The sequence below is a fragment of the Sciurus vulgaris genome, assembly GCF_902686455.1.
Source record: "Sciurus vulgaris genome assembly, chromosome: 5".
NCBI classification, from domain to species: Eukaryota; Metazoa; Chordata; class Mammalia; order Rodentia; family Sciuridae; genus Sciurus; species Sciurus vulgaris.
The window spans coordinates 11117017-11188889 of record NC_136465.1 but is presented as its reverse complement, the minus strand read 5'-3'; the positions used below and the strand labels follow the sequence as shown (position 1 = coordinate 11188889).

The following is a 71873-nucleotide window of genomic DNA, read 5'->3' as shown; positions in this document are numbered from 1 at the left end:
CAATACCATGCTGTTTTTGTTACTATTGCTTTGTAGTATAGTTGAAGTTCTGGTATTGCGATACCCCCTATTTCATTCTTCCTGCTAAGGATTGCTTTAGCTATTCTGGGTTTCTTATTCTTCCAGATGAATTTCATGACTGCTTGCTCTATTTCTGTAAGGTACGTCATTGGGATTTTAATTGGAATTGCACTGAATCTGTATAGCACTTTTGGTAGTATGGCCATTTTGACAATATTAATTCTGCCTATCCAAGAACATGGGAGATCTTTCCATCTTCTAAGGTCTTCCTTGATTTCTTTCTTGAATGTTTTGTAGTATTCGTTGTAGAGATCTTTTACCTCTTTGGTTAGATTGATGCCCAAGTATTTTATTTTTTTTGAGGCTATTGCAAATGGAGTTGTTTTCCTCATTTCCCTTTCAGCTGTTTCGTCGCTTGCGTATAAAAATGCTTTAGATTTATGCGTGTTGATTTTATAGCCTGCTATTTTGCTGAATTCATTGATGAGGTCTAGAAGTTTTCTGGAGGAGGTTTTTGGATCCTCTAAATATAGAATCATGTCATCCGCAAATAGTGACAGCTTAAGTTCCTCTTTTCCTATTCGTATCCCTTTAATTTCTTTAGTCTGCCTAATTGCTCTGGCTAGAGTTTCGAGGACAATGTTGAATAGAAGTGGTGAAAGAGGACATCCCTGTCTTGTCTGTGTTTTTAACATCCCTGTGTTTTTAAAGGGAATGGTTTCAGTTTTTCTCCATTAAGAATGATGTTGGCCATGGGCTTAGCATAAATAGCCTTTACAATGTTCAGGTATGTTCCTACTATCCCTATTTTTTCTAGTGTTTTGAGCATGAAGGGGTGTTGTATTTTGTGGAATGCTTTTTCTGCGTCAATTGAAATAACCATATGATTCTTATCCTTAAGTCTATTGACATGATGGATTACGTTTATTGATTTACGAATGCTGAACCATCCTTGCATTCCAGGGATGAACCCCACTTGATCATGGTGCACAATTTTCTTAATGTTTTTGGATACGGTTTGCCAATATTTTGTTAAGGATCTTTGTATCTATATTCATCAAGGATATTGGTCTAAAATTTTCTTTCCTTGATGTGTCTTTTCCTGGTTTGGGTATGAGGGTGATATTAGCTTCATAGAATGAGTTTGGTAGGGTACCCTCCTTTTCTATTTCCTGGAATACTTTGAGAAGTATTGGAACGAGTTCTTCTTTGAAGGTCTTGTAGAACTCGGCTGAGAATACGTCTGGTCCTGGGCTTTTCTTGGATGGTAGATTTTTAATGGCTTCTTCTATTTCATTGCTTGATATTGATCTGTTTAAATCGTGTATGTCCTCCTGGTTCAGTTTGGGAGAAGCATATGTCTCTAGAAATTTGTCAATGTCTTCGGTACTTTCTATTTTGTTGGAATACAGATTTTCAAAGTAGCTTCTCATTATGTTCTGTATCTCAGTGGTGTCTGTCATGGTATTTCCTTTTGCATCATGTATTTTAGTAATTTGAGTCTTCTCTCTCCTTCTCTTTGTTAGTGTGGCTAAGGGTTTGTCTATTTTGTTTACTTTCTCAAAGAACCAACTTTTTGTTTTGTCAATTTTTTGAATAGTTTCTTTTGTTTCAATTTCATTGATTTCAGCTCTGATTTTAATTATTTCCTGTCTTCTACTACTTTTGCTGTTATTCTGTTCTTTTTCTAGGGCTTTGAGCTGTAATGTTAGGTCATTTAGTTGTTGACTTTTCATTCTTTTCTGGAATGCGCTCCATGCAATGAATTTTCCTCTTAGTACCGCTTTCATAGTATCCCAGAGATTTTGATATGTTGTATCATCGTTCTCATTGACCTCTAAGAATTTTTTAATCTCCTCCCTGATGTTTTTTGTTATCCATGTTTCATTCAATAGCATATTATTTAGTCTCCAAGTGTTGGAGTAATTTCCCTTTTTTATTTTGTCATTGATTTCTACTCTCAGTCCATTATGATGTGATAGAACACAAGGCAGTATCTCTATTTTTTTGCGTTTCCTAAGGGCTGCTTTGTGGCATAACATATGATCTATTTTCGAGAAGGTTCCATGTGCTGCTGAGAAGAAAGTGTATCTGCTCATTGATGGATGGAATATTCTATGTATGTCTATTAAGTCTAGGTTATTGATTGTGTTATTGAGATCTATGGTTTCTTTGGTTGGATTTTGTTTGGAAGAGCTATCTAGTGGTGACGGTGGTGCGTTAAAGTCACCCAGCATTATTGTGTTGTGGTCTATGTGATTCTTGAAATTGAGAAGGATTTGTTTGATGTACAGGGATGCACCATTGTTTGGGGCATAAGTATTTACTACCGTTATGTCTTCCTGATTTATGGTTCCCTTAAGCAGTATGAAATGTCCTTCTTTATCCCTTCTGACTAACTTTGGCTTGAAGTCCACTTTATCTGATATAAGGATGGAAACCCCCACTTTTTTACTGAGTCCATGTGCATGGTAGGTTTTTTTCCCATCCTTTCACCTTTAGTGTGTGGATGTCTTTTTCTATGAGATGAGTCTCTTGCAGGCAGCATATTGTTGGGTCTTTCTTTTGAATCCATTCTGCCAGTCTATGTCTTTTGATTGATGAGTTTAGGCCATTAATGTTCAGGGTTATTATTGAGAAATGATTTGTATTCCCAGTCATTGGGCTTATTTTTGGTTTTTAAGTTGGCTTGGTTTCTCCTTTGAGTGGTTTTTCTCTAAGGTAGTTCCTTCCTTTGCTGACTTCCATTGTTGTTTTTCATTTCCTCCTCATGGAATATTTTGTTGAGAAGATTCTGTAGTGCAGGCTTTCTATTTGTAAATTCTTTTAACTTTTGTTTATCATGGAAGGATTTTATTTCATCTTCAAATCTGAAGGTTAGTTTTGCTGGGTATAGGATTCTTGATTGGCAACCATGTTCTTTCAGAGCTTGAAATATGTTGTCCCAGGCCCTTCTAGCTTTTAGAGTCTGGGTTGAGAAGTTGGTTGCTATCCGTATTGGTCTCCCCTATATGTAATCTGATGCTTTTCTCTCGCAGCCTTCAAAATCCTATCTTTATTTTGAATGTTAGGCATTTTCATTATAATGTGCCTTGGTGTGGATCTGTTGTGATTCTGTGCATTTGGTGTTCTATAAGCCTCTTGTATTTGATTTTCCATTTCATTCTTCAGGTTTGGGAAATTTTCTGATATTATTTCATTGAATAGGTTGTTCATTCCTTTGGTTTGTATCTCTGTGCCTTCCTCAATCCCAATAATTCTTAAATTTGGTCTTTTCATGATGTCCCATAGTTCTTGGAGATTCTGTTCATGATTTCTTACTATCTTCTCTGTTTGGGTGACTTTATTTTCAAGATGAAATATTTTGTCTTCATTGTCTGAGGTTCTGTCTTCCAAGTGGTCAAGTCTGTTGGTGATGCTTTCCATTGAGTTTTTTATTTGGTTTATTGTCTCCCTCATTTCAAAGATTTCTGTTTTTTTTTTTTTTTTTTTTTTTTTTTTGAGAATCTCTATCTCTTTGTTGAAATGATCTTTTGCTTCCTGCAGGTGCTCTTTCAGCTTATTGGTATTATCATTCATTGCCTGCATTTGCTCTCTTATCTCATCCTTTGCTTCGCGAATCATCTTAATCATGTATAATCTGAAGTCCTTTTCTGACATTTCTTCTGACATACTGTCATTGGATTCTATTACTATAGAATCTAGATTTGTTTGGATCATTTTCTTCCCTTGTTTTTTCATGTTGTTCATGTATCTTCCCCTCTAGCAGTGCAGATCTGGGGTATTGCAGATTTCCCCCTATAGGCTTATAGTGGCCCTATAGGTTTCCAAAATGCTTTCTTTAAGGGGAGATCAATATTAGCAGTGCCTAGACCAAATAGCCCCTGTGGGGACAATAACAAAATTGTCATAATAAACAAAATGAGTTCAAATATTATCTTCGGTAAAACAAACAGGTTTGCAATAAGGTCTGCAGTTTCTAATGGAGGACAAAGAGGATGCAGAGGGATGTAGAATGTGGCTGTTAATGGGATAAGAAAAGAATATACAGAAGTTCTAGAAAATAGAAAAGGTGAGAGTGTAATCAAAAGAAATCGGATGTTAGCATGCAGAAAAGGGAGAAAGAGAGTCTTAGGGAACAGGTAAACAAAAGGAAAAGAGAGCAAGAAAAGTAAAGAAATAAAAACTTAAATATTTTTAAAGAGGAGGAAAAAGAAAATCTACTGTATAGCAGTCATATACTAATGAAACCTCCCAGTGTTCAGTAGCCTGATGCATGAGAGGTACCTGACAATGAGCTTCAAGCCTCCAGCAGGCATCTCAGGATGGGACTTGCCCCACCCAAAGATCGGACCTATGGCTTCCAGGATTATCCACGATGGTCGCTCTGGCTTCGAAATGTGTTGGCAAATGGGGAGCTGCAGCTCAGGGGTGGACGTGGTCAGCTGGAGGTCCTGGAGACGGGATGCGGTTGGTCTGGCAGGGGTCCTGGAGGTCCCGTGTGTTTGGTGTGGTTGTGGGATCCTGGAGGCCGGGTGCAATCAGTCGGTCTGGGGTCCCGGTGATAGAGCACAGTCAGTTGGTCTGGGGGTCCTGGTGGCAGGGAGCAGTGAGTCGATGTGAGGGCCCCAGAGGCAGGGAGTGATCAGTTGGGCTGAGGGATCCTGGAGACGGGGCTCAGTCAGTCCAGCCAAGGGTCCTACGGGGCCTGGCTGTTGTCTCAAAATGGCGGCAGCCATGTGTAATCAAACCTGCAGGTACTGTGACAGTGAACTTCCAGGCAGCAGCAGGCAGCTGGTGCTCCACTGGCAGTCAGCGATCAGTTTGCTGACTATTGTCGGAGGATCGGGAGGTGAACCTCCTGCGTTGGGTGTTGGATGGGTGTAAGGCAGGTGATGGACAGGCGAGAGGCAGGCAAATGGCGGATGATAGATGCCTGACAGTGAGCAATCTGCACTCAAAAAAGGCGTCGATATGCTGGCAGACTGCAAGTGGTCACAGCAGACAAATGGGGTAAACAGCAGGGGATCAATAAGCAGCAAAAACTGCCTCACCGAGAAACAGATATCCTCTGCTTGAAACCGGCGTTATGGAGCGACAAGGAACGCAGCCTCCCTCTAGTCCACCATCTTGGATCTCACTCCCTAAGTTTTTTGTTTGGTTTTGTTTTGATACTGAAATTGTCCCCAATGTGGCCTGTGGGAGCCCCATTCATCGGGTTCTATGTCCTTTTGAAATGTCCTTATGGATTTTTGCACACTTGCTTACTCATTATAAGAACAGTCTACGAATCAAAATAGTCTGGAAATCACTGTGGGCACAGCTTGCCCTCCCTACCCCAGCCATTTGTCCCAGGAGCACTGACTGGTTCTTTCTAGCAGAAGAGGGACCTAGAAGCCGAGGTTTGGTTGGTAAATGGGCTGCTGATGGCTGGATCTTCCAGGTCCCCTTGGTGGCCACAGCCAGGGCTCTGCATGGAGACACACCAGCATGTCCTCCATGCAGCTGTGTTTGCGCCTCCGCCTGCCTGTACTGCTGAAAAGAAGGATTTCTCCAGTGCTCATGAGGGAGGCTCATTCTGTGTCCTCCCCTTCTGTCGTTCTCCCAAAACCTGTCCGGCTCGCTCACTCGCTCGCAGGTGGCCACTTTTTGGTGGCTCCTGGCGTGGAACCCCTCCCTGTAGGACAGCACCCACCCCTGCGTGTGCTCCAGAGCTCACGCAAAGGCCTTTTCCTCCTCTTCCTGGGGTCTGGCACCGATGTGCCCCACTTCCTGCCAGACTCTACCTGGCTTTGCTGGTGTTTTGACCCTGCACACAGGGCACCCACAGTGGCCCGGGGCCTGACACCCCACATGGAGTCACCCCCAAGCCGAGCAGCCCTCTACCCTCATCCCAACATCCTCTCGCCCTGCTTGGGGCGAGGCGGGGCCCTGACACCCACTCTCAAGGCCCGTCTGCGGGCACACCTCCCTGTCCAGGCCTCACCGAATGGGTTGAGGACTAAGTTCCTCAGGAAGAGCGACAGGGCAGGCACCGCGGAGTCTCGGTTTCCTGCCCAGTTACTCTGGCATAAAGGTTCCCGCCAAATCCTGTTGCCAGGACTCCAGAGGTCACCTGTGGAAAGTGCTTCCTCAGCAGTGTCCCACACCCGAGAAGCCTGTGGTGGCAGCGGGCATCGTCATTTTTAGAAGCACAAGTTCAGATTCGTGTTGCGTCGTCTGGTAGGAAGGCAGGAGAGACCCAGAGAGCGCAGGATGGGGAGGGCTGCCCCCACGTGCCAGGCACCGAGGCCTCTTCCGTAAGAGTGAGACCTCGTCATTGTACAGACTCCTTAACGTAAGTCAGCATAGAGAAACGCTAGATGGAAGCAATCTAACGCATTCACAGGGGTCAGCTCTTTTAGTGGAATTGCGTGATTAAAAATGGGTTTTCCATAATTTATGAAGTGAATATTCATTATTCAAACTTAAAAAGTTGATTTCAGCATAAGTCATTGCAAATAGCTCCTTGAGGGCTGGGGTTGTGCTCAGTGGGAGAGCACCTGCCTAGCATGTATGAGGCACTCGGTTCGACTCTAAGCACCGCATGTAAATAAATAAATTAAAAAATAAAGGTCCATCAGCAACTTAAAAAATAAAAAAAAAAAAAAAAAAAGAAAGAAAGAAAAAAGGAATAGTTCCTTGAGCCCGATGCAGTGGCCTCTAATCTCAGCCACTAGGGAGGCTGAGGCAGGAGGATCTTGAGTTCAAGGACAAAGCCTGGGCAACTTAGCCAGACCCTGTCTCAAAACAAAACAAATAAAGAAAGCCGAGGATATGGCTCAGTGGTAGAGCGCTTGCCTAGCATGTGCAGAGCCCTGGGTTCAATCTCCAGTAGTACGAAAAAAGAAAAAGAAAGAAAGAAAAAAGAAAAGAAAAAGAAAGAAAGAAAGAAAAATGGCTCTTCTCCTGAGTGCTGGCTATAGCCTTTTTCTTCTGCCTGCTGAGTTCCGGAGTGGGGTACCCGGAGGTAAACTCTGGCTCTGCTGTTTACCAGCTGGGTGACTGGGGGCGAATTAATTAACCTCTCTGTACCTTTGCTTTTTATTCTGCAAAATGGGGCACTTCCGGGGAATTAGGCTTATTTAACAATTCAGTGCAATATTGCGTCTAAAGCCCTGGCACAGAGTGAGCCCCAACAACGTCAGCAACTGGATCTGTCATGGCCCTGGACTCTCTGGCGCAGGGTGAGTGCTCCGCAGGTGACGGGCAGCCTCGCTGCGTCTCCCCTGGTTCCTATCTGGTTACTCACCAGGAATGGCAGGCAGCTGCCTTCCCCTGGGGCAGGAATCTGAGGCAAGGGCGACAAACCAGGGCGGGAGTGTTTGTCCTGCTCAGTTCTTGGACAGGATCCAGAGAGGTTAGTTTCTTCCCTGACTCCGCAGCCTGGCCTTAGGAGGCTGTGACTGGCACCCATGGGACAGGAGGCACAGCTCTGTGGCTGAGTCGCATCCTATTGGAAGGCAGGCTCCCATTCATCGGCACACAGGTGCTTCTGATTTCACATACCTTGACTGAATGGCCGCCACGGTCGGGCGCTGTTGTATGCAGAGGGATATAGTCATTAAAATGCGATCATAAGGAATGGGACAGGTCCTGGTACACCATGTTGGTCCAGCAGGGCTCGCTGGAGGTCCCAAGTTCCATCAGTGGACGACTGGATCAAGGAAGCGTGGTTCGCACGTGCAGTGGAGCGTCTTCAGCCTCCGAAGCCACCCGGCACTGGGAACCGGAATCGCCTTGGTTCTTGCAATCACGACAGAAAGATTCCAGACACGTGGCTCAGAGCAACGGGCAGAAACTATTCAGAGGGATAGGAAAGGGGAGAGGAGACACTTTGAAGAGGGAGTGGGGCCTCTCACAGAGGAGAGGGACAGCATGCCTCTCCTGTCCTCCAGTTTCACTGGGGTCCCAGGGGAGTTTCCAGAGTCCTGCCTGGGTCCACCTCTTGACTTTTGATGGACAGCAGGCTGACATCAGACTTTCAAGTCCCCAGTGTGCGTGACAACCCTGGTTGCTTTGGCCTATGTGTGTTCTAATTGAAACCCCTTCTTAGTTTTGGGGGTGAGGGAGAATTATGCTCATTTCCCTGAGTCCTGGGATCTGGTCTGTGTAAGGGCCACAGAAGACGCCCCCGTGCAGGGTAACTTGTGTTGTTCTGATTGGCATTGGGGACTGCGTTTCTCCTGCAGATGACAGGTACTTTGCTGAGGAATGTAACCATCCTGTGGACTTAAGCCAGGCAGGTAAGTTGCTTTTTAAAACAGAAAGCATGTGGGGGTCAGCAGAATAGGCCCAGTTTATAGGATTGTTCCCTTAACCTCATGTCCCCACCACCACGTCTATCTGTCCCCAATCACAAAAGGAAGGGGATTTTGACACATTCTACAGTGTAGATGAAATTTTAGGGCTTTTCACTGGGGCAATAGGCCTGCATGATTCTGCTTCTGCGAGGTAGTGGAATTCATAGGCGCAGAAAGTCCAGTGAGGTTTTGGGGTGCTGGAGGAGGGGTGGGGAGCTAGTGTTTCATGTGTACAGTTTCAGTTGGGGAAGATGGATGGACGGGGGTGAGGACCCCACAAGGTGAGGGGTCCTTAGGAGACCCGAGTAAGCCACTCGCGAAAGCCTCTTTGACACAAGGATTATCTTGAACTGATTATCTGGAGAAACTGCAGACCCAGGAGAAGCTCTGAGAGCAGAGTAGAAGCGACCCTTTTGTAAGGGAAATTCATAAGGAAATCTCCACTTGTAAAGGTATCGCGGTCCCAGAAAGAGAGGCCAGGACCTAAATTATTTCCTTGGAGAAGACATGGATTTATTTATTTATTTTTTAAGTAATTTTTAGGGGTTGGGGTGGTGGCACAGTGGTAGAGGCTTACCTGGCGTGCTGAGACACTGGGTTTGAGCCTCAGCACCACATAAGAAATAAATAAGTGAAATGAAAGTCTTAAAAAAATAAATTTTTAAAGAATTATTTATTTATTTTTATGGGCTCTCGCTATGTCCCAGGCTGGTCTTGAACTTGTGAACTCAAGAGTTCATCTTGCCTCAGCCTTCCCAAGAAGCTGGGACGACAGGCAGGAGACACGGCTCCTTCCCCCTGCTCACTGAAGGCAGGGATTTGAATTTGCAGGACAAGCTTTACCCTGTTTCTGTGCATTTTGTGGGCATCTCCCCACAATGGCCTTCCCTGTAGTCTTCTTCCTCTGGCGCAGTTGCGGATGGTATTTAGGCCCGTTTTTCTAAACCACCCCTTTGAAATTTACCCATTTCTCTGGGCCCCTCCCATTTTTCCATAGAGCACACATTATGAAACTTGTTTACCTTTGCTTTTTTTTTTTTTTTTCTGCTAATCCTGCTTTTTGTTACAAGGGTCTATCCCAACTAAGAACTCAGTGGTAGAGCGCTTGACTAGCATATGTGAGGCCCTGGGTTCGATGCTCAGCACCACATATAAATAAATGAATAAAATAAAGGTCTAGCAACATCTAAACAAACAAACAAACAAATAATAACCTTTTGAAAACTTTTCCCCTCTCCTACAGTTCTTAATGTCACTGAATTGTACACTTAAGCATAGGTAAAATGGTAATTTTTGTTTTTCACTGGTGTGTGTGTGTGTGTGTGTGTGTGATACTGGGGATTGAAATCCACTGAGCTACTTTCCCAGTCCTCTTCATTTTGAAACAGGCTCTCTCTAAGTTGCCCAGGCTAGCTTTAAACTTGTGATCCTCCTGGTTGGTCTCCCAAGTAGCTGGAATGACAGTGGTACACACCCACACCTGGTGCTAAAATGGTAAATTTTATGTCACATATATCTTATCGTTTTTTTAAATATGGAAAAATTATAATAACTTTAGATAGTGGAGTAAAGCAGAGAAATTAAGTTCATGAAAAAAAAAGAAATTAAGTTCATGAAAATAAATTTACATGCTAGAATTAGCTTTTACAACTTGTTTTCTTTAAGAACTTCTTTGGAGTAGGCACTTCATGAAACGAGGGTCATAAGCACATGACAAGATGCTTAGCTTTGTGAGTCACTAGGAAAACACAGCTGAAAGCCATCACCAGACCATGGCACACCCACCACGATGGCGAACACGGAAAAGCTCGACCGTCAAGGGGGATGTGACTGGAGTCCAAGGTCAGGGGGATGCACTGAAGTCCAAGGTCAGGGATCTTATTCTGGGGGTTCCTAGGAGAGTGTTCAGCTGCTTGCCCCACAGAAGACAGGAGATGCGGTGGTGAAGTAGGGGAATTTATTCAGTATAGACATCCTGGGAAGGACCAGGGGGACCTAGTCCTCAGCCAACAGGAGCTTTGGGTCATCCGGGAGAACAAGAGCAAGGGCCAGGAAGCATGGTAATCAAGCTGTCTTGGCCAAACTGTGGTTTGGGTGATCCTTACCTCAGGGTGGCCTTGCCGAGCCTTGTCCTGACTGGGGGTAGTTTCGATTTCCGTCATAGGATGTTTAACTGTGATCCTGAAATCCAAGGTGACTGCGGGAGAGAATGACTGCGTAAAATCAAGTCGGAAGTCCAGGCGAAGTTAGAACAGTGACTGAATTCTTCAGGTTTAGGGCAATGACTAGAGACTCCTAGGTGCTCTTCTGATGGACTGGAATGGTATGTTGTCAAAGCAGGAAGTTGACAATCTGTTGATTATGATGTCCCTGCAAATCTTGGAAGTATCTTAGTTACTCTTATCTTGGTGTCATTAGCCTCGAAGGGGGAGGATTGCTAGTTCTAGATGAACATTCCTTAAATGACTAATATGTTTACGTGAAGAACCGAGTATGAATCTGACCTTAAGTTTAAGGTAACAAAGGAGACAGATGCAAAATGAAGGCAGAGATACCAAGATTTTATCCTGCTTTTAGTTATATATCAGGCAACTATTGGTAGACCCAAGTGAGGAGTTAGTGCTTTTAGAAAAAGCAGGCTTAAAATTCCTGTTACACTGACAAAAATGTAGAGCAATTGGTACTCTCATATGCTCTTGGTAAGAATGTAAAAGGATACAACCACCTTGAGAAACAGCTTGGCAGTTAGTTAAAAAGACAAGCATATATTGCCATGTGATCCAACCACCACATTCCTAGACATTTACCCAGAAGAAATGAAAACATATATTCATACAAAGAGGAGGTAACACAAATGTCCATCAACAAGTAAATGAATAAACAAACTTTGGTAATATTCATACAGTGCAATACCCTTCAACAATAAAAGCAACAACAAACTTAATACCCCAGGGAAATCTCAAAATAATTATGCTGAGTTAAAAAAAAAAAAAAAAAGCCAGGCAAAAAACAGTATGTACTGTATGATTACATTTAATGCAAACTAATGATGTATATGGTGGCAGAGGGTCAACCAATGGTTGCCCACAAATGAGAGTGAAGTAGGGGAAGGAAGGAGAAAGAGCTTACCAAGGGGCACAGGAAATTTTGGGGGGTGATAGATGAATTGATTGTCTTGATTGTGGTGATTCTTTCATGGTTATGCAAATGTCAATACTCATCAAAATGTACATATATGTAATTTTTTATGTGTCAAATATATGCTAATAAAACAATTAAAAATCATTTGAATGTACACAAAAAAGTGCAATTAATAAGGACCAGGAAACAAAAACCATTGGGTTTCTGTGGGGCATAAGGTAGGACTGTGGGGGTAGGTGGTGAGGTCAGGCAAGACTCCATAGAAGAAGCCACCAGAAGACAAGTAAGTATTGCTGGGCAGTGAAGGGTGAGGGCTGGGGTGCAGGTTTCACATGGAGGAGGAAATGTGTGCACAGACTCCACAGGAGAGGACCCAGGATGGGAGGTCAGTGGGGCTGGAACTCAGAGCAGAGTGGGTTGTAGAAAGACAGGAGGCCAAGCCATCCGTGAGGAACCAGTTAGGAATGTTGATTCTGCCTTAAATTCAAAGGAGAGTAACTAGAAGCCAGCAGTGTCAACAGACAAAATCACAACAAATGTAGCTCCAGATATAATTAGCTTTTATTTGTGATTCATGAATGGAGGCAGCCTCCATTCCACAAAGCAGAATGAGCAGGCCCACTGGGCAATCTCAGAAAAGTGGCTTTGGGGGTGGGACCAGGAGACAATGAGAGGCAACAACGGATTATTAACACAGGGTACTTCAGGTTGCTTTTTCTGTTAAGGGTTAAAGCAGAGGGGACTTCCCTATCACCTGTGGGGATTTGGCCCTGATCTCTCTCTGTCCTGATTTCTTGTGAGGTCAGATAAACTGACATGGAACTTCTCTGTTGGCTTGGTCTGTTGAGTCTCATGCAGGAACGGAGTCCACACCAGTGGCCTCCTATACATTTTATTTAACAATGGGGTTATTCCACGCGCATTTTAGAAAGATACCCTGACTGCAAACCAGAAAACGAGCTGGAGAGAAAGTAAGGCCGGCCTGAATCCAGGCATATCCGGGCATGTAGAAGAGATGTGGCCAGGTGGGGGACTGGCCACAGTCCGGAGCTGCCTGGTTGAGGTTCCTGTCCCACTTCCTAGCCCACTTCCCTTTGTCCTTTGGACACCCTAGAGAGTTAGGAAACTTGAACCCTAATAGAGAGGAAAGAGGAACTCAGAACTGCTTAGGCAGCCAGGTGAGCTCAGCCTGGTTCCAGTCCTATGGTTCTCAGTCCACGTCCACAAGTAACTCTTAATCTACAGAAAAGACATCTGGGAACATCTGCTGCCTAAAATTTCTGACCTTCACTGTGGTTTGTGCCACAAGGCTTTTCCCTTGGGAAGAGGCCCAGGGCCATGGGTGTGCCTACCGAGGGTGTAAGGTCCTCTGGAGGAAGGGGCCTTTCCTGGAGGAAGGGGCATTGAACTGAGACCTACAGAAGGGAAGGGAAGTTTCCCTTCTGCCTTCTGAAGTCTCACTGGAATTGAACAGTAAAGACAGACTAAATAGAAGAAAAGACATACAAATTTATTAATGTCAGAAGGAAGAAAGGAAGGCTGGGACGGAGCCCAGTGATAGAAGACTTGCCTAGCATGCTCAAGGCCCTGGGCTCTCCATTCCTGGGACCACACACACACACAAAAAAAAAACGACGACAAGCACAGTACAGGGTAGGATCACAGAGGGGTAACTACCCATGAGCCCACGTGATCCAGAAATGTGGCTACCCTCTTTCAATAGGGGAGGGGAGAACCTTGCATTTCAGGAGTTGTCAGTGAATTTTAGGGAACTGGGTGGGTTTGGAAACCACGCATACAATGGCCTGGGACAAAGTCCACTGGGCCCACAGAACAGACAATGGATCGGGAATGACTCTATGGGACCAAAGCAGAGGACAGTGTTGGAGGATACGCATTGGTCCGGGGGTGTCCAGAGACTTCCGTCTTCCCCCAAAGGCACGCGTTTAGCTTTCTCTGATGAACAAAACTCCACTAAGAAGACTGTGTCCCATTTTGGGTGGATCCAGTCAGTAGGTAAGGGGCGTGGTGGGAGCCTCTTCCTGCACCGGAGCCAGAGACGCAGGGACTGTCAGCGGGAGCTGGACAGAGGTCGATCCTAAGGCCGCTGAGTGCGTGAAGGCAGCAGTCTTTGGGGTGCCGTTTTCTGAGTCCCAGCAGCCCTGAAGAATGTGAGGGACGGGAGGACCGAGCAAGCTGGCCAGGGCGATAAGAGGGGAAGGTGGTGGCTCCTGAGCAGAGAGGAGGGCGTGGGAGGCTGCGGGAGCAGATGCAGGAGAGCTGAGCTTCGGAGCTGGCGCGGGGACAGAGCCGCAGGGAGAGGTTCCAGGCCTGACACCGAGGTTCCCTCTCTGTGTGGCAGCTTAGAGAGCCGAGTGGGTGGGAGGGAGCCGGCGCTGTGAACTCCGTTGGTCTGATGGCGAGCTGCTGCCTGCCAGGCATCTGCTTGTGTGGTTACCATGGAAACCTAGGACTGCAGCCCCAGAAGCCCCAGGTCCAGCCCCTCCTATTACAGATGATGAGACTAAGGGACTAGACAGGGAAGAGACTGCTTCCTTTCCTACCGGCAGCCTGGAAACCTTTCTTTCAAAAAAACATTGTAGTAACATCATCCAAAATGTACCATTTACATCTGAACCACTTTTAAGTGAACCGTTCAGTACAGATGACCAACGCCACCATCCTTCCAGAACCCTTCCATCATTCTAAACTGAAACTCGAGACCCACTAAATAATTCCCCTGCCCCCAGCCCCCATTCCGCTCTCTGTCTCTCTGGGTGCCTCACGAAGTGGCACCACTCGCCGCGGGCTGTCCTTCCATGACAGGCTTCTTTGCTGATACGTTTTATTTCTTATTTATTTATTTTAGCTGCAGATGGACACAATGCCTTTATTATTTTTAAGTGGAGCTGAGGATCGAACCCAGGGCCTCACATGTGCTAGGCAAGCGCTCTACCACTGAGCCACAACTCCAGCCCCTGCTGATACATTTTGAATAAGAAGAAAGGAGAATAGAGAACACTGATTTTTCTCCCTAAAAACCAATCCGAAGCAACCTTTGTGCCTGGATGCTCACAGGACACGTTCTAGGCGATGCTCTCTTTGCGCCCGCCGTGCTGGGGCTGTGGAGGAGCCCCTGCTCCCAGCTCGGGGTGGGCTGACAGGTGGCAGAGCTGCTGTCTTCTGCAAGACCCGCATTCGCCCTGGGAAGCCTCTCCTGGGGCATCTCTGGGTTTCTAGGAACTCTGCCCAAAGGCCAGCTGCTCTGGTCTGCCACTTACAAGAATGCAGGCCCCATGGTGGCCAGGATGTCCGTCTATTTTACTAACTTGTGAGTCACCAGCACCGAGAGCATTGCCTGCTTCTCAGAAAACAACAACAAAAACTGTCGAATGAATGAACTTCTTCCCACTGACTGAACCCTCATGTGGCCCTAGATAATTCTCGTCTCAGAAAAAGAAGAAACTAGTGGAGGAGAACCAGGCTTGGGAGCTTACCTGAGTTCTGGTCCTAACACGCCACATGACCTGTCATTTGCCCTTCCTGTTGTCTCATTGCTCAGCTGGGGCAATGCCACCTGCTTGAGCTGACTTCACCAGGTGTCATGAGCATGAGCGTTCTGAAAGCTCATGTAAACAAAAGTGCTGTACAAACAATGTCTTTCTTGTCACAGTCCCCGACCTCTCTCCCAGGCACCAGCCCTGCGTCTACGAGGAACCTTCACCTGCAGGTACCTGTCAGATCTCAGTAGCTCCCTGCAAGAAGCCATCCCTCCTGACTTCCTGTTTCTCTCTTCTGCCGTTATTTTGTCAGTCTTTTGTGCTTGAAGCTTGAGCCATGTTTGGCCCTTCCCTTTCCCCTCCTAAGTCTGGCTACTTCTTTCCTTGTGCCATCTTCATTTCTTCTGCCATCACCCCAGCCAGGGGTCCCCCAACTTCTGTGGGACATTACCAAAGCCTTGACCATCTCCTGCCTCTGGACTTTTCTGCCCCATCTCACAGTGTTGCCAGAAAGACGCCCCAGAGGGCAGCTCTGCTCCCATCTTGGACCCACTCAAGAAGGACTGACGGTGAATGATCTACCTCACTTCCCCCTGGTTTTCAAGGCCATCCCACACCTGGCCTCTCTGACCTGAGAGTGCCTACGGGGCTGCCACCCTCCAACCCACAACCCGAAACCCTTCCTCTGCTTTCAGATCTGGCTCAGGAGCGCCCCCTGTGCTATTTCTGTACACAGCACAGACTCCCCCTACTCTATCCACGTTGGCTCTGAAGCGTGTGTTCGCATTCCTTCCTGGGCTCCCCCACCAGCCTGAATTCCGAGGGTGGTGGGTGTGTCTGGTTCCTACTCGCAGCACCGGCTGGTTCAAGCAGCAGTGGATGCTGCTGGTTTGAGGCGTCTCCTTGCTCTCCAGTGAGGCGATTTCTGAATCTCCTTCCCGCCTTGCCCAGAGCACCTGAGCTGACCTTCGACGGTTTATTCTTTGCATGTTGCCCGAGATGTTGTCCAGTGGGTGACTTGGAGGGAGTGCAGTGTTCGCTGGTTATAAAATGGGAATCCTGATGGGAATCTGAGAAGGAATGGACAGAACCCAGCTTTTCCCTCTGTGAATCACAAACTGTGGGTCAAGGTCATCCGTCGGTCTCAGCATTTCTTTGTGCTGCAGCTAATGCAGTTGCCAAGACCATAGAGGGAGGGGAGCTGTCTCAGCCACCATGTCACAGAACTATACTTGTTGCTCTAGGGCCACCAGCCAAAGGCCTTTCACTTAGGCCAAGGATGCCTTGGCTTCCTGTCACCTTGGACTGTCTGTTTAACCTCTCAGCTGGATTTGACCGAGCTGGAGATTGCAAGGGATAATCACGATGCTGTCCTGTATGGGTCCCCTTCTGCAGCCCTGGCAGCCGCTTTCTTCTCTGCCTTCTCCTTGAAAGCGCATCAGCGGGGGAGCTGGATCCACCCACTGCATAGTGGAAACCAGCCATCAGCACATGGAGGAGCAGGCTGACTGAGGGCTGGGTTTTTCTGGACCAACTCAGATCAGTGTTATGTATTCATTGAAATGGAGATGAATTGCTAAATGTAACCACTAAATGTGATTTAACTGTAAATCTTTGTGAAGTTTTTCATGCAAATTCGCTCATTTAAAAAATCCTTCTGCAGACATTTGTCCTCATGGCTTTATTCCATGAGGCTTAGGGAGACTGGGAGGCAAGAGATTTCTGCTGGGAACACAGCATTTCTAAGGAATATCATGCATAACCTTTGGGACACTAGACAGAAGACGCTGGAAGGCTCAAGTTTGGCCTTGGTGAGCAGCATTCCAAAGATCTTTGGAAAACTAGTAGGTCCCCACATAACCCGCCCCCCCAACCTGCACTGGGGATTGAACCCAAGGGTGGTTTACCACTAAGTTGTATCTCAGCCCTTTCCATCTAAAAAATTTTGAGACAGGGTCTCTCAGGTTGGCCTTTAATTTGCAATTATACTGATCAGCTTCGCAAGAGTCACTAAGATGACATTGTTCTTTTGTCTTATTTTGTTTTTTTCATTTATTCTTTGGCGTGGGGATGGAACCACTTGCAATTCTCCTGCCTCAGCCTCCTGAGTCACCAGGACTATAGGAGTGTGCCATTGTGTCCGGCCACATCATCCCTCTTCCTTTCTTATCTTTTTGTTTTGAAATACACTTTCTCAATTACTTTCCCCTTAGAGTAAAACAAGAGAGATTGGATCAAAATGGCATACCGACTACACGTATCTATTTCATTCCCAGTTCTAGAAATGATAGAAAATATCTCTTTACTAAGAAAGCCCTTGACATTCAGTCATTTGTTTCCCACTAAGGACTCAGATGCTGTTTTTCCCCCAAAGCACCGATTCTTCCCTTGGGCCTGGAGACACCCAGTGGGCAACTAATGGCAAGATAAAGGCTTGGCATCTCTGCCTTTGTCTGTATCTCCTCTGCCGCTTAAAGCTTAAACTTTGGGTCAGGTTCCTGCTCAGCTCCGCACACAATGTTCATCATTGGAGTATTTGTCTGAAATGGGCATATATTACTTCTATGGTTTATTAGTCCTAAATTTGCCTCATCTGTCTCCTGCTTTCAGCTCAAAGACACCAAGGTCAGCATAACTAGGATATTTTCTAGATTCCAGAGCCGCGAGCCTTGCAGGTAGGAATGTCTAAGCAATAGCAATTACCCCAAGGTGGGAACTGAGGCTGGCCCCCTAAGCAGGAGTCATCATCTCATGTCCAATTGTCCCTCAGGCGATAATAACTTCCCCAGAACTAGCAGAACCTCAAAGAACCAGATCCGAGACAATGATCTGCCAGGCTGCAGTTTGACCAAGGCTGTCGGGCTGCGGGCTGCGCAGGCTCCCCGCCACTCCCCAGTGTTTGCTTTTCGCTCTGTAACCCTGGGGCTCTCGTCAGTATCATGGAAGACCAAGTCCTTGCTCCCCAGTGTGGCCGGCTGAATAGCAGAGCCCTTTCTTGCTTTCTCACCACTCACACCTCCAAGGGGACTCTCAAGGCGCGAGGTGGCAGAACCCGGTTTGTTGGGGTTCCCCAGAGTCAGGACTCTGGCCTGGGACTCCAGTAAAACTCAGGTAAATGTATATTTTGATTGGCACTACATTTTGTAGGAAAAGATGAACTTAAAGGATATCAGTAGAAAAACAGGATCATATTGTAGAATTTCTAAATCATTACATTAAAAATGCAGTCTGATAGAAGTCAGAAAAAAATAAAGAGCAAGGATGTATAATAATTATAAAACATAAAAGGGAATTAGGGTCTGTATGGTGGCACATCCCTGGGATTCCAGTGACTTAGGAGGCTGAGGCAGGAGGATCTCAAGTTGCAAGTTCAGGGCACGAAGCAACTTACTGAGACCCTGTCTCAAAATAAAAGATAAAAAGGGCCAGGGGTAAGTGGTAAATGCCCCTGGGTTCAATCCCTAGTTTAAAAAATAAAAAAGAATTGGGAATAAATCTAAGACATAATAATAATAATAAATAAAATGGGCTTAAATATCCTATCAAAAGACTTTTAGATTGGGTTAGGAAAAAACCTCAAGTCCAAAAATATACACTTTATTAGAGACTTTCTAAAGCAAAATATTTCAAAAGAGTTGAAAATAAGAACTGAAAAAGAATTCCACAGTGTATACATGCATCAAAGCAACATATTGTACCATATATATACATTTTTATGTATATATATAATTATTGTCAATTAAAATAAAACTTTCTCCTCCTGGTGTTGGGGGTGAACCCAGGGTCTCATACACAATAAGCAACCGCTCTGTCACTTAGCCACACCCCCAATTCCAGTCTCATAAAAATTTTTTTTTCCCTTTGGTACTGGGGATTAACCCAGGGTCACTTTACATCCCCAGTCCTTTTTATTATTTTTATTTTGAGAGGGTCTCACTAGGTTGCTTAGGGCCTTGCTAATTGCTGAAGTTGGCCTTGAACTTGCAATCCTGCCTCAGCCTCTCAAACCACTGGGATTATAGTTATGCACCAGTCCATAAAACTTTTAAAAATCATGAAAAAAGATATGTGAAGCAAACAGTCGTAAAAAGAATGTGGAGCATTATTTGTATCAGGCAAAAACAATTTGAAGTGAAAATTATTATGAGAAGAAAGTTTTAATTTTTTTTAGTTTTAAAAGTTATTATTCGCCAACGAGTTAGAAGTGACCATCTCTAATCCTAAATTCTAAAGTATGAAATCCTCCAAAATTCAAAATCTTGTGAGTGGTGACCTTAGGCTATAAGTGGAAAATTCCACCCCTGATCTCATGTAACGGGTCACAGTCAAAATGCACATGTACTAAAAATATTGTATAAAGTTGGGCTGGGGCTGTAGCTCAGTGGTAGAGCACTTGCTTGGCATGCGTGAGGCACTGGATTTGATCCTCAGTACCATATAAATAAATAAAGGTATTGTGTCCATCTACAACTAAAACCAAAAAACTGATATTATCTTCAGGTTATATGTATAAGATATGAAATGTAAATGAATTTCATGTTTTAGACTCAGGGCCCATTCCCAAGATATCTTATTATATTTATACCAATATTACAAAGATTCTTTAAAAGTCCCAAATCTGAAACACTCCTGTTGTTAGTATTTCAGTTAAGGGAGAGTCTTATTTGTAAATATTTGGTATCCACTAGCACAGACTCAAAGTAATAAAACATGAACTGATGGAACTCTTAATAGGGGACAGACAGACGTGAGTGGTGGGAACATGAGGCTAAGGGAATGATCCTATAACCGGGCCTGCTGTGCTGACCCCCACGTGCTTTCTGTTTTAAAAAGCAACTCACCTGCAGCCTGCCTGGCTTATATCAACAAGTTATGCTACATCCCTCCGCGAACTACCTGTTACCAGCAAGAGAAGCAGGCCCAACACGCTGATGATCAAAGAATACGTGTTACCCAGAAATGGGGAGCGACTTTTGTGACCCTTCCACAGACCAGATCCCAGAACTCAGGGAAATAAGCTCAGTTCCCCAACCACATAAGCTGTAAGAACAGGTTCCAATTAGAACATGCATGGGCCAAAGTGACCTAGAGTTATCATGTACATTGGGGACTTGAAAATCTGCTGTCAGCTTGCTGTCAGTCAAATGTCGATAGGTGGACCTGGGCGGGAGTCTCTGGAAAATTTCCTGGGATCCTCAGTAAAACTTGAGGGCAGGAGAGGTATGCTGTCCTTCTCCTCTCTGAGTAGATCCCACTCCCTCCCTTCAGATGGCCTTTTCCCCTTCTAATAAACTCATGCCTATTACTCTGAGCTGCATGTCTGAAATCTTTCCGTTGTGATTGCAGGAATCAGCATGAAGGGGGTCTTCATGGCTGCCTCGGGTTAGCAGAGACCCCAGCCCCATGCAAATACGAAATGTGTGAGTCCATAATTATAGTGGGAGATTTATAATATTCATTTCTTTCAGATATTGACAAATAAAATAAAAATGAAGAATACAGAAGGTTTGAGTAAATTAACACATTTACAAATATAGTGGAGAATTTTAATAATTTGTTCTAGTTAGTTACACATGACAGTAGAATGCATGTTGACACATCATACTTAAATGGAGTGTAACTTCTCATTCTTCTGATTGTATGTGATGTGGAATTACACTGGTCAGATAATCATATATGCACATAGGGTCATAATGTTATGGAGAATTTTATACTCCCAAAAGAGACTGCATTATTTTTCCATGGTTAAGGCACATGAATAAAAACTGGCCAACAAGTCAGGCGGTGCACACCTGTAATCTAAGTGGCTCTGGAGGCTGAGACAGGAGGATCATGAGTTCAAAACCAGCCTCAGCAACTCAGCCAGGTCCTAAGCAACTCAGTGAGACCCTGTCTCCAAATAAAATACAAAAGAGGGCTGGGGTTGGGGCTCAGTGGATAAGTGCCCCTGGGCTCAATCCCCAGTACCAAAAAAAAAAAAAAAAAAAAAAAAAAAAAAAAAATTTGCTAGCAGTTTACAAAGAAGATCTCAACTCCAAAAATGTGAGATATCTACAACGACAAAAATGACTGCAAGAAATAGCAATTTAAGAAAGAAACCAAAACTGTTAATAGTTATTATTTCTGGGGAAGAGATTTGGAGTATGGAATATATATATATTTAACGACATGTATGAGGTATTTGCTTGAATTTTTTGTTATTAAGTGTATGGTTTTAAGTTGTTTAAAGTAATAATTATCTGAAGCAACAGATGAATAGACAATAAGTTCTTTTCTTTCAATTAGGAAAAATAAGTTATTTAGAAATAAATTCACGAAAGTTACTATATATCAAAGCCCATACATAAAAGATAAAGCAGTAGTCTGGGCACAGGTATAACCTCAAATTCACTGATTAGGAAACAATAAGTAGAATATAAAAAGAAGCTTTTAAAATTCTTGCAAAATTAAAAGAAAGGTCAGTCTAAATACAAGGTCCAAACATGGAAGGAAGACTATAATTTGCTGCTATTATCATTATCTGCTGTAAACATCCCAGAGAATCAGCTGAGATGCCCGACAATCCAGTAAGTAGGAATGAGAAACGAGGGGATATTTTTGCTCCTCATTTAGACAAGAGTTAGTTTCTACTGTTAATAGGGATGTGGGAAATGGGCCCCGGCTTCTAGTGGTGGGGATGTAAATTGGTGCATCTCCGAGGGCAATTTCACAGACTCCAACAGATTCAAGCACACTCAATGATTGATGAGTGACTGCTTGCAACTCTTTTGCTCCTAGAAACTTGCACAAGGAGTTTGTGGCAGTGTTGTTTGAAATCATAGGACGTTAGAGGCAATCTAAATGTTTACCAACTTGTAACATAAATTACCATGTATTTAGACTATGGAATATCATGTGGAATTAAAAAGAACGCTATAGACGTGTGGACAGGGACTTTCTAAGACATACGGCTCATTGGAAAACAAATGAAAAAAAAAAATATCTGTTTTGTTGGGTACAGCTGACAGCTGTCCCCAAAGCTGTGGTCAACTGCCTTCTTTGGTACTGTCCCCTCTAGTGGTTGGAAGAGTTAAGGACAGTATTTACCTTTCCAGCTTCCACTGTGTCCACAGGGGCCATGTGACACACTTGGCAAAGGCAACAGGGAAGTTGCTGGCAGGTTCCTGGGAAATCTTAGCTTTGGTGATAAACATGAAAGTGACATCAGCCCTTCCCTCCTCTGCCGGCCTTGAATACACAGAGGTCTCAGGGGGACTGCTGGAGGCTGCGGTCATCCTGCAGTCCCAAGGTCACAAACGTGAACGAAAGTCCCAGAGAACCAGCAGGATAGCGGTGCCACCTGAAGTCACCAAACTACTGAGCCAGCTCTTGGACCTGCTCAGAATTCATGAACTGTGAGTGAAATTAAACCACATTTGTAGCGGGGAAAAGTGACGCACACCTGTAATCTCAGCTACCTGGGAGGATAAGGCAGGAGGACACCAAGTTGAAGCCCAGCCTGGGCAACTTAGTGAGATCCTGTCTCAAAATAAAAGATGCAACTCTGTGGTGAAGAACCCGGGTTCAATCCCTGTTACCACAACAAACAAACAAAAAAACCCTAAACTAGGAAAAGACAAAAACAAAACCCCATTTGTTTAAGTCACTTTTAGTAAAAGTTGCTGGATGATCGGATTGCTGACTGATGCAACCATGATGGGTACAGACACATCTCTGTAAATGCAGAGGGATTGGGAAGATGGACACCAGGTGGTATCTATGGTTACAACTCAGGAATAAAATAGGATTGACCTTTCACTCTGAATACTTTTGGAGCACTCCAAGTTTTTTCCATGAGGAAGTTTTCATGTGTTAACTGGGTGATTTTTTAAAAAAATTAAGAAAATACAAAAATAAAACCTTTTCATTATTGAAATTTGGGGATTTCTGTCAAACAAAAAGGATGCCATTCATAATTCTATCACAAAGAAGGAAACATTGTCAATTTGTGCCTCTCTCTCTCTCTCCCTCTCTCTCTCTGAGATGGGGTCTCACTATGTTGCCCAGGCTGGTCTCTAACTCCTAGGCTCAGTGATCTTCTCTCCTCAACCTCCAAGTAGCCCGGGCTAGAGGTGCATGCCACTGTGTTCAACTTCTCTCTCTTTTTAATTAATAGATTTCACTTTGGAAGGTTTAGATTTATAAGGAAAGTTGAATAATACCAAATACCTCCCCTATCTGTTTCCCTATTATTTTTGGTTTTGGTTTTGTGGTAGTGGGGTTCGAACCCAGGTCCTTGCTCATGCTAGGCAGGAGGATACCAAGTTGAAGTCCCCCAGCACGTCCCCCATTCTTGTTTTTGAGACAGGGTCTTGCTACATTCCCTGGGCTGGTCTCAAGCTCCTGGGCTCAAGGGATGCTCCTGAGTGGCTGGATTCCAGGCTCTTGCCAGAGGCTGGCCCTATTATCAACATGTTACTTTCATATGGTTCATCTGTTACAATTAATGGACTAATATTGACACACTATTATTAACTAAGTCCACAGTTACATGAAGGTCACATTGGGTTCTACAAGTTCTATGGGTCATGACAAATACATCATGTCATGCACCCACCATTACAGTATCTTACAGAATGGTTTCTCTGCCCTGAAAATCCTGTGCTCCCCCAGCAAAGTGACCATGCATGCCTGTGATCCAAGCTTCTCCAGAGGTTGAGGCAGGAGAATCTCAAGTTCAAGGGCAGGCTGGGCAACTGAGTGAGACCCTGTCTCAAAATATAAAGTGCTGAGGATGTGGCACAGTGGCCAAGTGTCCCTGGATTCCATCTCTACAATCTCTGGGAGAAAAAAAAAATCCTGTGCTCCTCCTCTTCCTTCTTTCTTCCTACTCCCCCAACTCCATCAAATCCCTGGCAGCCACCAAGACTTTTGCTGTCTCCCTAGTTTTGCCTTTTCCAGAATAACATATAATTAGAATTCTACAGTATGTAGCCTTTCCAGATTGGCTTCTTTTACTTAGCAATATGCAACTAAGCTTCCTCAATGTTTTTCCAAGACTTGATAGTTGAATTTTTTTTTTTTTTTTGAGTGCTGAATACCATTCCTTTGTCTGTATGTACAATGGTTTATTTATTCGATCACCCACTGAAGGACATCTCGATTGCTTCCAGTTTTTGGTGATGACAAGTAAGACTGCTTTAAATACCCGTGCGTAGCTTTTTGTATGGGCATAAATTTTCAGCTCCATTGGGTAAATACCTAGGAGTGTGACTGCTGTGGTTACTATATTTAGTTTTTAAAGAAACTGCCAAACTGTCTTCCAAAGTGATTGAACCATCTTGCTTGCCCACCAGCAATGAACAAGAGTGTCTGGCCTCCATTGGTGTGTGGTATTCTCAGGTTTTTGGATGTTGGCCATTCTGATAGGTGAGTGGTGGTACCCCCCCTGTGGCTTTATTTGCAGTGCCCTGATGACACACAATGCCACACATCTGTTCATGTATGCATTTGCCATCTGTCACTCTCTTTTCATAAAACGTGTAACCTAGGTGACAGCTGGGTTCTTTTCAGTCCCTTGAAAGTCAGATGAAATTTATCAAACATCTTATTCCAAGCCCTATGAAAGTGCTCATGCCTCTTTGAGATGAATCTTTTCTAGGTTAGAGAAGGAAAGACGCAGAGAAGTGGAGACATTCACCACGTTTTCCACTGTCTCCATGTGTACGCATGGAGTGTCCTCCTGTGCTCTGTGTCGTGTGGACTTGGCAGTAGCCTGTCGCAAGGAAATGGGGCAGGTGTGATTCCCATTTGCAAAAAGAGTGGGTGGATGAATGATCCCCATTCACAGAACTGAGGTGGCAGAGCTGGGACACAAACTTGGGTTGTCACATTCCAAGGTGAGAGCTCTTTCAACATGCCCAGAGTGTCTTATGGAGGAGGACATGTCCTCCTCTCTCCACAACCTGGTGAGGCTGGGAAATATGTTACCTCTCGAAGGCCATTAACGATCCCAAGTCCACACAGCCAAAAAGCGGCAGCAGACCAAGTTCTGTCTTTCTGAATCCAGGAGCTTGGCTTGTGGAACTGGGGTGTGAGGTCTTCCTGATCCTTCCCCACGGGGCTCGGGAAATGTCCGGCTTCCTACCAGTTCAGGATGGGTCTGCATTTAAGGTAGGGTGTGGGGCACCCTACAGTTAGTGAGTAAGTGGGTGCATTACTCATGTTTTAAAAATTCTGATGCTTTGGCATCTTGGGTCCTTGCTGACCCTGGAGGGACAGTGCCTCCCAGAGCCTCCCACTTGCCAGCGGTAATTAAGTCCCCCGTTAGGAGCGTGCCTTCTACATGCAAGCCGACCCATCAGGAGCCCACACTCCCACCACTGACTTTGCGAGGCCCTAAGGCTCTGGGCCGCTCTTCTCCTGCCCTGAACACCCACCGAGTACCAAGCCATGGGGGCGCTCTACCACTCAGAGCTCGCTGCAGATCAAACCAGTCCCTGCTGAGCCTGGCCCCCTGCCGCTCCTGTTTCTCCCCAGAAACTACGACGAAGTTCTGCGCTGCTTCCTCTGCCTCCCAGCCTGCCCTAACGCTTGACTGCGTGGTGCCGCTTGGCAGAGGGGCGCTGTTCTGCTGGAGCCGGCGAGCGGTAAGCCGTCTCCGGGACGGCGGCGGTTTTCTCATCCGTCGGCCTCGCCACCCACCTCATGATGAGGACGGCAGGCTCTTTTTGCTTCGTTTTGCTTTCAGTGCTGGGAACGGAACCCAGATCCTGCAGCACGCCAGGCAGGTGCTGACCGGGGGCTCCGCCCTCAGTGCGTGAGGGAGCGCCCCTTCTGACCCCAGGGGGACGACTTCCAGAAATGCGCCTGGCCTCCCCTGGAGGCTGCAAACCCAGGAGCCTCCCCTGGGCAGGGCCAACGGGATGGGGTGGGGGCGGGAGGCGGGCGAACGGGAAACCGCACGTCCCCAAAGCATTTTTCTGTGTTTACAAGATACTTCCCCCTTCTGCTCCCCCTTTTTTTGGGAACTTCTAAAAATGTCTTAATGAATTCACATCGTACTGTGCTTGAAAGGAGAGAAAACCTGGCAACGAGCAACCGAAATACGGCTACGATCCGAGAGCTGAGACTCTGAGGCGAAGCTGTCCCAAACCAAGGACGGATGAACCCTGGAGGGCGGGGGCTGGGCCTCGGGCTGCTTCTAGAGCCATGGGAGGATTTGGGGAGGGGTCCTGAGACCTGATGGCCTACCCTTCTGGCTGGGGTGGGGCTCGAGGGGTCTCAGTTCCCGGGGCCTTACTGGGGTGACAACGGAGCCGTGAGCAGGCCTCCAGGGGGGATGGGGAGGGGCACAGCGGTGTGGAAGCAGAGTGGCCCCTGAGCTGGGGCTTGGTGGTCAGAGTTCATCCTGTTAGGAATGCACGACCCTCTCCTTCCAAGTCTTCTCTCTGTCTTTCCATTCGGATCCTCCAAGGCCAAAATCTGTGTGTGTGTGTGTGTGTGTGTGTGTGTGTGTGTGTGTGTGTGTGTGCCCGCGTGTCCTTCTTCTGACACCTTTTCCTCCTGCCTCACCTGTTCATGCCTCCCACTCTCCTCCGGGTCTCCTCATGCAGCTGCCTCATTAAAACCTCCCTGGTAACTGTGCTGAGGCCTCTGGGACCCTCCATGCCAGGGTGGGGCAAGTCGTTTTCCTCAAGGGTCCGTTAGTAAGATCTCAGCCTGGTGGGCCACGGTCTCTGGAGAGACAGCCTGGCTCTGCGGTTCTGGCAAAGGCAGTCCTAGACAGCCCAGCAGCCATATTTACATGGATTTCACAGATTTTTTGTTTTTTCAGTGTTGGGATTGAACCCAGGGCCTCACACATCTGGGCAAGGGCTCTACTACCGAGGTGCGCCTTTAGTCCCAAAGCGTTCTTCGGATTGCTTTTCACGCACTGGGAAACGTGGGCACCCTCTAAAGCCCATGGGCCGCGTTAGACATGGCTCCACGGACACTCCCATCTCTGTCTTCTCTTCCCCACTTCTGTTCAGTTTCCTTCCTAGCATTCCTCTCGATGCCCCATCCCTGACGTACCGCCACACCAGCTCAGACGTCATCAGCCCTGGGGATTCCACTGTCCCTTGGGGGATCCCACTGTCCTCTGGCTACAACTTAGACCCAGGAACAGCCCTTGCCCCACTGCTACCCCAGCAGAGCACAGGAGGAGAGGAGGCCCTGCGAGTGGCACGTTAGCCCGCCAAATATCCTGGCAACAATGCCCAATGGGCTCCCTGCCTTGCCAGCCACCCCGCTATGTCCCTGGGTTAGCCTGTTCCCCACTTTCCACAATGACCACTTCACCTTGTTCTGGGCCCTCCTACCAGACAGGAATTTCCTTGTTGCCTTGGTTTTAAACACCCAAACCTACTGCACATGGTTCTTGTGTGTCCCCTAGGTTCACGTGCTGGAAGGCTGGTCCCCAGCGTGGCCTTGTGGAGAAGTGGTGGGACTCTCAAGAGGCGGGGCCGCCTGCTCCCTCTGAAGGGATGCATGCTGGCCTCCTGGGTGGATTAGTTCCTGTGAGAGTGAGTTGCTACCTCACCTCTCTGTCTTCCTGTGCTGCCGTGTGATCCGTGTGGTGCGTGTGCTCCTGCCATTGTGATACCATTCCCTCTAAGGCCCTCACCAGAGGGAAGGAGATGCTGGTGTCACGCTCTTGAACCTACAGAAACGTGAGTTAAATAAGATTCTTCTTTATAAAGTACCCAGTCTCTGGCATTTTGTTACAGTAACACCAAATACCTACCTGCACTTGCACCTACCACACCCAGCTACCTTCAGTGACCCCACACCTAAAGCAACCTCTACCTGTGTTTTGGATTCCATCTTCATGCACACTGGCTGGCCTGTGCGCTGGAAGCACCTAAGAATTCATATCTTTCTGCAGGTGGGGCAGGACACGTAAGTGATCAGTGCCTGATGGTCCACCTCCTAGGTCCTTGCTCAGGACACCGAGGCTACCCTGTGCACAGAGCCCCTTCACACAGTGAGTCAGTTACCCATCATGGGATCTTGCTTGGCCTGCTTCCCTTCCCAGGCCCAGTTCTGACAGTTTTCCTGGAAGCATTTTAAATAAATCACTCACAAAAAACTTCTGCCCCATGGTCTGCCTCTGGAGAAGCCTACCTGTGACAAAAGAGGTGTGAGGGGGTTGTCACAGAGTGCTGGGGACCTCTGGGGAAAGCACAGTCCAGGCCGAGGGGACAGTCAGCACTAAGGCCCGAGGATCAGGCAAAGGGGCGGGGGAGAGGGTCCCACAGGCCTCCTGAGCCCAGCCGGAGGACCTTGGTGCCCTGCGTGACAGGAATCCGAATGGTGATCTGCTCCCTCCACCTCTGTCGGGAGGACGAGGGGCAAAGGTGGAGTGGAGAGGCTGCGCGGAGGCTGAGGGAGAGCGAGGGTCCGGAGCAGCGCGGCCCAGAGCGGGGCGACCTGCACGCTGAAGACAGCAGGCGGCAGGACTTCCTGGCAGATGGGAGGAGTGGAGGGAGACCCCGGGGAAGACGCAGTAGCAAACGGCGCGGGAGATGACTGATTTGGGGCGCCAACGCCCTCCCTGCGCCGGGAGATGCTCAGAGGCAGGCGTTGTTTCCGGTGCCTCCGTGCCGGTGTCCGGGCTCGAGGTGAGCGTTTGAAACGGTAGACTGAGGAAGGAGATGGCTCCCACCCGCGTGGGTGGGCTTCCCCCGTGGGGCAAAGGCCCCTGGGCAACGCAAAGGCAGATGAAGGGTGGCCGCCGTCTCCGCTGCGGCTGAGATGCCCATGACCCTGCCCTTCCACGTCTGAGCTCCTCATTCTCCGGCCTGGACGGGGCTGAATCACCCCAGTGACTTCGCAGCTCGAAGGTCCGTCCAGCCTAAACCCATCCTCTGAGCTCCACAAGCATCATCTTTCCAACAGCTCGGAGTTTCTTTGGTGTTAACATGTCCCAAGCCACGGCCCTGAACTCCCTCCCAATCCCGGTCCTCTTCCAGCAGCCCCTGTCGCGGTCACCCCGCTGCGCGGCAGGCCAGAACCCTCACTGCGATCCCTCCTTCCTTTACCCAAGTTCTGTGAGGGGTGACTCCACAACACTTCTGCTGCATCTCGCTGTGGCCACCACCACCAAAGACAAGAACAACCTAGTTTAGTCGACATTTTCTTCTCTTTTTCTTTTTCTTTCTTTATTATTATTATTATTATTATTATTCTTATTTTTGCAGGGCTGGGATTGAACCCAGAGCCTTGTGCTTTCGAGGCCAGCACTCTACCAACTGAGCTCTCTCCCCAGCCCAGTCGACATTTTTTTCTGATCTGATCCACTGCAAGTGGGACAGCAGCCAGAGGGACCTCCTCAACATGCAGATCTCCTGTCACCCTCCTGCTTCAAGGACAGCTGGCCCTCACTGTCACTCACTGTACCGCTCTCTGCTCCATTCACATGGCTTTGTTTGGTCCCTCTGACTTCCTGTGTGCCCTCATACCACAGGCCCTTGGCACATGCTGGGCCCTCTTGCTCCTGTCCTTTGTCTTTGCCTTGATTCCCAGAGACACTGACCCAGCAGTCACATGTGGGCTCATCTTGGCTCCAGCATGGCCCAGGCAATTCTCAGGGTGGAGAACCCTACCGGCTCCAGCACAGACTTTCTCCCGTGTCCCCGTCGCAGCTGACTCAGCTCCTGCGTGAAATCCAACTGGTTTTTCTCAGACCTGTAATAGGCTCTTAGTAAATACTCACTGAATGAGTGAGTGGGTGACTCCGTGAATTACTTCCCTCCAGTCAGGACTGGGCCGACCCTCCTGGTTGCCTTCCTCCAAGGCTGGAAAAAATGCAGATAAAAAGTCACCCAAAAACCTGAGTGAGGTGAACCCTCTTCAACTCTGAGATGGGTACGGCTTTTGCCTTCTGGGAAAGGCTCCAGGACAAGGGACTAGTGCAGTTTTCCTTCTGGCCCACAGCTGGGCGGGAACCGCAGCCTGAATTTTACCACTTCCTTGGTGCTCAGGGGAGGCCCTGGGCCTTCCAGGTACCGTCTGCTTACATGACGGTAGGGTCTGAATTTCTGCCCCCAACTGCACAACTGGCAGGAAGGAAGTTCTTGAATTTGGCTCCGTCTGCTCCTTTCACAGGTGGTGTGGCTCTGTGACGGCCCAGATGGGACTCTTTCTCCCAAGAACCAGCTGCCTGTCTCATCAGGACAGGGCATGTGTTGGGAGAACATCTGGACCCCATTCTCATGCTCAGTCATTTGCCCAAATCCAGCTGTGGTGAGGAACTGAAGGGTACTTGGGTGGCCCTCTGTCCTTCTCGGAGAGCCCTCCTGCAGAAGGGGTGGATCTAGACTGCACCATCTCTGTCACAGCTGAGTGGACCAGGGCAATGCTGGACCGATCACGGTGGTCTTCCTGGAATCGGGGGCTGGCATGGAGACTCTTCCAGTGAACATACTAGTCCAGAAACTGCATGGAGTCGGGGTTGACATGAACTTCACTTCCACGTGCACAGAGAGGTGGGCAAGTGGAGATGCAGTGAGGCAGATAGGCTAAGGTTCAAGGAAGCAAGAGCCCATGTGGCCCCAGCAAGGCGAAGTACTTCACCTTGGTCCCTGAACTGGGCCTGGCTGGTTCCCATCCTGAGGGTCCATGATTCTCCTGCTTCTCCAGGAGATTCTAAATTGTGCTTGAGCGTGTTGAGGCAGAGGGATGGGGCGAGGGAAGTAACACAGGAAATGGGCTGGAGAGCTAGTCCTGCTCAGTACTGTCAGGACCTCCCCAACGTCACCTTCCCATTTGAATTGCATGAACCTAATGCAGATTTTATTTATTTTCATTTGAAAGAGGAGGAAGCAGGCTGAGCGGTCAAGCAGTGTCCCCAGGTAGCATGACCAATAGGTGGCATGGAAGTGGATACGGAGCTGGCAACGGAAGCACAGATGGCAACTCCAGTGGCGTCTGCCTGAAAGTCCGACCAGCTGTGAGAAGTGAGGGGATGGCAGGGATGACGACTGTCTCCCTGTGCAGGGGAGCAGCAGCATGTGCATCTCCTGTCCTGGCGACCCTGGTCGCCATTTGTCCACTCTGCAGAATGCACTGAAGATGACTCTTCTGTGGACGGTTCCCTCTCAGCCCTTAGCCCCTTCTCCTTTCTTCCTGCGACATGACAGGGTGTAATTAACATTCTAACCTTCACAGGCGGATGCCTGTCTGACCTGTCACTCAGGCCTGGGGAAGTCTGTGCTCAGTGTCATGGAGGACTGGCACATTTCCCGAGGGGGCCGTGCAGTGGGGCAAGGCAGCCTGAGGCAGAGGAGGAAGGTGGATTTTCTGGTTGTGAAGCAGCCGGCTGCCCGCGTGCCCCTCCTGGTGCCTGTCTGCAGGCTCCTGCTGCAGGCCACACTGTCTCCAGAGCTGGGCTGGCTGGTGGCGCTGGGAGCTGCCCTTCTATATGCACAGCACATGCCTGGTTTCCATGGGAACATCTCTGAAGGAGCATGCTAGATTCCCAGTTCTTGCTGGCCTTGGATAAACAGTGTATTGGCTGTTTCTCAGACGTCCAGAACCTTCCCTCTACCTCTCTAGCACTGTGATAAGCATTTCCTCCCATCCATTAAACGCGTTTAGAAGTACGAAGGATTCTAGGACGGCTTTCTGGCTGTCCTAGAGTGGCCACTAAGGTTGCTGCAGGTCTCCAGGGACTCTGGCTGCTCTCTGGCGTCTTGTCTGCACAGCACTGCGTGACTGAGCAGCCTCTGCAGCAGGGCCGGGGCCAGAGCTGGAGCAGTGTGTTCCTCAGCTGTGGATGGTGCGCTGGCTGCGCTCACTTGCTCATTCACTCACTCATTCACCCATCACTCACTCAGTTATTCACTCACTCACTCACTCACTCATTCACTCATTCACTCACTCACTCACTCATTCACTCACTTATTCACTCACTCACTCATTCACTCACTCACTCATTCACTCACTCACTCACTCAGTCACTCACTCATTCACTCACTCATTCACTCACTCAGTTATTCACTCACTCACTCATTCACTCACTCATTCATTCACTCACTTATTCTTTCATCATTGAGGGAGCACCTACTCTGTGTCAGGGACTGTACCACTAGTTGGGGACACAAAGGACACAGAAGGAGCTGCTGGTCTAGTAAGGAAGTGAAATCATGGGAAAAATGATAAATTACAGGTGAATCCAGACCCGAGGCCTGAGGGGTACAAGCAGCCCTGTGTGCTTCAGCTCAGGCGTCCGCGTGTTTATGTAAATGGCCAGCCCTTTACTTGCTGCCCTGGTGACTGAGTATTTGGTACTGTAGTCAGAGATCAGCCTTTCTTTCTAGACCACCTGCTAAGAATGGGAACCCTGCTTCAGCATCTGGGGTCCCTGGGACACTGTTTTAAGCTGACTTTGCAGATGCCTCAGTATCACAGGGGAAAACCCCGGGCTTTGAGTCAAAGATCTGGAGACAAAAACTGTCCTGTCCTTTACCACTTGTGGCCTCTGAATTGTGGTGTCCTCATCTGTAAAGTGGGAATATGTTACAGGTCTGTCGTGCGGGTTAGATGAGGTGGCATCTGCGAGCTTCCTGGCATGGCGGTCGGTGTGTTGAAGGAGCACTAGCCTCCTTCCCTTGGACTTATTTAGATTCTCACTCCATTCCACTTCTTGCCAGTTGCTCACTGCCTGTAGCCTGGAACTGTCCTCCTGGAACCCAGGAACTTGTGAGACCCCACCTTCCTTCTACTGGACCCTCTGACTATTGATTTTAAGTGTCAATTATGTGTCCATCTCACTGGGCCATGAGTGCCCAGCTAAAGCATTATTTCTGGGTGTGTCTGTGAGGGGTGTTTCCAGACGAGATTAGCATTTGAATCAGTGGACTCAGTAAAGTGGAGGATGTGTGGGTGGCTCGGGTCCTCGAAACCTGTGACTGACATCTGACTAAATTCTTGTGGGAAAATCATCAATTACAGGTGAACCCAAACGTGAGGTGGGAGGTTCATGTTCACTCTGGCTAACGTTGGAATTGTAGTAGAAGTGCTGTCGGAACACAGCCCCTTCCTCCCTACGAAAGTGGAAGATTGTATTCTACCACCGTGTGGTTATGAAGGGAAGGTAGGCCAGCTGCGTTCATGACTGCATATCCATTGGACTGTCTGCATTTGGAGTATCTGAACGATTCCAGGGTCCGGAGCTGTGCTCGGTGCTGGAGCACACGCTTGGCACACGCGAGGCCCTGGGTTCGATATCCAGCATTGAACAAGAAAGTTCTGGCTCTCAGAGAAATTAGGTGAGAGCGCACCCCTTGGCGTTGTGCCGGGTGTGACTAGTGGGTAGGCCGCCCTGCACTAGTCCATCAAAGGCAGGGCTGGGCTTCCTGGGACACCCTGGAGGGCAGAGCCCAGGAGGGCCCAGAGCAGGAGGCGGGAGAGAAGGACTAGCTGCGGCGGCCTCATCCTTTCGCATTGGAGCTCCTCACTGTCTACCATGTTCTTTCCTTTTCTAAAAAAAAAAAATTGTTCTTTTTTTTGTGACAGCAGAGTGTATTTTGACATATCATACCTACATGGAGTGTAACTTCCCGTTCTTGTGGTTGTACGTGTTGTGCAGTTACACTGGTCGCGTGCTCACATATGGACACGGGAAAGTGATGTCCCATTCACTCCAGTCTTTCCCATTCCCATCCCCCTCCCTTCCCTTCATTCCCCTTTGTCTAATCCAGAGAACTTCTATTCTCCTCCCGCCTTGTGTGTTAGCATTCACATATCAGAGCAAATATTTGGCCTTTGGTTGTTTGGGATTGACTTATTTCACTTAGCATGATGTTCTTCAGTTCCACCCATTTATCGGCAAATGCCATCATTTCATTGTTCTTTATGGCTGAGTAATATTCCACTGTGTGTGTGTATATATATATATACACCACATTTTCTTTTATCTGTTCATTTGTTGAAGGGCACCTAGGTTGGTCCCATAGCTTAGCTATTTGCGAATTGAGCTGATGTAAACACTGATGTGACTATGTCACTATACTATGCTGATTCTAAGTCCTTCAGGTATATATGGAGGAGTGGGATAGCTGGGTCAAAGGGCAGTTCCATTCCAAGTCTTCTGAGGAATCTCCATACCGCTTCCTAGAGTGGTTGCATCAATTTGCAGTCCCACCAGCAATGCATGCGTTCTACCATATTCTTATTAAAGCAAGCAGAACGCATGCCCTAGTGGTGGCAGTCATCTTAGAGTCGCGGGAAGCTTTAAAGCAGTGTTTGGAGCCACGTTTATTGGCACATGAGCAAGGGTCCACTATCTCAGGAGTGACTCATCATCCTAGTTCAAGCCTAAAAGAGAATTTCCCCTAAGATTTAATGAGCTAGACTCCCAGCTCCCTCTTACAAATTCAGCCCTCTCCCAGACAAGACCGGAGACTAAATGCCAAATGTGGAGGGCAGGTCGCTGAGACACAGAGGGCTCACCTCAGGTTTCTGATCCCAAGTTGTCCAGTGGCCAGTTGATGACCACTAGGTCACGGCAGGGCTCTGGGCCTCACACGGGCCTGACGGGCACACCTTCTTTTCTGCTTTCTGCTGTCCAGTTACCACGAACCGGATGGTTCACAAACGGAATGTCTTCCCTTCCCTTACGTCCTTGAGGCTGCAGACCCCAGATCAAGGGTGGGTGTGGGAAGCACTAGTTCCAGCACTAGTTCCTTCTGAGAGTCGCGAGGAAGACTCTTCCCAGGTCTCTGTCAGCTTCTGGTGGCTGTGGCCAGCTTTGGTGTCCTTGGCTTATGGACGCCTCATTTGACCTCTGTCCTCAGCTTCGAACGACCTGGCTGTGTGTGTGTCTGTGCCCAGATTGGCCCTTCTTACAAATGATATCTGATTATGACTTCATCTTAACTAATTCTATCTACAATGACTCTATTTCCAAATAAAATCACATTCTGAGGGGCCGGGGGTTAGGGCGTCAGCATACACATTTTTGCGGGATACAATCTACCTCATAGCTGACAGCTTAACCATCCTTTGTTCACCAGGTTTCAAGATAAAGTGAGCCTGTGTCCAGTGGTCAGAAGGAAAGGCAGATGGGATTCTGGCCCAGTCTTCTGGGAGAGGTAGGAGCAAAAGAGAACCCCGGGCAATCTCTGGTCATTCAAATGCTTCCTTCTCTTGGCGGCAGTGACTTTGAACAGTTTCCCCTAGATGACTAGATCTCCTAATCAATACAGCTTTCTATGTGATCAATAATGCTGCACTTGAACAGTTCTCTTTGGGCTTTTCCTTATTTGAAAATGCCTTTTAGATTCACGGTCCCCTACTACTCCATGGGAAAAAGTCACTTCCTGTAACCCAGTGTCTCCTCATCCCCAAATTATAACAGGTGCTTGGTGATAAAGCAGCAGAAGCCATCCTGGAGGGATTTAAGAAGACAGGGAGTGGAGCTAAGCTACTGGGTAGAGAAGGGCTGGAGAAGTGGCTCAGGAGCTGCACCCACGTGCCCCGAGCCACAGGCAGGAGGGCCCACCCAGGCTGTGTGAAAGTTGTCAGAATCACAATGGAGTCACTTGAGTTGAACTCTTTAAAAACCAATAACGGTGACGGAAGCTGGGAGTTATGAGGGAGGGAATCTCATGCACATCTGCCCGATAACAAGAACTATCACCGAAGTCTGCCAGAAGTGTCTGGACACAGTGGCACATGTCTACACAGTTCCAGCAACTCAGGAGGCTAAGGCAGGAGGATGGCAAGTTCCAGGCCAGCCTGGGAAACTTAGCAACATCCTGAGAAATTTATCAAGACCCTGCCTTCAAATTAAAAAAAAAAAAAAAAAAAAAAAAAGCTGGAGATGCAGCTCAGTGGTAAAGGGCCCCTGGGTTTCATTCCCAGCAAGGGGTGGAGGTGGGGTGGGGAGACTGCCAGAACCACAGCCTTGCACAAGCACCTGCCAGGAGGTCCGTCCAACCTTGGACAGAGGCCACCCTTGTTATTAATCCTTGGAGCCCAGGATTATTATTTCAAAACAATTCAAGCCTTCAGTTCATTACACCTTCAAAACCCTCCCTGTGCCTCAATTTCCTTGATAGGGTCATAGTTTATTCTGGTGTGGCTGTCCCCATCCCAAGAATGCCTCTTGCCTGTTACTTAGGCTGACAACTATCCCCAGGCTCAGACACCCCATGCAGGCTACGCTGCCCCAGGAGCTGCATCTACCTGCTCTGCTGCCCATGTGCATGGACATATGGTCCTTTTCTAGATTCTCAGAAGCCCCTGAGCTGAAAAGGATAAGCTCCTCTTTTTGAGAAAAGCTTTCTGAAGCCACTTTTTACTGCTGCTAATACATCAGTAGCTATGGATCTCAATGGTCGCCTCCTGACTCTGCCAGTTGGGTCCTTGGGGAAGCAGACATGGAGGCAAGTTGAGGTGCCAAGGTTTATTTGGGGTGATATGTGTGAAAGGTGCATCCCTGAGTCCCTGTCAGCCTGATGGGGACCTGGGTTCGCTCGAGGAGGCGTGGGTGGGAGGGGCTGGACACTCGTGCCAAATGGGGCTCAGTCCTGGCTGCCCAGGGAGAGCTCCGCTCCAAAGCTGAGGTGGACCTGGAGAAGTGATAGCCCGGGTCTGTCAGCTACCACATGCCTGGTGGCTGGCCAGTGCTTTCTTTTATAATTTTAATTTTCCTAGGTTTTTGAGGTATAATTGACAAAAATTGTATATATTCATGGGGTACACTGTGATAGTTTGATAAATGTATGCATTGTGAAATCACTTCCACAATTCAGGTTATTAGCATAGGCATCCCCTCACATAGCTTGCGTGTGGTGTGAGTGTGTGTGTGTGTGTTGTTGAGTGCACTTAAGATCACTCTTTTAGCAAATTTCAAGTATACACTATAGGGCTGGGGTTGTAGCTCAGTGGTAGAGCATTTGCCTAGCATGTGTGAGGCGCTGGGTTCAATTCTTAGCACTGCATACAGGTAAATTAAATAAAGGTCCATTAACAACTAACGAACTAACTAAATAAAGGTATCGTGTCCATCCACAACTAAAAATATATATGAAAAATGTATATACTACATTATTATTAACTATAGTCGGTCATCATGCTGGGGTCAGGTGTCCAAGTGTATTCTTCCCATCTAACTGAAACTTTGTACCCATTGATCAAGGTCTTCCTCTTTTCCTCCAACCCTGTCCCCTGAATGTCATTTTCCTCCTCTTGGCCTCTCTGAAGGCCCCTGCTTTCATCCCACACGTGGTGAGATCATGCAGTATCTGTCTTTTGTGTCTGACTTAGGTCACTTAGCATCGTGTCCTCCAGGTTGATCCAGGTTACAAAGGACAGGCCTCCTTTTGGAAAGGCTGATTAGTAGTTCTACCACTCAGCTGCACCCCAGGCCCTGTGACTTCTCTTCAGGGTTCTGAGGACCCACCCACAGCGCACCGGCTTTCCTTCCCTCCACCTCCTCATCAACGGGCTTACCTTTTACCTTTTTGGTAATCTCCATCCTTGTAAGTGTGAGGTGACAGCTCCTTGTGGTTTTAATTTGCATTTCCCTGATGAGTGATACTGAACATTTTTACATCAATTTGATAGCCATTTGCATGTCTTCTTTTGAGCAAAGTCGCTTCAGATGTTTTGCCCATTTTTAAGCAGGTGTTTATTTTCTTCCCTTTCTATTGAGCGGTTTGAGTTCCTTATATATTTTGAATACTAATTCTGGGCCATTATTCTCTTGAATGGGGACGGCTGCAGCACTTCCCCACACCTGCCATGCTAGCCTGGGCTCCCAAGCAAAGATAAGTAGCCCCCTCAGGAATGAAGGTCATGCCTGAGACTCCGGGGTCTGCATCCACTGTAGGTGGTGTGGCACATAGGTGAGGGGGACCACAGATCTGGCTGGGGGTGCCACCTGTCAACGTTGCACTTGGGTTTGGCTCCTTCCTCTCAAGCCATGCTTATTGCTTCCACTTCCCCAGGAGACTGTTAACTCTCCAAAGCTGGTCTGGCTTTAGCATAGCAACAGAGCCCAGCATGGGGCTGAGCACCGAGGAGGCCCCTGGGGGACACTTTCTGATTCAGCTCAAAGTGGCTTTCAAGGCCTCCACATCCTGTCTCCAGTGCAATCCCCATGGGGCCCCTGAGCAGGCAGTTTGAAGACTCCCTTAGAACAGGCCAGACCTTGAACCCCTGGGCACTCAGGGTGATTTCTGACGGATGAGTGCTTCCTCCCCACCCCCCCCTCCATCATTCATTGTTCTTGTCACCAACTGAAGACAAAAGCAAAGCAGTGCTTAGAATCCTGCAGCCCCACTCTTGACACCTCCCTCGCAGAAAAGCATTTGACAACTGGTTCCCATGGCAACAGGCTTTCTTCGCAATAATTTCTTGTTCAGTCTGCCAGACCCCCACCTTTCTCTTCTTGGGAGTAATGGCCAGCATTGGAAATGAGACAAAATGAAGCAAGAAGAGAAGGTTCAGACAGCCAGGCAGGCAGGCCTGGGGTGGGGGTGTCCTGCTGGCCCAGGCCGGCTGCCTTGGGGCACCTCCTAGGGCTAAGCAGGTGCTCATCAAGGGGTTAAAATGCTCCAAAATGAAGTCTGCAAAAAGCTGACAGCAGCACCAACAGGCACTATTTAGAGCAGCGCAGAAGCGAAGAGCACTCTAATTTTGGAAAAGGGCCATGTTCGCACATTCTGAGCAACAGTGCCTGCCCTGGAAGCTGCTGGCTTCCTTTTCCTGTTCCTTGTTAGCTCCAGCACGTGGGCAGGGCTGAGGAACTGATCTCGTCCCCTGCCCCTCAGCATGGTCCCCACCGGGCATGATTTCTGCTGTGTGCTAATTAGGTCCCCCAAGTCCACATGTTGAAGCCCTTGTCCCCAGGACCGTAGCACAGGACTGTGTCTGGAGATAGGCCTTTACATGGGCAGTTACAGTGGGTGTCAGGGTGGCCTTAATCCAATCTGACTGGGGTCTTCATAAGAGACTAGGATGTACAGAAAGACCCCCGGGAAAGATGATGTGAGGACAGAGGGAGAAGAGAAGCTGGCTTAGTCCAGCTGTCATAACCAAAGTACCGTAAACCAGATGATCTATAAAGAGCAGGATTTATTTCTCAATGTTCCAGGGGCTGTGTCCAAGATCAAGGTGCTGGCAGGTGCAGTATTTAAGAAGGACTGTTTTCAGGCTGGTAAATGGGGCCTCTTACTGGGTCCTAGATGGTGGAAAGGCCAAGGAGCAATCTTGGGCCTCTTTTAAGGACACTGATCCTATTCATGGGGACCGGGCCCTTGATCTCATCACCTCCCAAAGGCCCCGCCCCCCTGACAATATTAGGGGTTAGGATTTTGACATATGAATTTTGGGAGGGACATAAAATATTTGCTTTACAGCAGCGCAAATTGAAAAGAGAAACCTTGGAAGGAACCAGCCCTGCTGACCCTTGATCTTGGACTTCCAATCTCCAGAATGGTGAGGAAATAGATTTCCGTTGCAGAAGCCCCTGATTCTGGAGTGTTTTGTTACGGCAGCCTACGCTGCCTCATACACCTCTGCCCTGGGCCTGGAGGCTCCACGCACCATCTACAGCAAAAGGAGGCAAAGACAGGACCGAGTGGTGCCCCTCAGCGTTGAGACACGGGAGGTCGTGTGCTTGCCTCCCTACACGCCCCCGGGACCGTGCCTTTAATGCTTGTGTCCTTCCTTCACCGGCTCCTGGAGGGAGGGACGCTCTCTTGGTTCTCTCTGTATCCCGGCCACCAGGAAGGAGCTGAATAAAGGTTCCTGAGCAACTTGATGAATCTTATTCTGGCCAAGATTCAGGAAGCCCCAGGATTCAAACCTAAAAGAGAACTGGCCGGTCTTTTGTTCCTAATGTTCTTTTGCAGAGGAGAAGACAAAGGATTGGAGAGGTGAAGTGACTGGCCCCTGTCACACAAGGCAAAACCCCGACAGAAAGCAAGGTCTCCAGAATCTCAGTTTGGGGGTGCTTTCTGCAGCCGTGAACAGACCCCCGACAGCACCCACTAAGCACATTGTCTTCAGATAAGCACATGGTCTTGGGGACAGCAACCAAGTGAATTTATTTGCCATGTTTCAAGGGACATGATAACACTACCGGCATTTACCTTGTTCATCTTTTGGCTGCATTGATTAAAAATTTCAATGATTCCCAATGTCCAGGGTTCCATGCAAAGAGTCTGCACATTGTGAACACTGGAGACATTGCCAGAAATAAATTAATGAATAAGTGGGTAAATTCTGAATTCCTTCCCTTGGCATTCAAGTCCTCTATAATCCCTCAGTTTCCAGTAATCTCAAACATAACCCTTTGCTCCAGGAGGGCTCGGTTTCCTCTGTGCTTGCAGAAAAGTGTACAGTCCTAATTCCGTTCATGCGGTGTTCCAGGCTCGCTGTCCTTTTCCTTCTACATCTTTTTTTTTTTTTTTTTTTTTTTTTTTTTTTTTTTAATTTCTTTCCCATACGCAGGAGATTGAGCCCAGGGCCTCCAGCATGCTCAGCAAGTGCCCTACCTACTGCGGAGCCACACCCACAGCCCCCTTCTTGTCCTCCAAAGTTCCCTATGCCCTCGAGTCTGACAGAAGCCCTCCCTCCTCTAGCCTGGTGCACAGAGATAAGCAACAAGGACCTCGAGTCTGGAAGGAGTGGACAGAAGAAAAAGATCTACAAACCATCCTAAAATAGGACTTTGGGTTAAGAAGAAACCCTGGAGGGACAGACAGAAACAGAACTGTAGCCTTTACCATACAGGCAGACTGTGACAAGTCACAGCTGAAATCTCAGTTACACATGGGGCTTTAGGCCAGGCAGTCGGACACTGCTGGCCTTAACACTGAGGGTTTAGCAACCCAAAGAGCTCCCGACCCTCCCTCTTTCCTCCGGAGGCAGGGAGAGGCGACCTTCCTGTCAAAGGGCAGTATGCTCGGAACCCCGCCCTCCTGAACCGTGAGCACCAGGCCTCCTTCTTCAGTATCTTCAACTCCTCCTCTGCAAAGGTCCCTTCTTACCACATTTAAGGTGCTGAACGTCTTTGAAACCTTCCAACCACGAAGGTGGACTTCTGCTTCCATCCATGAAGGAATACCCAGTACTAGACTTGCCTTCCTGCTGTCAACACGAAGAAACTGGACAAAATATGGAAAAAAGCTTTCAGGCATTAGACAATAGGTGGCACAGGATGTGACTGCTGCAAGAAAGGGAAGCGAGTCTTAGGGATGCCCTGCTTGTGACCTGAAGACACTTTCCTGACCAGGCAGAGCCAGCAGTCTCACTGGGTTAAGGGGGAGGCCAAGGCCGCTGAATGTGCCAGGCAGAGGGTCAGAGAGGAGCAAGTATGTGGAAAATGAACTCCAGAAATCGGCAATGAAGCAAGAGTCTGCAAACACTTAGCTATGCACCCAGAGACTAAAACTCCACATTACCGGGCAAAGAACATTCCATAGGAGTTTTCTCCTCAGAGAGCTAAATAATTTCCAGAGCTCGTATAGGGCTTGGTGACGTCTGAGTTATGAGTAACCAGAGGAGAGAGACTCTGAATACCTGGGTCATTCTGTAAAGGCTCCAGAACAGCTGTGCATTAGAAGTAGGGTTAAATTAGTCCTCATTGGCTTCTTCTAACAAAGTTTAAAACACGCCACAAAAGGTTCAAGCTGTTTCACAAGTAATTTAACTGCCTGCCAGAAATAACTTCCATCTCTTTGAAGCAAGAGAACAAAATCCAGACACTTGACAACCTAACAACCAGTCTACTTTCAGAATTGAGTAGTCAGGGTTCAACCTGGAAGTATACTGCTGTGTGTGTATATATATGTGTGTGTATGTATCAGAGTACATACATGTAAGTATATATGTGCACACACTCAAAACACTATTGGCTTATGTAATTTGGGGGGTTCGCTAGGCAAGTCTGAAGTCCACAGGGCAGGCAGTCAGAAATAGATCATGAATAGGCTAAAAAAAAAAAAAGAGCAATTTCAGACTCACCTGCTCTTTGGAGGTTCCGAGCTCAGGGAAGATCCAAGTCTTCTTTCAAAGGCTTGCAACTGATGAAGGTCTACTTAAAATCATCATTTTATAACTTAGAAAGAACTGAATATGGGCCAGGATGAAGCTCAGTGGTCGAATACTTGCCTTTTGTGCTTGAGGCCCTGGGTTCAATCCCTGTCACCACAAACCAACCTGCAGGCCTGTCCAACAAGTTGCACATGGACTTGGGCTACATTTGCAAACATTTTTCATGTCATCACCTCAATTTGTGTCCGGTTGAATATGGGAGAAGTCATGTGTGTGCAAAAGAGCAGCTGCCTCCCTTCCGTCATCCACTCTCAGGAGGGAATAGGCCTCTTCCCCAACTCGCTGGAAAGATGGCCCAACCCAGCGGAGCTGACATAGCACAGGATCATCACATTCAGTTTCCAGTTAACTCGCACAGCATGAGACGCGCAGTGAAGGGGAAACAGGGCCCCAATCAGTAGGAAAACATAAAAGCAGACCCAGATGGAACAGAGATGATGGAATTATCAGGAAAAGACTGTAAAAGGTTATCATAAATATGCTTCAGAATTTAGAGGAAAACTTGGAAGATAACGAGGGCATAAATGGGGTTTATAAAAAGAATACTGGAGCTGAAAAACAAAATACCTTAAATGAAAAATTCACCAAATGATTTAATTTTAGATTAAACTTTGCAGAAGAAAGAAAAATCAATGAAGTTGAAGACACAGTGAAAGAAACTCTCCAGGTTGAAGAACATGGGGAAGGAAGAAGAAGAAGAAAAGAAGGAGGAGGAGGAGGAGAAGGAGGAGAAGAGAAAGAAAGGAGGGAAGAAAGAAAAGGAAGGAAGAAAAAGAAACTGGGAGAAAAGTCAAAGCACAGCTGGATGTGGTGGTGCACACCTGTAATCCCAGTGACTCCGGAGGCTGAGGCAGGAGCATGGCAAGTTGCAGGCAGGTCTCAGCAACTTAGCGAGACCCTGTCTCAAAATAAAGAATAAAAGGACTGTGGATGTTGTTCAGTGGTTAAGTGGCCCTGGGTGCAATTCCCAGGTCCAAAAGAAAAAGAAAGAACCTGAATATCAGATAACTACGAGTTTATCTGCTCTATTAATCATTTTAACAAAGGGGCAAGAAAAAAAAAAAAAAAGAGTAGATACAAATGACTCATAATAAATAGAACGGAAGGTGGGCACACCAAAGCCCCTACAGTCTTGGGACAGATATGAAGGGTATATTCCGAACAACTCAAACAGTAAATTTAATTACTTAGATGAAAAGAATGAAATTCTTTGAAATTACCTAAATGGACTCAGGAGAAAATAGAAAATGGGAATGACTTGAATTTGTAATTAAAAATCTTCCCCCAAGGAGATCTCTGGGCTCTGCAGGCTTCACTGCGAGTCTAGCAACCCGTGAATTTGAGGTGGCTGGAGCGTCGTGGCTGCCATCATTCAGCGGGAGGAGTGGACGGTGGGACTGCGCAACGCTCCCCACGTGCCAGGGCCGCGAAGGGTGGGATTCCCGAGCGCTTCTGCTAATTGTTAGCTCCGTAGCTTTGGGAATCATCAATGCCCCAGAACCTTGTTTCGTCATCTGAAGCATGGCATAAGAACTTGTCCCAGGCTTTGAGGGAGAACCAAAATACATGCGAGAGTAGTTTTATGTGCCAAAGTGTTCATATATATGATGATATTAATATCAATAATGAGTTAGCTCTTTGCAGGGTTTATCATGTTTTTTTTTTTGTTGTTGTTGTTTTTTGTATTTTTTTGTTTTTTTTTTTTTCTGGTACCAGCGATTGAACCCAGGGATGCTTAACCACTGAGCCACATCCCCAGCCCTTTTTATATTTTATTTTGAGACAGGGTCTTGCTGAGTTGCTTAAGGGATTGCCCAAGTTGCTTAGGGCCTTGCTAAGTTACTGAGGCTGGCTTTGAACTTGCAATTCTTCTGCCTCAACCGCCCAAGTAGCTGAGATTACAGACATGTGCCACTAAGCCACTGTGAGAAATTGGCTTACAACATGTTTATTATAATGGCAGTGATCTGGGGAAATCATGACAGTCTTATATGGATTTTCCCATTACAGAGAAAAGAAATGAGTCATGTACAGTCAACTTCAGAGATTGGGTTGGTTTGGACAAGTAATAAAATATCCAGGAAGATACCTGGCCTAAACATCCTAGGAAATTGTATAAAGTCACAGGCAGACTTTTCTTTTTAAGATTCATAACACAATGGGTCATATTATTATAATGCATCCCCAGGGTCACATTGCCCTTTTAATTTTTATTTTATTTATTTTTTTATGGTACTGGAGATTAAACCCAGGGGCACTTTACCACTGAGCTATATCCCCAGCCTTTTTAAAATTCATTATTATTATTATTTTTCGTTGTAGGTGGACACAATATCTTTATTTTATTTTTATGTGGTGCTGAGGATCAAAACCAGGGCCTCTCACACGTGCTAGGCGAGCGCTCTACCACTAAGCCACAACCCCAGCCCCTCAGCCCTTTTTATTTTTTATTCTGAGACAGGGTCTCCATAAATTGCCCAAGCTGGCCTTGAACTTGCGATGCTCCTGCCTCCTCTGTCGCTGCGATTACAGACGTGCCCAGCTCTATGCATGCCTTTTGATCCTGCTTCACATTTGTGATTGGATGATTTGTGCTCCAGAAATTTACTATATATCTGATGTCTCATTTTTTGTCTCTACTCAGTATAATACTGCATTCATTCTATAGAAATTTGGCAATAAATGCATATATAAATGGCACCCCTAAGTCTTCCATGTAATGACATAAATATCCTTCCAGGATCTTTTTGGCACAAGTCCTTGGTGCTGTAATCCCAACTGCAGCACCACGTCTTGGTCAGTTCAGAATATCACACTCTGATGGTTTCACCTGAGGTGACTGCTTTCTGATGTTCTCCCTGAAAGACAGAGTGGGAGAGGAAGAAGCAGGGGGTGGGGGTAAGGTTAGACCATTAGCTACCACCTCAGCATGTTTGCCAGAGGGACTAAAGGTCGAATAACACTAGACTTAGGGGAAAAAATTACCATTGCATGTCCTTATAAAATAGGGGTATCATTAAGAAGCAGAACCGCATACTACAGCCACAGAACCAGCAGAAAGGTCCAGGGGTATGGCTCAGTGGCAGAGTGGCTAGCCTGCATGAGGTCCTGCGTTTGATCCCTAGTGCCACAAAAGCAAACCAAAATAGGCAGAAAAACTAGCAGAAGGAGAGAGGAGAATAAGCTGATCTAGGGAAGGAGGAAGCAAAGTGAAGAAAGATGAGCGAAACAGAGACAAATGGAAAACACACATAAAGATGATACAAGAAACTTCAAATGTATCAGTAATAAAAAGAAATGTAAGTGGGTTAAGTTTACTGATTAAATTACTGAGGCTGTCAGATTTTAAAATCACTATTATTTTGGGTTGTCACTTGTGTTTAAACCTGAAAAAAAAAATCAGTAAATATACTTTGAGACAGAAAAAGAAAAAGTTCTCAAGAATTATAAGGATAAATTGATAATTATGCAGTTAAAACAGGAACTTTTAACAGGTGGATTAGAAAGTGATGGGTAGTTAAAAATTAAAATTTAGAGTATGTGATAATAAATTAATATTACAGAACTCTCTAGTCAATAGAGAATATATATTGTTTCAGAAGCATATAAAACGTTTCAAAATTGGTCACATTATAAAACAAATGAAGCACCAACACATTCCAGAAAACTAGGATTCTCACAGATGACAATGCAATTACTTATAAATATCTCAAAAAGATATTTTACCTATTTTACCCACCAAAAAACTGTCTCAGTTTAATGAAAAAAATCATAATGAAAATACCTAAAATATTCTATATCAAATTGTAAGATATAATACAAATGGTATTTAGACATCTATTTTTCATGCTTAAATACATTTGAGGAATCAGGAAACATAGACAAGGAATAATCCTCAAGAAGTTAGAAATAAAATGGTACAATCACTCCTAAATGTGGTAAGAGGAAAGAAATGATAGAAATAATATCAGCAATTAATAAAAAAAAATGATGAAGAGGATAAACAAAACCTTAAACTGATTCTCTACGGAAAAAAAATCAATAAAATAGCTAACACTGTGGAAATAGGAATGGGGGTGAGATATTAATATCTGGAATAAAAATGTAGTTACAACTACAAAGATGTAAAAGGAGAAAATCAGAACATCTGAGTGAATAAAATTGACTCCAGAAGAAAACAGAAAACCTAAATAGTCCAATAACCACTGAGAAAATCCAGTCAATAATAAGTCTCCTCCCAAATGCCTTAGCCCTACCTTCCTTGCCAAATGCTTCCACATATGTTCTGGTTTCTGATGATTTTAAAGGTACATTTTTACTAAATCCTGGTTGAACAAATATTCCTATTTGTCCAATAGTTTAACGATGTCATTGCCCTCTATTCTAGCCTCCATGTTTTCTCATGAGATTTCAGCTTAATTCCTATCGTTGTTCCCCTGTACGTAGTATCTACTTTTCTCTGACTGCTTTGAAGATTTTCTGTTTATCTTTGGTTTGCAGCAGTTTGACCATGATGTGCCTGTATATGATTTTCTTCCTACTTATTCTGCTTGGAGTTGTCAACTCATTCTTTTGTTTCACTTCCCATCCATTTCTAAATCTTGATTTCTGTTGCTCTAACTTTTGTTTCTGATGTAGGCTGGAAATACCAGTAGTGTGTGTTAGATATGGTCTCCTCTGCCTCTCTTCTTATTCCTCAGTCTGTACCAATTCCCATCCCTATTCCTGAGTGATCTGGCCACCTTCTAAGTAGATAGTCAGTTCAGGTAATGGTATAACCTGCCCTCTTCTGGCAAATTCTATAGACCCCTTGGCAACAGAGGAAATAGATATGCCTAGCTTGCTACTTGCACTGAAATTCTTAAGTTGAACCAAAATGTATTCTGGTTACCAGTGGAATACATTTCAGATGACACCATCATGAATCACAAGGTGCCAAAGAACTTGTGGATAGGTCCTGTGAAGGAGAAGTAGCTCCCAGAGTCAGCTACTAATAAAATCTAGGTCCCAGTAGGCAAATGTGACCTTGGGATTCCACAACTTTGCCAAGAAACTCTAAGTAACTTACTAAATCCCATATAAGGTCCTGTAAATGGCCTCTGGAACCTCAAAGGCGCTATTTCTCATCCCACATTCCTACTCACAGGCTGTAAACCCAGACTGGTGACAGGACTTGGGAGTATTAAGAATTACTACCTGCCTCCTCATAAGACTAGGCACAGAGCTACCATTTGACCCAGCTATACCACTCCTCAGTATTGATCCAAAAGAATTAGTCATCAAACCACAGTGACACATGCATACCCATGTTTAAAGCAGCACCATTCACCTGAGTCAAACCAGGGTCCATCCACAGATGAAGTGGATAAAGAAAATGTGGTATATTATACACCATGGAGTTTTATTCAGTTATAAAAAAAAAAAAAGAAATTATCATTTGCAGGAAAATGGATAGAACTTGGGACCTTTATGTTAAGCAAAATAAGACAAACTCAGAAGTTCAAGAGTCATGTTTTCTCTCATATGGGGAAGCTAGAGATGAAAAACGGAAAGGTGGGGGAATCTCATGAAACTCAAAGGGAGATCAGTAGAGGAAAGGGACCGAAGGGTGGGAGGAAGGTGTAAAATGGGGAAGAGTTGGGAAGGAATATTAGCCAAATTTTATTGTTATATTATAAGCATGTATGAATATATCACAAAAATTCCATAATTATGTACAACTGTAAGGTACCAATAAAAAATGCGGAAAAAAAAAAAGAGAGTAACTACCTATTATGGTTTAAATATGAAGTGTCCTCCAAAAGCTCAGGTGTGAGACAATGCAAGAAGGTTCAAAGGTGACATGATTAGATTGTGAGAGCTTTAAGATAATCAGTAGATTAATCCACGGATTGGAATTAACTAGGTGGTAACGGTAGGCAGGTAGGGTATGACTGGAGAAGTAGGTCACTGGGGGTGTGTCTTTGGGGTTTTTATTTGTCCCTGGTGAGTGGAGGCCGCTCACTGCCTACTGGTTACCATGTTCTGAACTGCCTTTCTCTGCCACGCTCTTCCACCAGGAACTTCTGCCTCACCTCAGACCCAGAGTTATTGAGTTGACTGACCATAGACTGAACTTCTGAATCTGTGAGTCTAAATAAACTTTTCCTTCCCTTAAATTGTCTTGTCAGGTCTTTTGGTCAGCTCTAAAACACTACCTTAGCTTTAGACCCATAAACACTTGGAATTGGGAACTGGCTCTCAATCTCAATTGAGAAGTTTTTCCCAAGTTGGTAGCACACATAGCCATAGACATTCCCAGCTGCCTTGGGCTCATGTAGAAGCTTTCTAGTTAGGACATTTAAAGCATCTGCTGACTTGGCATAGTGAGCAGGTCCCCGAGCTCAGCAAGGATTGCCAGAGGCCGTCACCTCTGTAGAAGATGTTCCCTGGCAGTGAAATATGTCAGTTCACCATTGTTAACAGGACTCAGCCTCCCGTCAACCTATCCCCCCCACACACACTTATTTGTTTCTTTCTTATTCTTACTGACAATATAAAATTGACTTTTGTGACAACTCTTTGTTCAAGAAAGCTTTCATTTTAGTAATTCAGTGTGTGGAGTAAAGATCCATCGAGGTCAAGAAGGGCCTTCATGGACCTGTCTTCAGGCCATTCTGAGAGGAGGCAGGTCTGAGCAGGTTGGAGTGGGGACTGCCATCTTCCCTCATTTCCCTGGGACCGCCTGCTGTGGCCCCCAGCCTCAGCACCACCAAACAGTCTTCTGCATAGGTGCAACACCTCCCCTCTGAAACTTTTCCCTTTAAGTGGGAAGGTAGATAGACTGAGAAAAAACCCCAGCAGCTGCTTAAAACAATTCAGGCAAGTAATGGGCAGCTCCAGATGGTGTCCTGAAAGCAAGACTGAAATCCTACACCTGTTCCCTTTGATAAAACTGATTTTGGCACACATGTCTGGAGTTACCCCAATTTTAAGAAAATGTCCATCTGGGTGTTAAGGATCAGTTGGATGCAGAGAGTATTGGTGTCATTTAGGTCTAGACCAGGACAACTTTCTGCTCTGGTCCAGTGGGCTCCATCTTCTACTCCAAGAAAGCATCTCAATGAGTTAAGTCTTTCCTGAACAAACTCAAAGATTTCTGGCCTGCCTGACAGGGGATGGGAGAGATGGTCCTTGGACCATGGAAGGATTTTGCTAATGGAACATAAAATAAAACAAACCTGATGCCCACTTGATAATACTTGTCTTGGATCCTCCTCACTTCTGTTCATTTCCCATTCTACTCCTTCGAACCTCAAGCTTCTGACTTTGCTCCCCGAGACTTGTAGGACTCCATTGGTCAGTTAATATTATCTTTTCATTCCTGCTCTTTCTTTTTTTTCCCCTTTAGATAACACCCAGCCAGATTCAGTTCTAAGGGGACACTTCTCTGCATGGGCTTGCTTTGTCATTGCTCTTGGTCATTATCATTGTCCAGGCTTGTCAGGCCCACTTCACACTGGGTGGTGGGGCAGAGTGGTGAGTACATGCCAGGAAGGAGCAAAGGTCTATGTAAGTGGAAATGGATGATGATAAGCAGAAGTCATCCTACCATCACCTTCCAATCTCTCCTGGGTCGGGGGACTGAGCAGCTTGCTATGAAGGGGTCATGGGGCTGCACAGCACTGGGAGGAACACTGGAGTTAGATAAGAAATGTAGTGGCAGGGATGCAGTGAACACTCAGCTGGCTTGTCTAGGACACGATGGAACGCCCAGGGGCACGTTGGAGGCACAGCAGACCTTGAAATGAGAGTAAAGGAGAGACCTGCTGAGAGTCTGCATTCAGGATGGACAGTATTAGGTGGGTGACACTAAGGCCTGAGGCTGATGGCCTGGCCCATAGTTTACACCAGAGACCCTACTGGAATCTGATCTTCTATAGTGGTATACAGATCCTGGAGAGCCCAGTGGCCAAGGGTCAGGACTGGAGACCTGGGAAGTATAAGGTGAGTTTGGGCATCCTTCAGGACACCCATCTTTAGTGGACTGGTCTGCAGTGTGCATGGCCCAATGAGGAATGCTCCCCTGTTGCACTTTAGACAAGAGCAAAGCAATTTCAATATGCCCACAGGTAAGAGGAAATTCCCCCTACACATCTATAGGAAAAGTTGACTTTAGCCCATAATGCAAGATTCTACCTTTAGGTCATTTTACCCTTGGCAGAACAGAGGCAGGGGAATTTATCTGGGCAGTTAGTGTCCTAAGCAAATGAGACGATGGTCTCAGAGGGGGTGGCCTCCATCTGCTCCTCTGTATTGAAAGTGGAAATCAATGATGGGTAGGCTGAGCTCTCTCCCATCCCTGGAGACACAGTCCAAGTATTCTTATTCCAGCACTCTGCTCTCCGTTTTTCTTGCCTAGAGCTCGAGATCTTTTGGCTTTAGCTTGATTTTCTAAACAATTCTCTCAGGTTTTTTTTTTTTTTTTTTTAGTAATGAAGTTCCTTCTGAAACAGTATCTCATATAGACCACAACATAGGAATCAGAAAAAAAAACAAAAAACAACAAGTTAGGCTTTTATTAGCATAGATTTATTTTATAATTTCACATTGGTAACACTTTACTTTGTAGACTGTCAATAAATGACAATGAGGCCATTTTCATAAATACAAAATCACATTAAGCCAGGGTTAATGGATTACTCTCACATCACTGGTTGTACAGTACTGAGAGAAATACTTTAGAAAGAGAAATGATCACAAATGGCACCTTTTATAAAACTGTTCTTACAATCTCAGGATAGTCTTCAGTTAAGCTAACTCACAATCAAAGAATAAATTGTCTCAAAGTTAGGTCACTAATAATTGTCAACAACAGCTGGAATATTTATCACAAGTATAAAAGACAAGCACTCACACATTTTCAAGAATTGCTGAAGTGGTCCTAATGCAAAGGTATCACATCTGGCCTGGAAGATTATATCTTTACTTGTTCCTGGACAACTAGAGGAATAAGGAAAGCATGCATTGAGCTGACAATAAGTATCACGAAGATCCCAAGAGCTCAAGGGTTTTCTAAGTTCCAGACATCAAGAGTGCTGAAAAGGTATTATGTCATTTGCTCCTAATAACAGCCCTTGTACTAGAATCTTCCCATTTTCACAAGGAAACAGATGTTCACAGAAGCTAAGCAACTTGTTTACAGGATGCACCATAAGGCTGTGAATCAAGTGTGTTAGAGCATGTAACTAAATGTCGCTCATCTATGCTGTCCTAGCACACTTGACTTGGCATGTGTGGGTCAGAGGCACACACTCACGAAGTGCTACAGTTTTTCAGGTCTATGAGTAATTTAAGGAAGTTTGGATGTGTGCACGGATACCAGCAGGGAGGCTTTATTCCAAGTTCTGCACAAAAGGAGTCAAACAAAAGCAAACCTAAGGGTGAACGTTGCCGTGTTGGCTTTTGACACATTTGAGTTTACCTGTTATTTACTAGATATTTACACAGTTACTAGGTGTATCACAGAGTCCAAGATGGGCCTGCTGAAAACTTTCTGCGGAACTTTGAGGACACGATTTGAAATCCACTAAGATGGTGGAGAGTGGATTAGTTCAAGGTGGGAAGTCCTGGGCTTCTGTCTAGGCTGTGCCACTTCTTAGCATTTGGGGGTTGAGGAGACCACTTAACCCATCTGAGCTTCAGGTAATTTTTATAAAGAATAAAATTTAAAACCCCTAGAAAGAGGCAGGGTTGCTGCACACGTCAGATGCATATGAAACGCCTGGCATGGTGCGGCCCTCAATAAAGGGGAGGGCCTTCCTTCTCCTCTCTACCCTTGATGGCCACTAAACCCCTTCTCCAGACGGCCTGATTCCTACACCCCAATGCCCTGTGTGTGCCCTCTCCTGTGCATTCTCCCCTGGAATCCACCCCCTCTTTGAGGCCATCTCTCTGGTTGTGGACCTCTTGAAAACAGGGGTGGGGCCAAGTCATCTGTCTTCAGGGTCTCACATGGCACCTAGCACAGAGGCAGGAGGGACACTTCCCAGGAAAGAGAAGAAAGAAAACTACAGGTGGAGATGACCTTTCATCTCACCACGACCCACGGCCCTCCTGTTAAGGCCATGGATTCATCTGCTAATGTGGTTATTTTGCTTCCACCTGTCTACACCAACAACTTGCTGTTGGAAACTTCCTGAAGGCACAGCCCATCTTGCAGGTTTGTAGCTGCTTAACTGTAGGCAGTGGCTGGAGGGTATCCCTCCATGCTAGGGACTCAGCAAGAACTGGCTGAGTTGACAAGGAGATTCTGGATAAGCCAATCACTTTATGACTTTCTAACTTATTATACTTTCTAACTTATTACAAAAGCTATTTTCTTTCTTAACATCAATCCTTTCTTCTACGGTATAGGTAATGGGTCTATTTGGGGTATTTAAAGGAAACCAGAAGTCTGGGTGTTCTGGATGTCTTAAGTCTCACTCTCTAATATTTGGAATTTAATCTTTTGTTTATTAACAATTTACTTCGGGTTTAAGAAACTCCAAGCATTTTTTTTTTTTTTTCCAGAAAGAAAAATCAAGACTTGGTTGTAATACCTTGATTTCAATCCTATACACTAAAGAAACTATTGTAAGGGTCTAAGTTGAATCAAACAAATGCCCCAGGCCCATTGTCTGGCAGTACTCTTAGCAGCTGGTTGATAGTCCTCTTCCTCATTAGCCAAGTGTCCACAGCCATTCCCTCCCTCTGGATCTTCAATATTCTCATTTTCTTTCTTTTTTTCTTTTTCTTTTTTTTTTTTTTTTGGTACTGGGGACTGAATATCCAGGGGAACTTTGCCACTGAGCTATATCCCCAGACCTTTTTGTATTTTAAAATTTGAGACAGGGTCTTGCTAAGTTGCTGAGGGCCTCAATAAGTTGCTGAGGCTCTCCTCAAACTTGGGATCCTCCTGCCTCAGCCTCCCAATTCCTGGGGTTACAAGCGGGCACCAGCACGCCCAGGGATATTCTCATGTTCAAAGGAGGCCTCTTCCTCCTCTTCTTCCCGAACTACCTTCATCAACTCCAGGAAGTTGGGAAGCGGGCCCTGATCCTTGAGCTCCCTAAGCCGACACCAGAGAACCTCTCCGAGGTTGGCCCCAGCCATGACCTGTTCCAGGCGAACCTGGTCCACAATATTTCTGGGGATGGCCCGCTTCTCCACAGCTCTCCGGAGCAGGGTTTCCAGCCGTAACACATAGGCTGAGACTTTCTCCCCTTCCTCCTGGAAGGTCTTCAGATATCTTACCTGGGAGGTCCTGCGGCTTTCCAGGTTCCCAAACACCTGTTTGAAGGCCTCCAGACACTCTTCCACACTGATGGCTGGATTGTCAGCCTGTACTATGTGCATGAGGTCCAGGGCAGGGCCCCGCAGGCTCTCAACCAGCCACCTCTTCTTCTCTGCCTCTGAGATGGGCCACTCTTTGACTATCTCAGTGGCCTGCTCCAACCAGACCTCAAATGGTTCCTCCTCTGGGGCTGGTGTGGCACTCCCTGAGAACACTCTCAGCTTCCTGTATCTCATGGGCAGCAGGGGCTGAGGGACATTTGCCATTGCCTGTCCCAACAGATGGGCCAGTACCTCTGGAGATACACAGGGTACTGTGGCCGGAGATACCCCATCATGCCCAAGAGCTCGGAACATACCTGAGACTGTCTGCCCCTCTTTTTCTAGAAAGAGGTTCAGTCTTTCAAGAAATTCAGTGTCCTGGTTAGGGGTCTTAAAGATCACCTTCCAGACACCCCCCTTTCCCTGAATCTCACTGGGGATCACCGAGACATCAACATCCTCCATAAGCTCTAGTAAGATGGCATTGGCATTCTCCTGCTTCTGGAATATCTTGCCAAGCAATCTATACCTGCCCAGAGACTTTAAATTCTCCTGCAGGATCGCCTGGATCTCAGCCTCATCACAGTCCACTGGTATGCCCGTCACCATCAGCGACTTCTGGTCTTCCACATTCACGATCCTGCACCAGTCCTCCAACAGTGCCACTGCCATTGTCCCCAAAACTGACCCACTCACTCTACAGGTAGCAACCAGAGCTGGGGGTATGCACAGCCTTAGGGGTGACGCCGCTCTAAACTCAGAACCCACCCGAAGGCCTCCCCACGCACAGTCTCAAAATCTTCGAGCAGGACCAATAGCCTGCACTCCCCTTGTGTCTGCGGACCTACCCCAAGGCAGTACCACTGCCTCTGGCTCTACAGTCCTCTTGCTGCTGTCCCCTCCTGGACTTCGGCAGCCAGGTGGCACTGACCCTCCTCTGATGACCGTGGAGGCACCTGGAAGAGCTGCTTTCCCCACTGTGTCCTGGTTTCCGATGCTTCTCCTCTCTCCAGTTGGTGGGGAAACGTCTAGTTCTCTAGTACCCAGGACTCCTGGAGAGACTGTCACAGCAGGGTGGCTTGGAATCCTGGTGAAACAATGCTCGTTTTTATCACAGCCCAGGAAGCATCCCTACTCCAGTTTGGAATAAACTGGGGGTAGAAGGGAGGCTCTTACACTGCACTGGTGTCTGGCTCATTCTATCACACCCCTTCATTGCTTACTGTGACTTGTCCCCTCTTGTGGATCCACTGCAATTGAGTCCCCCTACCCCAGACGACTAGCAGACATGTTGATTTATGTCATAGGTCTCCCCTGCAGGCAGGATTCAAGCTCTCTGCCACGAGCTGGGGCTGCAGCTCCATGGTACAACGTCTGCCCTGGGTTATGGTTTAGATGGGAAGCGTCCCCCCAAAGCTGATGTGTGACACAATGCAAGGAAGTTTAGAGGGGAAATGATCAGGTTGTGGCAGCCTTAACCTAATGAGCGCAGTAATCCACTTGAAGGGATTAGCTGGGTGGTCACTGTAAGCAGGAAGGGTGTGTCTCCAGCAGTCAGATTGCTGGGGGAATGCCTTTGGGGTTTATATTCTGTCCTTGGTGAGTGCAGACCTCTCTGCTTCCTGGTGGCCATGTCCTAAGCTGCTTTCATTCATGCACCATGATGTTCTGCCTCACCTTGGGCCCACAGCAATGGAGCCTGCTATCTATGGACTGAGAATTCTGAAACTGAGAGCACTAAATAAACTTTTTCTCCTCTAAAACTGCTCTTCTCAGGTCTTTTGGTTATAGCAGAGAAAAAACTGACTAAAACACCTAGCACGCATGAGGCCCTGGGTTCAATGCCCAGCACTAAAAAAACCCCAAAAAACAAATAAATAATTAAAAAAAAAAACCTTAAAAAACCTCAACCTTTGCCATTTGAAAGATGAAATAAGATGCAGCTGGATACCTGTTTGTGCATTCCAGAATGTTCCGTGAGAGTCAAGGAGCTTATATATTCAGCTTCTATTATAGGACAATGTCATCCTCCTCCACACAATGGTGTGTGAGTCTTAGCTTCAGCTCAGCCAAGCTGTCCTGTTACACACAAATAAGAATAACATACTTTTATGCTTACTATCCAGTGATGAAGACTGATGCACTTTAATTTTTTTTCAAAAATTTTTTTGTTTTAGTCGTACATGACAATAGAATGCATTTACACATTTTGATAGATCATACATAAATGGAGTGTAAGTTCATTTTTCTGATTAATATGATGATCCAGTAGAGAAGGATGAAAAAAATATGACTATCCTTCAAAATTTAACTAAATTTCCTAAACAAGATGGAAATACTTCATGTCTTGGACAGAAAAGAATCTGAGTTGGGTGTGCTGGTGCACGCCTATAATTCCAGAAACTCAGGAGGCTGCAGCAGGAGGATTGAAAGTTCAAGGCAAGGCTCATAAATTCAGCCAGGCCCTCAGCATTTTAGCGAGACTGTTTCAAGATAAAAAAATAAAAAGGACTGGGGATGTAAGTCAGTGGTGATGTTCCCCTGAGTTCAAAACCCAGTACCAAGAACAAAAGATATTCAATTGAGAATTACTCAAACATTTAAAAATAAGTTAATATAGATATAACAATTAGAAAAATAAAATCTCAAGGCCAAATAAGTTAAATTTGGAATTTGAAATAATCCCCTTTTAGGTCTAGTGAGTTTTTACAGAGGCACAAAGGGGGTGTTCCTTTGGCTATGGATGGTAAGTCACTAATACAAAACTTTCTACCTAGCATCGTGACTTGAACCTGTCATTTGAGAGAAAGGAGAGCTGCGAAGCACATCATCCATCAAGAAGTATGTCTGGAGAGCCTGGGAGATGGGCCAGTATAACAGGGAGAAGTCCCTACTACAATCCTGAGGGTAAGTTTTTTTTCTTTTACATACTGGGGGTTGAACCCAGGAGTGCTTTCCACTGAGTTACACTACATCACCAGCCCTTTGTTATTTTGAGACAGGTCTCCCTAAGTTGTCCAGGGGTCCTTGAACTTGAAACCCTTCTTCCTTAGCCTCCGGAGTTGCTGGGATTACAGACCTGCGCCACTGCACCCAGCTGTGACTGGGTAACTTCTGTGAAACGCCTGAGGCCACATCCTGCGCTTAGACAAACTTTGATGAAAGTCATGGCCATGGAATCTCCTGGGAACACAGCAGCATATGCATTCCACTGTTGACCAAATGCCACTGCTGACATACCCCGCAGTGACGTGGAGGGTGTGCCGGGGCTACGACCATTTCCCCCTTGGCCTGAAAATCTCCATCAATCCAAACTGAGTTCATATGCCACAGATGCCAGTTTACAGCTCTGGTAGCATCTGCTCGAGCAGGAGCAGTTCCAAAATTCTTCTGGGAGTTGCTGAAGGTCGCACCATAGTACCAGAGAGCCAGGACAAAATGTTGCCCAAAAACTGCCTGGAAGCTCCAGGGAGCTGGGACTGCTGACAAGGCCTGAGTTTTCCTTCTAAAATATGGGATGACTTTCCTCCCCACTGGAGTATCTAGAGGAAAGCTGGTATGTAAAAAGACACTGTGAATGCCCAGGAAGAAACACCTCCTATGCTCTTATAGTCTGGATATATGGTGCCCCCACCCCGCAAAGCTCAAGTGTGAGACAATGCAAGAATGTTTAGAGGTGAAAAGATTGAGTTATGAGTCTTAACACTTATCCATTGATGGATTAACTGGGAGGTAACTGTCAGGTATGGCTGGAAGAGGTGGGTCATGGGTGTCTGCCTTTGAGGTTTAGCCCTGGTGAGCAGAGCTAGAGCGCCTTCTCTCTCTTCCTCTCTATTTCTATCTCCTTCTCTATCTCCTTCTCTATCTCCATCTCTATCTCTATCTCTATCTCTATCTCTATCTCTATCTCTATCTCTATCTCTATCTCTATCTCTATCTCTCTCCTGCCTTCATGCTCTGCTTCGCCTTGGGCCCAGAGCTGTGGAGTTGGTCATTTATGGACTGAGCCTCTGAAACCATGAGCCCCAAATAAACTTTCTCTCCCTCTGTTGTTCTTGTCAGGTCTTTTGGTGACAAAAAGCTGACTAAAACACAGGCCTGTAGAAAAACTGTCATGATAAAGTCAGATCACCTCTGGAGGGCTCTTTCTCGTGACAGGATCCCCAATTGCAACGTGACCTTCAATGAAAAGATGCAATTGGACTGCGACTGAACCCAGGGGTGTTTTATCTCCCCGATCCTGTTTTATTTTGACACGGGGTCTTGCTAAGTTGGGGAGGCTGGCCTTGAATATGTCATCTTCCTGCTTCAGCCTCCAGAGTCACTGGGATTACAGATGTATGCCACTGTGCCTGGCAAAATATGTAAGATCTCCATATTTCTCTCACATTAAGGGGGCCCACAGGACAACGTGGGAAAGGAACCAAGAGAAGGCTTCTAAGAGAAGACCCCCCACTGAAACTGGACTGTTTAATCAGATTCTGATCTTGGGTACAGTGCCTCAAGCTCTCAAAACCCATTTCTTAACTTGGAGAGCGGTCATCCCCGTAGGCTGTAGGAAATGATGTAATTTACACAAATTCTCTTTATTCAAACGAGAAGTCACTAAGTCCCAGATACCTGGTCCACCACTGCTATAGATTCTCTGTCCTCTGACTTCTCATTCTAAGATTACCGATCTTCAAACTGTGGCTGCATGCTCTCCATATTTAACTCCACGCATCGAGCGGTCCCTCATAACTGGGAAAGGCGACAAGGGCTGACAACGTGACAGAATTCTTGGTCACACTGCCTTACACAACGCTCTGTGGTAAACTGCCTTTCTTAGCCCAAATCCACCCAGGTTACTGAGCATGCTCAGACCTTCCTCCAGAGCTACCGAAGGACCGGCATCGTTTCTGCAGGCTTTCGCCACCATGGAGAGAGGCGGAGAGGTGGGGCTGGAACCCACCAGAGGCAGGCACTGCTAGCAGGAAGGACATGAAGATGAATAAGCAAGAAGACCCCGCAGAAGCGGTCACAACGCAAACAAAATGTCCAGCAGACATCCATCAACCTCGCAGCTATCGATGGATAATCTGCAAATACCTACTAAGTCCCTACCTTCTTCCCAGGTTGGCCCCACACAATTCACCACGCTCCCTCCCCAACGGCACCCTATCACCTACTGCTCACGCGTCATGCCCACGCGACTTGCGTGCCTGCTCGCAGGTAAGGCCCCTGGCAGCCGCGTAAGGCAACCTGGGAAGCCCCGTGGCTCTGGCGCAGTGCGCTACTGGTGCAGGGATGCAGCAACTAGTTGGTTTACCCCCGGAAGTCCTGAAAGCCATTTAGGGAATGGGTTGCATTCTGCTTATCCCCCACCTTTTTATTGTTGTTAGTGGTGGAGAAGGTACCAGATCACCACTCTCTTGGACCTTTCTTGGGGCAGTGGCGTAGATGCGGTACGTGGTACCATCGGGTGATACAGAGGTTCTATCGTGGCGAATTCACAGACCGCACTTCGGTTACCTTCCCACACGCAGTCTCTCTCTATTCCCGCTCCCATTTGCCATGCCCCTCCGCATTACTCCCCTCCATGTTTTCCACCCCCCCCCCCATCACTGTGGATGCACAACTAGAACCCCTGGTTTCACTCTGCCCCCTGTACCCTGCCTAAGTGCGTAGGTACACTGAAGCTTTGGTGTCTTGCGCATCCGCAGGTCCCCTCTTGTCCCCGCTACTGGCACTGCACCTTGCCCATCTCAATGTCCTGGCGCTGCCAGCTTGACCCCCTTCCCCATCCATCAGTTGGCACCTCGGGTAAGGGGGCGGGAGCCCCATCCTTGATGCGCCCTCGCCCCTGGCCCACCTCCGCAATGCAGTGAAAGAGAGGGGCCCGGGCCTGTAGGTGAGGGAGATGGGCCAGGGGCTGCGCCCTTGGGTCCTCGCCCCGTGTACCCGACCCACACTTACCCAGGCGCCGAGAGCGGTCAGCAGGCCTTCCAGCACGCATCCATTAGCTGGTGGTCTGGCCGCTTCACTTCCGGAGCGCGAGTCTCCGGGCGCGCCGCCCTCCCCTCCCCTCCCCTCCCTCCCTCTCCTCCCCGCCCTCCCGCGCTCGCTCGCTCCCGCCGCGCCCCGCCCCGCCCGCGCCTGGCTCCTCCCCGCGCTGCCGGGAACTGGCAGTCTCCGGGCTCCGGCTGCCGCAGCGGCCGCCCTCCCAGACCCAACTTTGCCGCTCGCCTGAGCTCGCGAGGCGGCTGCGGGGGGCGTGGGCAGGGAGGGGAGAAAGCGGGGTCAGGGGGAGGGACCGGAGGGGTGGGTCGCCTGCTCGCCAGCCCTCCTTCCTTTCTGTACACCTTGCGGTAGGCAGAGAGCGGCAGCCCCGGCAGCAGCTAGCGGTTTGTGCACACGGAGAGGGAGACTTAGGGACCCGCAGACGGACGGACTGACTGACGGAGAGGACCCTCCCCGCGTCCCCGCGCCATGGCCGAGAGGAAGCAGTCAGGGAAGGCAGCAGAGGACGAAGAGGTCCCTGCCTTTTTTAAAAACCTGGGCTCGGGCAGCCCCAAGCCCCGGCAGAAATTCTGTGGCATGTTCTGCCCGGTGGAAGGGTCCTCGGAGAATAAGACCATCGATTTCGACTCGTTGTCGGTGGGCCGGGGCTCGGGGCAGGTGGTGGCTCAGCAGCGGGACGTCGCCCACTTGGGCCCCGACTCGCAGCCGCCGTACTCCCGTCAGGGCCGGCGTGCCGGCGGGGAGCCATCTGTTGAATCCGGCCGGAAGGTGGAGATCCGGCGGGCCTCGGGCAAGGAAGCCCTGCAGAACATCTACGACCAGGTTGGTATGGGGGTTGGGGGTGGAGACGGAGACGGGCGCGGGATCGCCCCTCCTTCGCCCCCTTCCACCTCGGCGGAGAACCGAGCGCCCAGCGTGCCCGCCTTCGCGACCCGCCCTGAATACTGCCTCCCGCATCTGCACGCGTACCCCACCCTGCCCGCCCCTTCTGCGCGCAGGGTGCGGCGAGGCGAGGCGAGGCGAGGCGGTGGGCGGCTATGCGCCCACAAAGGCTGCCGCGCCTCCTGGGCCTGGGAGGTAGGGAGTGGGCATAAAGGACAGGTCGATCCCGGGCTGGGGGTGTCACATGGGGGTTGGGGTGACTATGGTTCCATTCTTCTTAAATCCTCCCGGGCGGCTTCCGTTTGCAGCTGTGGCTGGGTGCCCCACCCTTTTTTGATGCAGCTCGGAGCGCGCAGCGGAGGGTTGGCGTGAAGGCCGGCGGACTCCCCGGGGGTCGGGAGGGGCAGGGGCTCCGACGGCTACTTGTGGTCACACCTCCTCGGGCGCCCTCTGCGCTCTCGTCCTGAGCTCCGAGGTCAGGACCATGGCTAGCGCCTCCCTGGATCGCCTTAGAGAATCTCTCCACCCCGGCCTCCTATTCACAGCGTGTGAAGAGCGAGGGAGGCCTTGGGTCTCCCAAGGAAACCAAGAGGCTCCTAAATAGTCCATGTGGAGAACGGAGTTTTGCTTAAGTGCCCCTGTAAAGGCTTCCCAGAGCGTTATCCCTCCGCCCCGTTTGGGAAGCACTTCAGGGATGGAAACTTAAGTGGATTATGTTCAAGGGGTTAAAAAGAAAAGGAAAGGAAAAAGACCTCTCACATTCGAAGACTGGTGTCCTTATATTGTGTTAATGGGGAGACAAAGAAGGCTGATTGAGTAACCTTGATTTTAGAAAATGTTTAATGTTTGGCAAATGTGAGCAGAGGGCATTTAAAACCCAATAGTCTTCACACACACAATTTTTTTTTTTTTCTTTAACAGGGTGATTTTATACTTGTGCAATATTTTTTTCCACAGCCTTAATTTCTCAACTGATCATTTACGGTGTAAAATGTTTTAGCACTTTTTGTTTTTTTGCCGTATCTGCTCTCCCACACCATGGCGAAGATAAGAAACCAGTCAAGGAGCATTCGTTGAATACCTGTTATATGCCTTGCCTTCTAGGGCAGGAGGAAAGTAGTCATAAAAAGTTCAAGAGGCTTCCTCTCAAAGGACTTCGAGAAAAGTTGGGGTGTTCTATGCACATTCACTGAGGGATTCCACATGCATTTATTCAGCATTAAGGTTGTATACCTGCAGTAAAATATCAGAGAACAATCAAGAGCAGATAAGAATGTTTGCATCATGACATACCCTTTTCCTGCTATGCCATACAGTTCTGTAGCTTTTGACTTTTGCAGAACCAATTCCAGGAACAATAAACCACTTGCTGTCATTTTTAAAAGGCGAGGCAACTAATCACTTAATTTATATTCACTGTCTCACCCCCTGTCCTGACCTTCAATTTATCTCATGTCCATGTTTTCCTATGAGACAATCAGAATAATCTAAATTTTTTAAAAAAATTTGCTTTGTTCCAAGGAATCAGACAATTGAATTAAAAGTTTCTAATTAATATACCTGATGTTGAAAGTGGGGTGAGTGTCCTGTACTTCCCTGTGTGAGGACCCTTAGCTGAGGCCAGGGTCACACAGACCCAAGATTGTGTGAGTAGTGTCACGAAAGGCAAGTGTGCTGCTAATACTGATGTCCTGGAGAAGCAGAAAAACACCTGGAGAACAAAGAAGAGGTAATGTGAAGCATGACAGATCAGGGGACAGGGTCAAGAGTGGCCACTCTCTAATCATGGCAGTGACTCGAAGCTTGCTTTTGAAAGGCATAGTTTCACTGGGTTAAATAACATCTTTTTTGTTGTCCATTTTGAAGTGCAGATCTTTGATCATCAGGGGTATTTGTTTAGACACTCCCTAAATTTAATCAAACTTCTAAATTGCAGCCCTAGAAGACGGGGAGATTTGAAGAGAAAAATACCCAATTAAAATCCAATGTAGCTGGGCATGGTGGTGCATGCCTATAATTCCAGCAGCTCAGGAGGCTGAGGCAGGAGGATCTCGAGTTCAAAACCAGCCTCAGCAAAAGTGGGGCACTAAGCAACTCAGTGAAACCTTGTATCTAAATAAAATAAAAAATAGGGCTGGGGATGTAGGTCAGTGGTCCAGTGCCCCTGAATTCAATCCTTGGTACCCGCTGCTCAAAAAAAAAAAAAAAAAAAAAAAAAAAAAAAAAAAAAAAAACCAATGCAGTTTTAGCCTGTTTAGTTACTTGGCTATTAGTAATAGAGGGCACTTCCTGCTTGGCTTTCTGCAGCCCTCCTTGAGTTTCACACTCAATCTAGCATTATCACAGAAGGGATATTCCTATGGGATTTCATCATTCATGACTAAGAACATGAATTGGTACTTACAATGTTTGAATTTTTCATGCCTATATAAGAGGGGATAAACCTTTGGTGTGCATGTGTGTATTTGTACAGAACAATGATGATTTCCAAAAGCACAATTGAGCCCACCATTTTGACTGAATTTGAGTGATCATTACCTAGTTTTCAGCTCATAAACAGGGTGGCCACTAGCATCTCTGCAGTTCTCTCAGGAGCCTTGTCATAAGAGGCAGACTGAGTGCACCCTGGGACTTTGACTAATGCCCTCTCTCTGTCCCTGAATTTGTGTTTGTAGGTGCTGTTGTATATGGTCAGATGTGGCTTTGTTTGCTTGTCATACTGAGTCCTGATGTTCTTCCAGCAACTTTGGGAAGGAAGGAACCATGTTCCTTAGCCATATGGCTTATGGGAGATGAGAGGCTGAGTGGATGGATGTATTGGCAGGAACTAAATGAAAGATGCTGCAGAGTGTGAGCAGCTTAGCACCGGGAAGCAAGAGGTGTGGTTTGACCTGGGCTGTCAGGTTTTGGTGAAGGGCAAGAGCAGATATGGCAGCTATGAATGGAGAAAGTTTCTATGTTGTTACTGTCTCTTTTTCCATGTATCACTGCAGAAATCCACTTTGGGCTGCAGTGAAGTTACATTGATTACCACCTATGAGGGCAGCTCCATAGTGAATTAGTCAGTTTTATTATTATAACAAAATACCTGAAGCAGGCTGCTTATGAAGTAAAGAGGTTTGTTTTGTCTGATGGTTCTGGAAATTTAGGTCCCAAATCAGACAACCTTAATGAGTTTGGGCCTCTGGTGATGGGGTAATTGTGGCACATCTTGGTAAGAGGATGTCAGAGAGAGAAAGAGAGGGAGAGAGACAGATACACCTCTACACACCAGGGTCCCACAGTCCCTTTTGAGAGCACAGCCATAGTGACCTAGTGACCTCAAATAAGGTCCCACCTTTAATGGCCCCTGACACCTCCCAGTACTGCCATTCTGGGGACCAAGGCTTTAGCCTTTATATATGAACCTCGAACATCTGGATAATATCCATTAGCCTACTTCACCCTTGCCAGTACCCCTTGCCCTCATCCTCTTCCTTTCCTCCTAGAAATTCCCTCCCTTCCACCCCAGACATGATTTAGCCAGAATCAGCTGCTCACCCAGGGATACTGGATTGCGAGCATGCCCTTCAGAAGGACTTCCAGGCCCTTCTCCTAGCTTCAGACGCCCTGTGCAGACTGGATCAACAGGGGCGTGATTCCCCTTCTCCAGGGCAGGTGCAGTGAGTCTCTCAGGGGCTTGATGTCTCTCCAGAAAGCACAGGTTGGAAGCCTGCTGCCCAGGATGCCAGTGTTGGGGCAGGATGGAAGGCGAGGGCTCCACCCTTGTGCGAGGATTGATGCTGAGTACGTGGTCACCCTCCCCACGTGTGGCCCCTTGATCTGACTTCCCCGCCTCCAGAACCACAAGCCAAATGCTCTTCATTATGAATTACACAGTCCCAGGTATTTTCTTCAAGCAGGACAAAATGCTTTAAGCCAACCATCAAGTCTATTAAATGCTTCCTGATAGCCCCTTCCCCTCTCCCCATGTTGGTGCCCGCCCAGTCCCAGGCACCCACTGCTTGGCCGCCCCATGCTGTTCAGCACCAGCCTCCCGCCTCCTCATAGGATGCCCTTTCTAGGTCTCTCTTCCTCCAAAGGGCAACGTATTCTAAGTCACTCTTCCTTCTCGCATCCAAAATTCCTTCCTCGTATTAATCATAGCTACAGAGAAAGCCACCTTTTGTGTGAATGACTAATATCTAAGTTGTCCCCAGAGATTCTCGTTTGATAATAGACAAGTCTGTGAAACAATAGGGATGTCTAGTTAGTGGGATGTGTGGGCGAGGTTTGGCCTGGAGCCTAGCACGAGGGCAATGACTTGATACTTCAGAGCTCAGTCATGGCGGTTCCAGAGGGGAGGTACGAATATGACCCCTTGGGTGTTTGGGATTTCCCAAACCTAAGAGCCACTTGAGGTCACGGGGAGGGGGTGTGTGTGTGTGTATGTGTGTGTGTACAGGGGAGGTCAGTACTTGGCAAGGGGAAGGAAATAATGATAATCCATTATAATGGATTGCTGTTGATTCCCCACCTTATTGAACTAATCATATAATTGGTCAAATTGAAAAAAAAATATAACTGTGGTAAAATGCACATGATGTAAAATGTCCTGTCTCAATCATTTTTAAACGTGCAGTTCCATATAGTGCTAAGAATGTTCATTGTTAGGCAAACGATCTCTAGAACTTTTTCATCTTACAAAACTCAGAACTCTGTACCAGGTAAAGAGCCACTCCTGATGCTGCCCCCAGCCCCTCACTCACCCTTCCGCTTCTGCCCTGTGAGCTTGACTACTCGAGATACCTAGTGTAAGTGGAATCACAGCATTTGTCCTTTGTGACTGGCTTATTTCACTCTGCATAACGTCCTTCAGGATTTCCCGCATGGTAGCCTGTGACAGAATTTCCTTTTTTAAAAGGCTGAATAATATTCCTGTAATTAGTTGAATTATAACAAGTCATTGACAACTTTAAAAAATTGTTGCTCAGTTAATAGGTCTACGATTAGTAACTGTGGAAGGAAGTAGGGAGGATTGATCAGGATGAGCTAGGATTCTCCAGCCAGGGGCCTGAGGCCTGAGCAGAGAAAGCCTCCAGCCAAATGGATAGCTTCTGCCATCTCTCTCTACTGACACCTCAAGGAAGAGGAGAATTGTCACTGACAATTCACTGAGCAATTTTTTTGGGGGGGGTACTGGGGATTGAACTCAGGGGCACTTGACCACTGAGCCACATCCCCAGCCCTATTTTGTATTTTATTTAGAGACAGGGTCTCAGTTGCTTAGCACCTCGCTTTTGCTGAGGCTGGCTTTGAACTCTCGATCCTCCTGCCTTAGCCTCCCAGGTTGCTGGGATTATAGACATGTGCCACCATGCCTGTCCCTGTTCCTGAGCTTTTGACTGTTGCATGATTCACAAACTCATGGCTCTATGCCATGAAAATCAGGGCAGGGCTGGGCAATTTTTCCAGATCTGAGAGAGAGGCCAGATATTCCTAGGGGTCCTTTGGTGCACAAGTCCCTCTTTTCTCCTCTGAGAAAGGAGGAAAACTCAGAATTGATCACACATTTGAATGTATATGACAAGCTGGGTTTAGTGGTGCATGCCTGTAATCCTCACTACTCAGGAGGCTGAGGCAGAAGGATGGCAAGTTTGAGCCAGCCTCAGTAACTTAGTGAGACCTTATCTCAAAATATAAAATAAAGGGCTGGGGATGTAATGCAATGGTAGAGTGTCCTTGGGTTCAATCCCCTGTACCACCACCAAAAAAAAAAAAAAAAAAAAAAAAGTCTGCCATTCCTAATGTTGCAGCTTGAAAGAGACCTAGTGATGCTTAATGGCCTCATTTTGGAAGTGAAGAAAGTGATGCTCAGGAAGCCACTTCATCCAGTGGGACTCCGGTGGCAGTTCCAGGATTAGGATGGAGGTCTCTTCTCTCAGTCCCTCTGCAGTCCTATACCAGAAAACCTTGTTATTTATGTAGCATTCCTTAACTCTAGAATGTGCTTTTCCTTTCTAGATTCTACATTTTGGAGCGTGCCCCCACACCCTTTGATATATGCCTCATTCCTTTTCTGTAAATAAGGAAACATTTTACTGATTAATTCTTAAGATCTTGCTACTTAATCTTCATATACTTAACTGGTATGTGAGCCCAGTTTTGCTAACCTGGGCCCATATTTCTTCCAACACACCTTTCTGTAACTCAGTTCCATGGCCAGTATAGTATAGTCTGATGGACTCAAAGGTAAGATTTAGGGGCTTGGTGTGCAGCGCAGCAGTAGAACAGTTGTCCAGTATGTGCAGGGCCCTGGGTTCCATCCCTAGTAAAACACACACATGCATATGTGCACGCACACACAGGCATGTGCGCACACATACACACACACATAATACTGTGTGTCCCATTGAACTTCCTGTTTCTATGGGGTAGGCCGTGGGGGTGCGTCTTATTAATCCTAAATCAACTCTGCTAAGTAGATGCTACTGTCATCCTTACTTTGCAAACTAAATATCTAAAGATAAAAGAAACTTACAAAGCAGCTTGCTAATGAAATGTGGAGGAAGGATTTGAACCCAGGACTATGTGACCAGAGAGCTTCTTAAGCACTATAATGTACTGAATTGCTTTCTGATTGATCAGTCCTTCTCATTTTATCTCCAGAGGATTAATGATTGTAAAAATGTTACAAATGTCAACTTTACTGTCCCCCCCCCCCTTTTGGGGGGTGTACTGTCTAATTTTTTTATGAAATGGACAGTTGATTTGTCTTTATGAATGAACCCTAAATTGCTGATATTCTATCCATCTTTTTTAAAAACATAAGAAATGTCTTCAAATATTGCTGGGACACAGGCCAACTCAGTATGAATGTCAGGCAGTATGAATGACATCCCTTTCTAGGTTTGGAGCAATGTGATGACAATAAGGTTTCTGTACTTGGTAGAAATCATTGTGTAAGTCGTTTAGGGTTGCTGTAACAAATCATAGACTGAGCCACATCCCCATAGAACAAGTATTTGTTTCTCACAGTGCTGGAGGTCAAAGCCCAAGAGCAGGATGCTGGCAGATCCACTGTCTGGTGAGGGCCCATTCCTGGTTCACTGACGGCAATCAGAATGTGAGACCATATCCTCACATGGTGGCGCAGAAGGAAAAAGCAACTCTCTGTCTTTTATTTATTTTTTAATTAAAATTTTTTTGTTCGGTGGTACTGAGGATTGAACCCAGGAGTGCTCTACACTGAGCTGCATCCCCATATATTTTAATTTTTGTATTTTGAAACAGGGTCTCATTAAATTGCAGAGGCTGGCTTGAGACTTGTGGTCCTCCTGCCTTGGCCTCCAAGGTTGCTGGGGTTACAGGTGTGCGCCCCTGTACCCAGCCCTGCCTCTCTTTTATGAGGACAGTGATCCCATCATGAGGCTCCGCCCTCGTGACCGTCTCACCTCCTAACACAACCTCATGGGGGTAGGATCTCAACATTCTGAAGGGGGCACAACCATGAAGTCTCTAACAGTCATGCCCACAGGCAAAGGAGGGAGTCTTTAATAAAAGCATTGGCAGGTGGGGCTGGTGGCCACTTGAACTTGTTGCAGCCTGTGGCCAAGCACAGGCCAAAAGCTGTGCATGTACTGCCTTGAAGGGGTTTTGGGTTTTCTTCTGAGCAAACGTGCAGCGCTTGCTCTGATTCCCAGGGAGCCGTCCAGTAGACAGAACCCCGAGCATGGGGTCAGGAAGCTGGCTGCTGGCTCTGTGCTTGTTGTGCTCCCTGCTGTCCAGTGGCCTAGATCTTTTTGTGTATGTTGTTGGGAATCAAACCCAGGGCCTCCGCACGTTCTAGGCACTCTACCACAGAGCCACACCTAGCCCTGGCTTAAATCTGCAAGGTTCTTTCTGCCCATCTCCTCCAAAGCCTCTGAAAGGAAGTTGTGCTGTTTCTGGCTTTTCCCTCCCCTCCCCTCCCCTCCCCTCCCCTCCCCTCCCCTCCCCTCCCCTCCCCTCCCCTCCCCTCCCCTCCCCCCCCCCCCCTCCCTTCCTCTTCTCTCTCTTCATTCCTTCCTTCCTTCCTTCTTTATTTATTTTGAGACAGAGTCTTATTAAATTGTTTAGAGCCTCGCTAAGCTGTTGGGGCTTGCCTCAATTTTTTTTTTTGGCAGTGCTGGGGATCGAACCCAGGGCCTTGTTCTTGCGAGGCAAGCGCTCTACCAACTGAGCTATCTCCCAGCCCTTGCCTTAAATTTTTGATCCTCCTGCCTCAGCCTCCTGCGTCACGGGGATTTCAGGCATGCACCACTGTGCCTGGCTCCCCCCCCCCCCCCCCGCCTTTTTTTTTTTTAAACTCAGGTGAAATTCCTATAACATAAAATTCTCAACTTAATTCCCATTTTAACAATTCAATAGCTTTTAGTACATTTAGAGAGTTCTGTGACCATTACAACAAATTCCAGAACGTTTTCATCACTCCAGAGCAATCTCACACCCACCAAGCCCAGCCTCTGTCAGCCACTCATCTGCTTATGTCCCCATGGATTGACTATTCTGAACATTTCACATCCACAGAATTAAATGATCTGTGCCCGTCGTTTCTGCTTCTTTCACTTAGTGTAATGCTTTCAAGGTTCATCCACAGTGTGGCGTGTTCCAGTGCTTCCTTCCTTTCTGTAGCTGAACAGTAGTCTTTGTTCTGTGTGTGTCGCATTTCATTTTTCCAGATGAAGAATGGGCATTTGGGTTGTTTCCACCTTTTGGCTACTCTGAATAATACTGCTATTAACATTCTTCTACCAAATTTTTTCTTAAACATATGTTTTCCATTATCTTGGATTCTACCCAAAGAGTAGAATTCTGGGGTCATATGGTACTTCTTTGTTTAGCTTTTTAGGAACTGCCCAGCTGTTTTTCACGGTGGCTGTACCACTCTTCATTCCACCAACAATATGTGAGCATTCCAATTTTTGCAGATTCTCGTCAACAGTTGTTATTTCCCCACCCCCACCCCCTTTTTTTTGATGAATAGGTGTGGATTGGTATCTCATAGTGGCTATAATTTGCATTCCCTAATAAGTAATGATCTTCAGCATTTTTTCATGCACTTGCTGGACATTCATCTCTTCTTTGGAGAAGTGTCTACTTAAACCTTTGCCATTTTTAAGTTTGATAGTCTTGTTCTTGTTGAGTTGTGTGAATTCTTTATATATGCTGAATACTAGCCCCTTATTTGATACATTGTTTCTGATATCATTTTCTCCCAAACCGTGGGTTGTATTTTCACTCTGTGTGTGTGTGTGTGTGTGTGTGTGTGTGCGCGTGCGCGCGCGCACCAGCGCATGGATGGTGCTGGGGATCCAATCTAGGGCCTCAAACATGCTAGGCAAGTACTTCACCACTGAGCTACATTTCTAGCTCTATCTTCTCATTTTCTTGGTGATGTCCTTTGATGCAAAAAGTTTTACATTTTAATAAAGTTCAATTTATCTTTTCTTTGTTGCTTGTGCTTTTGTTGTATATTATACCTGACTTTTTAAAAAACTACTATTTCTACTGAGAACTAGCAAGGGAGTTTCAGGACCTCATTTCCTAGAATCATATTCATACAACTAAATCTTTGGGGAGCTTTGAAAGTCATTTAGGATAGGGTCTACTATAACTCAGTATTCTTGAGTGTTTTGTGTATTGAATAACCCTGCTCCTTATCCTATTTCCACAAAGACTATTTCTTCTTTGTGTGTGCATATCTATGGAGATATCTATCTATCTATCTATCTATCTATCTAGATAGATAGATAGATAGATAGATATGTCTATACATATGTTTAATAAAATTAAAAACGTCCTCTCCAAACCAGTGATTCTGGAATGGCAGGAATAGTGTTGAGGAAATGAAAACAAGCAAATCTGAGAAACAAACTGAATTCAATTAAACAATTGATTTTCTATTGTGGCAAAGTATGCACAACATAAAATGTTCTGTCTTAATGATTTGATGTACAGTTCTGTGTGAGGTCTGATCTCACTGTTGTGTAATCATCAGAAGCCTTGTCAGCTTGCAAAACTAAAACTTAATTCCATTAGCCACTCTTCATCCACCTCTCCTCCAGCCGCCCGCAGCCCCGTGTGCTTCTGTCTCCGTGACCCTGACTACACTGGGTACATGGAGAAGTGGAATCACACGTTATTTGTCCTTACGTGACAGGCATGTTTCACGTAGCATGATGTCCTTGAGGTCCATCCGTGTTATAGCATGAGTCAGAATTTCCTTCCTGTCCAGACTTCATGACACTTGTTGTGTGTGCAGACCACCCTGTTCGTCCGCCATTCATCTGTGGACACTTGTGTTATTTCCTCCTTTTGGCTGTCGGGAATAATGTTTCTGTGAATGTGCTATGCGAGTATCTTTTTGAGACCCCGCTTTCAATTCTTTTGAGTATATGCCTAGAAGTGACATTGCAGGACCATCGGATCATTCTGTTTGAAGTTTGTGGGGACTGCCATACCCTTTGCAGCAGTTGCGCTATTTTATGTTTCTGCCGGTGGTGCACGAGGGCTCCTATGCATAGAGATACAACGTCACAATACATCCTATGTATAGAGATACAGCGTCACTATTTTGCCCAGGTTGGCCTCAAACTCCTGGGCTGAAGCCATCCCCCTGCCTCTGCCTGCCCAGTAGCTGGGACTATAGGCATGTGTCACCACGCCCAGCTGGTTTTTTTGTTTGTGCGTAGGTTTGATGGTAATTATCCTAATGGTACGAGGTGGTATCTCATTGTGGTTTTGATCCGCATTTCTCTGATAATTGGTGATGTTGAACATCATATAATTTTTTTTATTGGCCATTTGTATATCTTCTTTGGAGAAGTGTCTGTTCAAGTCCCTTGCCCACTTTTGAGTTGAGTTTTTTAAAAAATTGTTGAGTTGTGGGAGTTCTTTATATATATATATATATATATATATAAAGAACTTTATTAAGTTCTTTATTTATATATGTTAGGCATTAACTCCTTATCAGATATGCTTTGCAAATATTTTCTCCCTTTCTGCAGGTTGCCCTTTTACTCTGTTGATTATGCCTTTTGATGCCCAGAAAATTTGACTTCAATTTTGATTTTAGAAATGACATGATAAAAGGGTCATATTTATTTTAGATAACATTGATGAGCAAATTTTTAAAAAGAAAGCGATCATTGACAATCTAGGTACCTGGAAATAACCACAGATAGTATTTTGTTGGATTTTTCAACAAAAATTTTTCTGTCTTTATACTTCTATCAAAAAAAATGGGAAATAATATTTTTCAGAATTCCTGATATCACTGATACTGTAGTTCCTAGAGCTTTTTTCCCAAATTTGTAGGTGACAAGTGTTAGTCTTCTGCTTGCTTACTTTCCTATGTATGTTCATATTTTAAACATTTTGAAAATTTTATATTAAAATTTTATCTGTATTAATGTTATCTGTTATGCATTTTCTTTCTTTGCCTCTAATTTTTAATGACATTATTTTAAAAAAAATTTATTTGTTCCAATTAATTATACATGACAGTAGAATACAT

The 71873-nt window shown here is 46.5% G+C and overlaps 1 protein-coding gene across 1 annotated transcript; it reads right to left on the bottom strand.

The window, feature by feature from the left end:
- Window positions 1-50646: 50646 nt before the first annotated feature.
- On the bottom strand, window positions 50647-59526 carry PNMA2 (PNMA family member 2). The gene is made up of 3 exons (XM_079139063.1): window positions 59408-59526; window positions 55404-55531; window positions 50647-54539 (listed from the first exon to the last, which is right to left on the bottom strand). The coding sequence occupies exon 3, from the start codon at window positions 54122-54124 to the stop codon at window positions 53060-53062; it is 1065 nt and encodes a 354-aa protein (XP_078995189.1). The 5' UTR covers window positions 54125-54539; window positions 55404-55531; window positions 59408-59526; the 3' UTR covers window positions 50647-53059.
- Between the last annotated feature and the right edge of the window lie 12347 nt (window positions 59527-71873).

What these genes read in the sequence shown, in the direction of transcription:
- PNMA2 (XM_079139063.1), bottom strand. Translation starts at nt 54,124, where the DNA reads ATGGCAGTGGCACTGTTGGAGGACTGGTGCAGGATCGTGAATGTGGAA.